Source organism: Lipophrys pholis, assembly GCF_963383615.2.
Source record: "Lipophrys pholis genome assembly, chromosome: 17".
Lineage (NCBI taxonomy): Eukaryota > Metazoa > Chordata > Actinopteri > Blenniiformes > Blenniidae > Lipophrys > Lipophrys pholis.
This window is the reverse complement of record NC_137643.1, coordinates 20,839,029-20,904,804: the sequence shown is the minus strand read 5'-3', so window position 1 is coordinate 20,904,804 and position 65,776 is coordinate 20,839,029. Positions and strand designations below refer to the sequence as shown.

The 65,776-nt window shown below is 43.8% G+C and overlaps 1 protein-coding gene and 1 long non-coding RNA gene across 2 annotated transcripts; one reads left to right on the top strand and one right to left on the bottom strand.

Moving 5' to 3' along the window:
* Positions 1-19,405: 19,405 nt before the first annotated feature.
* On the bottom strand, positions 19,406-37,413 carry LOC308123001 (CMP-N-acetylneuraminate-beta-galactosamide-alpha-2,3-sialyltransferase 1-like). Its single transcript, XM_080485215.1, has 7 exons — positions 37,323-37,413; positions 32,295-32,610; positions 32,000-32,196; positions 31,735-31,914; positions 30,787-30,832; positions 30,565-30,684; positions 19,406-22,703 (listed from the first exon to the last, which is right to left on the bottom strand). Exons 2-7 carry the CDS (start codon positions 32,577-32,579, stop codon positions 22,536-22,538), a joined length of 996 nt encoding a protein of 331 aa, XP_080341341.1. The 5' UTR covers positions 32,580-32,610; positions 37,323-37,413; the 3' UTR covers positions 19,406-22,535.
* A 76-nt stretch (positions 37,414-37,489) lies between these two features.
* Positions 37,490-48,429, top strand: LOC308123006. Its single transcript, XR_013936185.1, has 4 exons — positions 37,490-37,555; positions 40,908-41,001; positions 46,142-46,225; positions 46,479-48,429. It is a non-coding gene; the product is annotated as an uncharacterized lncRNA (long non-coding RNA).
* Positions 48,430-65,776: the final 17,347 nt, after the last annotated feature.

Sequence of the window (65,776 nt, the reverse complement as noted above, 5' to 3'; positions counted from 1 at the left end):
TTTTCTTTTAACAATTTTTCTTTAAAAAAATTTTGTAGCACTTTGAGATTGTTTAAATGTAAAGTACGTTACAAATACAATGTGTTGTTGTTGTTGTTGTTATTATTATTATGTATTCAATGTCCGGTGAGTGTCTTTAACAGTGACGTTTGTACATCATCTGTTGTCGATGTAAAGACACAGTCCTCCTCCTCTGCTCTTTCCGGAGTTCGTTGTCCTGCCGGCTCTGAAGACGGTGCGGCCTGCCAGCTTGATGCTAGCGTCCGGGGTCTTCTTGTCCTGCTCTCGTCCAGCAGTCGTAGGTCGTCCATCTTGTTGTTTAGCGACCTGTGGTGGGCGGAGTCGACATGCCCTGCACTGGAGCTGGGCTGCACACCTGAGAGCCATCATCATCACCTCCTCCATAAAGCCTCTGGATCATTCTTCCCTGGTCGCCAGATCGTCTGTTTACCCAAGTGGTATTAGGCTCGGCCAGCTCAGCCTTTGGAAAAAGAGACTTTTGTGCCCTTTTTTTGGACCTTATTTTGCTAAATAAGGTCCAATAATAAAAATAATTTGGTGGAAATTATTGACAGGATTTTCGATGCAAATGCAGGAGTAGGGCTGTAGACCGCAGGCCTATGGATCATTTGTAGAAATGGAAAAATGAGACCAAGAAGAATAATGAGGATGTTGAGAAGGGCGACCTGCGTAGCAGCAGGCGGTAAGACATTTTTTCAAGCTATATCTTTCAACAATCTTAATACAAACACCCTGACCACTCGTCATCCCAACAGAATCCTGTTCTCAAGATATGCTGCCACTTTGACATGTTTACTGTTGCCATGATGACGACATACAGACTACAACAGAGAGGTAACACTGTGGGGTAACATGCAAATGGCCCAATGTTGAAATAAGGGTAGAAAATCCTATAAATGCCAATGAGAAATATCACATAAACATCAAATTACAGCTCATTTCAAGCTAATCATAAAAAAAAGAGAATCAAACCTCAGTAAATTCTGCACTTGTTCAATGGTGTTTGTCAACTGCTGAAGCTGCTCAAGGTTACAAATAGTTAATAAAGTCATAAAATGCCAAATGAGAAAAAGAAATATCTTGTGATTATGGTTGAAAATGATGGATTCTGAACTGGATTGAAAAAGAGAACAGGGTTCAGTAGGTTGAACAGCAAATCTCAGATATATTGTTTTTACTGCTTTTACCACCTGTGAAACATCTCTATAAGCGAGGAGGATACTGTTGAAACCAGACCTGGAAATGATTGATCATGCCTTGATTTCATCTCGCCTTGACTACTGCAATTCCATTTCCACTTGCTTCAATGAGACCGTCCTCTGCACACTTCAGGTCATACAAAACTCAGCTGCAAGACTTTTGACAGGTTCACCCAAAACAGACCACATCACCCCAATTTTATCAAATCTTCATTGGCTCCAAGTCAAATTTAGGATTAACTTTAAAATTTTAATTCTCACGTTCCGGGCACTGTATGGTCAGGCACCCTCCGATCCTCAGACCAGAGTCTCCTGAAGGTCCCAAAGACCCGCTTTTAAAACCTGGGGCGACTTGTCCTTTCAGGCTGTAGCCCCCAGGCTATGGAACGACTTGCCCTTGTCCCTCTGCACACTCGATTCCACGAGTTATTTTAAAAAGCACTTGAAGACGTTTTTATTTAAGAAAGCTTTTAGCTAAATATTTCTGCCGCTTTTACTCTATTTTTTGAAATTTGTACGTTCTGTTTTATTGCACCCATTTTATGTACAGCACTTTGTGATTTTATTTCTGTGAAAAGCGCTTCATAAATAAACCTTACTTACTACTTTTTTTTTTAACTGGTCTTTTTTTTTTTTTTTTTTTTTTTCTTTGCCCTTGTCCTGTTCGGCAGCTTGGGCCAACAATATGATGTGATTGAGAGCCTTCGGAGTCAGAACAGATTTTGGTCTTGCAACAGGGAGAGACCTGGAGTCTCCTCCTGTTGCCTTCTCCGTCAGAAGATGGCATGGCTGCCGTACACGACCGGGGGGGAACGCTCAAAGAGAGAGAGAAGAGAAAAGAGAGAAAAAGGTTGAGGGAGGAGGGAGGAGGGGGGAGGGGGTAGGGGGATAACATACAATATCCTTGTTGTGCTCCATATATTATTTGCAGTTATCACACTGATCCAAATATTTTCCAACTGTTTTTGGATTAAACCAGCCTGAGCTGCTCTATCTAGACAGTAAAATGATTTCTTAGATTAACCAGCCTGAGCAGCTCTATCTAGACAGTAACGTGAAGCAGGAACATGAATTAACAAAGAGGTGACAACAAAAGAGGAACATGATTTTTAAAGTTTGAGCAAATGATGATAGAGCACAAGCAACTTCAGAAGCACCTTTCGTGAGGAGTGGAAGTGTGTGTGTGTGTGTGTGTGTGTGTGTGTGTGTGTGTGTGTGTGTGTGTGTGTGTGTGTGTGTGTGTGTGTGTGTGTGTGTGTGTGTGTGTGCGTGTGTGTGTGTGTGGTTTGTCCACTGGGTGGGACCGGAACTTCTGTGGGGGGACCCGTGGCGAGACCCCGGGGTCCGAGGCCATCGGGCCCGGACACCGCCACCCCGGCAGACGGAAGCCCCCCAGGCCCGGGGAGACCCCAGCGAACCACCCCAGAGAGCCACGTCCCCGCCCAAAAAGCACCCGACGGAGAATGCAGAGAGGAATCCCCCCCAGGCAAGAGGGGCCCACAAGAGAAGGATAAAGGGCACAGGGCCCCAGGTCCCGACCCAAGCCGCCAAGCCGAGAAAAGGCCGGAGCAGGGCCCCCGGGCCGAGCGGGTCGAGAGCCCCCCCAACCCCGGCGGCGAGTCCCGCCGCACCCCCGGGAACAGGCCCACCCACCGCCCCCCCCCCAACCCGGCAAGGCAGAGACGGCCCCAGCCGCCGCGCCCCGGACCAGCCCCGCCCCCAGACCCAGGAAAGCGAAGGCCGGCGCAGGCCCCGGTCGGAGGACAGTCAACTCTACACCCCCAGGAGCCTCATATCCCACCCGCCCCATGATCCTCCCCCCCGGTTTTAATTGAAATACCCAACCCCTGACCCACCCCCCACAGACACCCACCCCTGACGCAGACGCAGACGGGCACACACACACACACACACACACACACACACACACACACACACACACACACGGGACGGTGGGGGAGTGATGACTCTCGCCCCCCCAGGCCGCCGGCCGGGCCCCCACCCGGCCACCGCGGTGTCCCAACCTCCACTAATCCAACAGCAAATGGAGAAGGAGCACCGCGCCCCAGCCCCCCCACGAGCGCCATGCCCGAGGGAGCGCGCCCCCCGCATCCCAGCCGCACTCACCCCGGGCCGGGGCGGGACCCCAGCGGGAGGTGCTGGGGGGAGCCACGTCTCCCGCCCTTCCCCTGCCCTATATGTGTGTTGGATGTATGTAAGGGTGTGTCTTTGTGTTTTGAAGAGGTGGATGCAATGTGTGTGTCTATGGTGCGGTTTAAAATTGGGGGGTAGCGGGGCCCGGGCGTTCTACCGCTGACAAGCGGCAGAACCCCGAAAGCGGCTTACCCCCTCAAGACCCTGCGTGACTAAGTGTGGTTAAAATTGTGGGTGGTGCAAAGTCGGGGGAGGACCCAGACCGCAGTTAAGTAGCCCGGACCCCCCACCTAGGCACCGCCCCACTGTTCCCTATTGTGGAGTAATATAAGGTGAGGTAAGGCAGGGAGGGTTCTGAGGGAGGGGGTCCCCCCGTCGCTAGGACCTTGGCCCAGCTGGACCCCCCGCGCTGCCCCACCCCACCCCCGAGCGGCCGGCCTAGGACCCGGGGAGCCACCCCCCCCCCCCAACAAGGCGCCGTAAGGGGACCCGGGCAGGGAGCCCCCACCCCACCCAACGGCCAGACAGCAGAGTCTGAGACCCGCAGGGCCCAGTGCGAGCCCAGCCGGAGGCCAGTGGTCAGGGCACCCCCCCTCATTCGCCCACACAGCCCCACCCCCCTACACACACACACACACACACACACACACACACACACACACACACACCCATCAGGCCCTGGAGGTCACTCTCAGTCAACCGTCCATCCAGAACCCGGAGCCCCCCTGTCCCCCGCTCCCCCCAATCCAGGAATGAGGCAGACCCGGAGCGCGGCAGCAGGGGCCAACCCGCCCCACCGGGGGAGGGGGCCAGAGGGAGGACCCACCCCCAGCGCCGCAGCGGGCACCCCCGCCGGAAAGGGGGAGGCCCCGCACCCCCAGGGCCCGGACGACCCGCCCCCAACCCCCCCCAGCCGACAGCCAAGCCGGGGCCCGACGCCCAGCCCCCCCACCCCACCCCAGCGGGCCCAACCCCGGCCCAGGGCAGAGCCCCCCCCACACCCCCGCCCAGGACTCCCCAGGCCAGGCCGCAGCCCCCCAGCATAGACGCTAGGACCCCCCCGAGCCCACAGAGCCACCAACCACCAAAGCCACGACGCCCCAACCACCGACGGTCCCCAGAGCCCCGGGGTGGAGCCACCACCCCCCCACAGGGCTACATGGTGTATTTAATTATTGGAGACCATGTGGACTCAAATTGTGTCAAATGATCTTTCCTACAAGCAGACATTCTCTCCAATGTGATGTGGTCTAGAAGTAAGTTTTTAAATAACTTTATATTCAGATTACTTTTGGATTTCCAGATCATGAGGATCGCCTTTTTTGCGACGCTTAGGGAAACCAGGAGCATGCCGGACTCATTTTTTTCTCTTTTAATTTCTGTGAGATCTCCTAACAAGCAAAGTGAAGGTGAGACCGGAATTGGGTAGCCCAGGCATAACGATAAGTCTTCACAAATCTTTTGCCAGAATGTTTGGACTGGCGTACACAGCCAAAGTGCGTGTAAATAGGTATCGGGGAGATCACCTGTGCAGTTTGAACATATGTTAGTGGGAGTGAGCCCCATCTTGAACATCCTTTGTCCTGTGTAATGAACTCTATGAAGGACCTTGTATTGTATGAGCTGTATATTGGGGTTTTTGCTCATTTTGAATGTATTTGTACAGATTTCTGACCAAAACGTTGGGTCTCTGTTGATGTTGAGATCTTCTTCCCATTTGAAAGTGGGAAGGGATATTGAGATATTTGAACCTGACAGGATTGAGATAATTTTAGAAAGAGGTTTAGGAGCTGAGATCTTCAGGAGATTTGTCACTGTCTGAGGTAAGTTCAGGTTAATCTGTTCTAGTTTGAACTTAGTTTGTATTATTGACTTAAGCTGAAGATATTCCAGATAGTTGCTTTGACTGATGCCATATGTTTCTATTAGCTCATTGAATGGAATAAAAGAGTTATTGGAGATAAGTTGTTCTAAGTGTCTTATTCCTTTATTTTGCCATCTTGGGAAGTTTATTGGTTTCTTTCTTTGCAGGATGTCGGGATTGTTCCAGATGGGTGTGAGTTTGCAGGGAATGAGTGAAGATCCATTTATTTTAAGAAATTCCCACCAAGCTGTCAGCGATGTGTTTATATTGATGCTTTTAAAGCAGCTGTGCTTTTTAATGACAGGACTGAAGAAGGGAAGATCTCTGACTTGGAGATCTTCACAGAATGTTTTTTCAACGTCTAGCCAGCCTTCATCTAAGGGTTTCTGATTGATCCATTTTACAACATAAAGTAGTTTATTGGCCAGATAGTAATTATAAAAATTTGGGAGTTCTAAGCCACCTTGGTCCTTGGTGTTCTGTAGTGTTTTTAAACTTATACGTGATGGTTTATTTTTCCATAAGAATTTTGAGACATGAGAATCAAGAGTGTTAAACCAGGTTTTTGGTGGTTTTGCTGGGATCATTGAGAAGGTGTAGTTAATTTTAGGCAAGACCATCATTTTGATTGTTGCTACTCTCCCCATAAGTGAAATTGGGAGTGTCCTCCATCGAATGAGGTCCTCCTCTATTGCTTTAATAAGGGGGGTGTAGTTTAAGTGTACCAAGTCTGAGAGTTTGCCTGAGACGTTAATGCCGAGATATTTGATGTTCCCTGGTTTTAGTGGGGTGTTCGGTGTGTGCTGAAATGTAGAGTTGATAGGCAAGACGACTGATTTGTTCCAATTTATAGAATATTCTGAGATTGAGGAGAATCTATCTATTAACCCTATTGTTTCTGGAAGAGAGGTCTGTGCGTTTTGCAGGAAAATTAGCACATCATCTGCATAGAGACATATTTTATGTGTTACATTTGCTGTTCGTATTCCTTTTATGTTATTGTTCTGTCTGATGGCTGCTGCTAGTGGTTCGATAAAGATTGCAAAGAGAGATGGTGAGAGTGGACACCCCTGTCGGGTGCCTCTCTCAAGATTGAACCTTGAGGACATTTGGTCATTGGTTTTAACACAGGCACTGGGTGAGGTATTTTTATCCAGGAGAGGTAATTTTCTCTAAATCCAAATTTCCGTAGTGTAGCAAGTAGAAATTTCCAATTTACCCTATCAAAGGCTTTTTCTGCATCTAAGGAGGTGATAATGGCTTTTTGTTTATTGTGGTGGCAGTGGTCTATAAGATTAATTAATCTACGTGTATTGTTAGTGGAGTGTCGTCCTTTAATAAATTTTTAACTGGTCTTACTGTTTTACAAGTTTTATACTGCCTTGCTTTTTTTTTTATCTTATCTAGTTTTAAGATGCTGTGCTGACATTTCCCTATCTCTAATCCTTATATATTTTTCCTTGACAAATTACTACTTATTTGACTGAATGCATGCATGAATGTAAACGTGGGAAGCCACAAATGAATTGCCTTTTGTGGGATAAGTAAAGTTGTCCGAACTGAACTTAAGTTATCGTGGAAACCTACACTGAAGATTCCTCACTCCAGCCTTTAAGGTTGTGAGAAATACTTTCAAGGCGGGTTGCTGGAAAAGCTCCAGCTGAAAGGGGAGCCAGAGTGCCTTCCACACACAGAAGCCGTGAACACGAAATTGAAGAAAGTCTGGGTATGTGTTCAGCTGTGGAGATGAGTCCTTCTACCACTACCTGCTGGGAATTAAATTTATTCCGGAGAGAGCTGTCATGGCTGAGGAGTTCGACTAACTTCTGAATATTAACGGAGCAGCCTCGACAGACCTTTGATTTTGACGTACTCTCCATCCATGCATCTTCGAAACTGCTTGATCTAACTGAAGGTCATGGCAGGCTGTAACCGGCGCCGGCTAACTAATGGCAAAGGCAAACTGCGGAGATGAGTTTATGAAAACATACTAAAGGATGCCAAAATCCAAAAAGAGCATTAATGTGAAGAGAAACAGGGTGTCTAGTTGCAATTCCTGGTTGATTTTAAGTTAAATATGATTATTTAGAATTTCATCTTTTCGGGATCGACAAAAAAATTTCAAAATCATTTGCAGTTTATTGGCCCGGCTCACTTAACGAGTTGGATAATTCTGCACCAGCAGCAGTAGGCCATGACCACACCATTAAAAAGGTCATTTAAAAAATGACAAAGGTGTCCTCCTTGGTAATGAGAGGTAAAAGGGCCCAATAGAAGATAAAGTCAAAGATTAAATTCAACTGAACCGGAATCCGACTGTCATGCCAGTTTTCATTGAGCAGCACACTGTATTATGCCAGGGACGTCAAACATCTGGCCTGCGTCCCAGAACAAAACTACCAAAAAAAAAAAAAAAACCTTCCAAACTGTTAGATTCCATAATGTACTTTTACTTGACATGTAATGGCTCCCTGTCCCTCAATACCTCCAGTTAAAAGTCCTCCATAGCTAAGCACCCCCCCACACCTCCACTGCCATACTCCCTCCCGATGCAAACCTCTCGCTCCCGCTCAGAACCAAACACTGAACCTGGGGCGACAGAACCTTCTCCGTATCGGCCACATCCCTGACTGCACAGACCTGAACACTTTCAAATCACACATCAAGACTCACCTGTTCAGAACTCTCCCTGGCCCAAGCAGTCATCCCCACCAGCCTGAAATCTGCCACAATAATCACGGTACCAAAAAAGTCACCCACAACCAGCTTAAATGACTTCCGCTCTGTTGCCCTTACACCCATACTAATGAAGTGCTTCAAAAGGCTGGTTCTTAAACACATCAAGGACTGTCTTGTTGGCTTACCGGGCGAACAGATCCACAGAGTATGCCATCGCCATAGCTCTGCACACTGTGCTCACACATCTAGAACAACCGCAGAGCTATGCCAGGATGCTCTTTGTGGATTACAGCTCAGCATTCACCACCATCCTCCAGGACATCCTCATCACCAAACTGGTCACCCTGGGCCTCCCCCCTCTCACCTGCTCCTGGATCAAAAACTTTCTGACCAACAGACCCCAGACTGTGAGACTTGGCCCCCACCTCTCCCCCACCCGTACACTGAACACCGGGTCCCCACAGGGCTGTGTGCTGAGCCCCCTCCTGTACTGCCTCTACACCAACGACTGCACTCCAGTCCACAAAAACAACATCAGTCAAATTCGCTGACGACACCACCGTGGTTGGACTTATTTCAGAAGGAGACGAGTCAGCCTACAGAGAGGAGGTGCAGAGGCTCTCAACCTGGTGCCTAGACAACAACCTGACACTGAACACAGCCAAAACGAAGGAGATCACCGTGGACTTCAGGAGGAACAGAACTGAGCCGCTCCCCCTCTACATCAACGGCGAGTGTGTGGAGAGAGTCCACACGTTCAGGTTCCTGGGAGTCCAGATCTCCGATGACCTCTTCTGGACACAAAACACCACAGCTGTCATTAAGAAGGTTCAGCAGTTCCTGAGAGTTCTCAGGAGGAACAACCTGGACCGAAAGTTGCTACTGGCCTTCTACCGCTCAACCATTGAGAGCCTGCTGACGTACTGTGTAGCCACCTGGTACGGGAGCTGCACTGAGGTGGACAGAGCGAGGCTTCAGAGGACGGTTAAAGCAGGCTGTCGTTGGCTGTTCTCTCCCCTCCATAATGGACACTTACTCCTCCCGGTGCCTCAGCAGAGCTCACAGCATCATCAAGGACAGCTCACACCCCAGTTCTCAGCTGTTTGAACTGTTGCCCTTTGGCAGGCGCTACAGATCTTTACAAGCGAGGACAAACAGACTGACAAACAACTTTTTTCCCGGAGCCATCACCACACTGAACTCTTGCATGTAAATAACTGACGTGCAATACACATTCCAACACTGCTGCTACTTCTCACTGTGTGATTATATACTGTGCAATACTTTTTAATATGTGAAATATTTTAAACCCATTTTAAGTTTTTATGTGAGTTGTGATCCTGCACTGAATATAGGAGAATCTCCAAATTTCCTTGTGCAATGTTGTATAATGACAATAAAGGCTATCTATCTATCTATCTAGAAATTTTATGATGTGTCTTTATGAGCTTCCTCAATTGTAATGTTTGCGGATTGTTACAACGTGGCTCTGCTCAGAGAAGGATGTAGTTGTAGGAAGTAACAATAACCGGGTGAGTTTGGGTGAAGTGAGGGTTTTATTGGTAGTTCTCAGATTTACAATAATCAAATGGAACCCCAAAGGTACAATAATACAACAAAGGAGGGCCAAACAGGTAATTCCCACTAACTATACAATGTTTGACTTAATTGAAGAGCATGTTACGGAAGTTTGTGTTAGCTAATGGAAAAGACTGGGACTGTTGGCTGCCCTACCTGCTCTTTGCTTACAGAGGTTCCCCAGGCTTCTCACCATTTGAACTGCTGTATGGAAGACAGGTGAGGGGTCCTCTGGATGTGCTGAGAGAAGCCTGACACCTAAGACCCGCAGCATCCTAGCCCAAGTTGGAAGAAATGGCTGAACTGATGCAGGCAAACTTGGAGCTGGCCCAGTCACACCAAAAGATCTGGTATGACAAGGCAGCCAGGCAGCGCAACCTCCAGTCGGGGCAGAATGTCCTGCTTCTGTTGCCCACCTCAGACAACAAGCTCCTGGCCAAGTGGCAGGGACCGTACGAGGTGGTGTGGAAGATGGGTCCAGCTACCTACAAGGTGCACATGCCAGAGAAGAGGAAACCGTGACAGACTTTCCACGTCAACCTCTTGAAGGAGTGGCATGAGAGGCAGCCAGGTCTCCAGCTCCGGGTGCAGGCTGTGGCAGAGGAGGAGGAGGGTCCGGGGCAGTTCGTTCCAACCCACCCGCAGACAGCTACCTTAAACTTGTCACATCTATCCTCCCACCAGCAGAAGGAGCTGGCAGCGATCATTCCCCCTGGACTTTTCAACAAGACACCAGGTTACACCCGGGTGGTGGAGCATACCATCCCTCTCAAGGAGACAACCCCTGTGCGCCAGCAGATGTACCAGGTGCCAGAACGTCTCCTGCCACACCTGAAGGCCGAGGTGGAGGAGATGTTGGCACTTGGGGTGATTGAGAGGTCTGCGAGGGAGTGGATAAACCCAGTGGTGTTGGTGCTAAAGAAAGATGGGACCACCTTTTGTGTTGACTTTCGCTGGGTGAATGCCCAATCCATCGTCGATGCTTATCCAATGCCTCGGCTCGAGAACTTGATTGGCAGGTTGGGAAAGGCGTCCTATATAACGACACAGGACTTATGCTAAAGCTACTGGCATGTGCCCCTGGCCAAGGAGGCCAGGCCGTTCACAGCCTTTCGTACACCCCAGCATCCAGCAGGTGAGTCTGACCATCCCCCCGCTCAAGTGGGCCCTGGCCAAGGAGCAAGTACAGTACCTCAGTCATGTTTTAGGCCAGGGTGTGATCTGGCCACAAAAAGACAAGGTGCAGGCAGTACTGGACTGCCCAAGGCCCCAAACCCAGAGGGTTTGTCTGACCTGACTCGGAATTCAGGGACCTCCCAGATCCAGTGGGGGGAGGACAGTAGTTTGCGTTCCAAGATCTGAAGGCGGGGGCTCTGTAAAGGCCCAGTGCTGCAGAGCCGCGACTTCGAACAGCCCTTCACTGCCCGAACTGATGCCTCTGGGGTTGGTCTCGGGGCAGTGCTCCTCCAAGGAAATGGGAAGGACCAGAAACTGGTGGCATACATCAGCCGGAAATTATTGCCAAGAGACACTCGGTATGCAGCAGTCCAGCTGGAGTGCCTAGCTGTTAAGTGAGGACTTGACAGCTTGAAATACTTGAATACTACTTGCTGGGCAGAGACTTCACCCGAGACTGATCATCGTTCCTTGCAGTGGCTAGGGTGCATGAAGGACTCAAATGTTTGCATCGCCCGCTGGTTCTTGGTTCTGCAACCGTACCGCTTCACGGTGCAGTACAGAGCTGGTAAACAGAACGTTGTTGCAGGCTTTTTGTTATGCCACCCTGTTTGTGAGACTCCAGAAGGGGTGGGAAATGTGAGAAGGTGATATTCCCTTCTCACTGTAAAACAAAGATTTAAGAGCACATGCACACAGTGTTGATGTGGGAGTGCTTGTAAACATTGGGAGTTTGTGTTGGCAATGGGTTGTGGCGATGCGTCACCCACGCTGGGGTTGGTAGGGCCGGAATGTGGATTGGCGCACATTTTGCCACAACAGAGACTAAAAAACCATCAATCACCACTGCTGACAGTAGTTAATGACATCCTGGGTTTGTAATGAGGTAACCACTACACCCTGTGTCACTGATGCAGTTTTTGAATCTGAATAGTGGCAAAACTCACAACTAAACTCACCACATGCACTTCCTGCTCCTGCCCCATCTGTCTTTTCGTGTTTCAGTCGTCAGAAGGCAGATGGCACAGTCCACTGTTTGTATATTTATGTGTCAATATGTATAGTGGGGAATTGGTGACTGGTTAAAATAATTTATTGTATATATTTTGACTGTGATAATCATTTTCTGTTTGCTATGTATTTTTCTGATTCAAATTTTTTAGGGTGGGTTAAACACCTGTTGGACTTCTGTTTCATCCCAACCTGTCCTGATTGGCCCAATTCAGGGTGGGGCTGGGCTTATATAAAGAGGCACACCTTCAGTGTCAGAGATGACTGAGACTGAGGGAGTGAGTCTCTGTCTGCCAGCCTGCTGTGAGGCTGTGAGTTAATACTATTGTGAACTTTTGTAAAAAGAATGTTTAAAATAAACCTGATTTAATTTTTGAAATGACGGCTACCATCTCATCCTCTCATCCACCACGAGGCCGAACACATCTCGAGTCAGGGTGACCGCCTCTGTCCCTCATAATAACAAAAAGGCAGCTTCTTCACTAGAAGGCTGTTAACTGAAGTTTCTACCGACACAAATTCACTAAACAAGAGAGTGGCAAAATGGAAACAAACTAAACGCCTAATTAACACAAAACAAAACAGCAGGTACGTTCGCCAAAGTACTGGACAAAGGTCCAGGTTGACTAAAGGTTAACTAAATTCACACAGTCAAATATCGGAGTGAAGCCGAGTCCAAAAGATCACTTTCACTAGTCCAAACACACACCAAAGTTTCTCTCGGCCGACTGAAGGCCAGTTCATCCTCTATAAGAACAAGACGAAAGTTCGGCAGTGCGGGGTCCTGTCAAATAAAATTACGCCATTTCCTTTGTTCAGCTCCCTGTGGCCGAAGAAATTTGTTTCGGCTGTGCCAACCGCCCTGGCCGAACTATGTGGGTGCCGCACTTCCGAAACTTCTGCACTGCCGTGTGCTGCGCATGTATGTTCCAGTTCGCTCATGACTATCAGTCGTATTTTAATCATATTTAGTTTGTAACATTGCTACTGTGAGTGCCGCAGCTCGTTAATATGTCGGAGTGCAGGCTTACGTGATGCACCTGAACGCATCACGACAGCCGTCAGCTCCTGTAGTTAAAACTGGACCAACTTCGCACTCGGACAAAAACTCTCTCTTTTATTACAGAAACAGTTCAGAGAAATGTATTTCTGAAAGCACTGGAGGCGAAAAATAAGCTGTGCAGTTGAAAAGTTTAAACGCCGCTTCACAGACGTGTGGCTGCTGCGAGGGGGCGTGGCCTGCGAGTTCGGCAGCTTCTTATCGGAGTATGAACAGTCCTGCCGAAAAAGCTTTTTTTTTTCAGCAGCTGGCTGACGTCACTGCCGAATTTTCTTCTTCTTCTTACGGGTTCAAAAAGGAAGTATGAAGGGGCCTTGAGCAGACACCTCCTGTCTTAGCCGCCATGAGGAGTCTGCTGGAGCTGTTTAAATGGCCTCAGTTGGCGGGCGGCGCTGAGCCAATCAGCAGTCATCCTGCAATCAGAGTGCTCCACATCAGGACAGGAGGAGGAGAAAGTCAGTGAGGGTACCTCCTGCCAAACAGCACATGGTAACAAACATAACAAAGAGGTGGAGGTGAGGCCATACAGCCTGTGGGCTGTAACACTGATTTATAATATGACCATATATATTGTCTTTGAGTATCTTGAAAAGCACTATACAAATAAAGCAGATGACGATGACTATTATTATTATTATTATTATTATTATTATTATTATTATTATTATTATTATTATTATGAAGCCCCATTTGCACACCTCTTAAGTGAAAATGGAAAACTTTTGTTGCTTTTTGGAGTGCCAAATTTTGACATATACAGTGGGGCAAAAAAGTATTTAGTCAGCCACCGATTGTGCAAGTTCTCCCACTTAAAATGATGACAGAGGTCTGTAATTTTCATCATAGGTACACTTCAACTGTGAGAGACAGAATGTGAAAAAAAAAATCCAGGAATTCACATTGTAGGAATTTTAAAGAATTTATTTGTAAATTATGGTGGAAAATAAGTATTTGGTCACTTCAAACAAGAAATATCTCTGGCTCTCACAGACCTGTAACTTCTTCTTTAAGAAGCTCTTCTGTCCTCCACTTGTTACCTGTATTTATGGCTCCTCTTTGAACTGGTTATCTGTATAAAAGACACCTGTCCACAACCTCAAACAGTCAGACTCCAAACTCCACTATGGCCAAGACCAAAGAGCTGTCGAAGGACACCAGGAAAAGGATTGTAGACCTGCACCAGACTGGGAAGAGTGAATCTACAATAGGCAAGCAGCTTGGTGTGAAACAATCAACTGTGGGAGCAATTATCAGAAAATGGAAGACATACAAGACCACTGATAATCTCCCTCGATCTGGGGCTCCACGCAAGATCTCATCCCGTGGGGTCAAAATGATCATGAGAACGGTGAGCAAAAATCCCAGAACCACACGGGGGGACCTGGTGAATGACCTGCAGAGAGCTGGGACCAAAGTAACAAAGGTTACCATCAGTAACACACTACGCCGACAGGGAACCAAATCCTGCAGTGCCAGACGTGTCCCCCTGCTTAAGCCAGTGCATGTCCAGGCCCGTCTGAAGTTTGCTAGAGAGCACATGGATGATACAGCAGAGGATTGGGAGAATGTCATATGGTCAGATGAAACCAAAATAGAACTTTTTGGTATAAACACAACTCGTCGTGTTTGGAGGAAGAAGAATACTGAGTTGCATCCCAAGAACACCATACCTACTGTGAAGCATGGGGGTGGAAACATCATGCTTTGGGGCTGTTTTTCTGCTAAGGGGACAGGACGACTGATCCGTGTTAAGGAAAGAATGAATAGGGCCATGTATCGTGAGATTTTGAGCCAAAACCTCCTTCCATCAGTGAGAGCTTTGAAGATGAAACGTGGCCGGGTCTTCCAGCATGACAATGATCCCAAACACACCGCCCGGGCAACGAAGGAGTGGCTCCGTAAGAAGCATTTGAAAGTCCTGGAGTGGCCTAGCCAGTCTCCAGACCTCAACCCCATAGAAAATCTGTGGAGGGAGTTGAAAGTCCGTGTTGCTCGGCGACAGCCCCAAAACATCTCTGCTCTCGAGAAGATCTGCATGGAGGAATGGGCCAAAATACCAGCTACTGTGTGTGCAAACCTGGTAAAGACCTATAGTAATCGTTTGACCTCTGTTATTGCCAACAAAGGTTATATTACAAAGTATTGAGTTGAATTTTTGTTATTGACCAAATACTTATTTTCCACCATAATTTACGAATAAATTCCTTAAAAATCCTACAATGTGAATTCCTGGATTTTTTTTTTCACATTCTGTCTCTCACAGTTGAAGTGTACCTATGATGAAAATTACAGACCTCTGTCATCATTTTAAGTGGGAGAACTTGCACAATCGGGGGCTGACTAAATACTTTTTTGCCCCACTGTATACTGTCATGCTATGTTTGTCTCTGAAGTTTTAAGTTACACTTTTGGTGACCAAAACATCACATACAAGGTCAAGGTGTTTGTTTGCCGCTGCCTGTATTTCATCCTCAGGATTCCATAGTCTTCCTTAATCTGTAACAAAGATCCCTGAGGGATTACTGACCCGGAAAGAAACAAACCCTAGGACTGTGTGACGAGACAAATGCGACCATGGAATCTGCAGGACGAGAGGAAAAGAACCAGACTGAACTGGAAATGATCAGCGGAACAGGAACTACGTCAAACTGAGTCATAAGATTAGCTCAGGATCCCACAAAAATTTTTTGACCCGTCTTGTGATTGTAGCTGCAAAGCCTCTATTTGGGTTCATCGCCAGCGTTGCACTGCTCGGTACGTCATTTCATACTGCAGTACTGTTAGTTAGTTAGTTGACGTAGATCGCAGCAGCAGCCACCGTCACCCCAAATTGGCAATGCTCATGTTGGTATTCTTGGTAAATCGCCAGTAAAATGTACCCAAACTGAAAGTTCAGTCTATTTCCATGAGTAGGCAGTCCATCACGCATTACGCAGGATCTCAGTAAATTCTCCATGTCTACTCCCTTGTGAAAATCTACATTCTTCATGTACAGTCTTTATCGTTGATGTGGCACGCTTGAATGCACTCTGCAAGGGAGCCAATATTTACTTGGGTAGCACATCAAACAATCCTGAGGTTGGCAGTTCAATTCTCAGCCCTGCTTGTCCCTGTGACAATGAACCCAAGCTGAAGAGTCGCCGCGATATGTCAGTGGTTCAGAAAGAGCTGCAACGGGACCTGGAGCAGAATAATGTACTTATCTGAAGAACAAAACACTGTGTTTTGGTATTCAATGGGTTTATTTTTGAAGGAAACGACAAATACAGCAACAATTCAATACAGCCAGTGTTCTCACATTTGATCTGTTTTCATTGTGATATTGTTGAGGACTACATGAGGAAAATACAGAGACAACCATCAGTCAAACAAATTACAGCATAGGTGATGGAAGTTTAAGGACTATTCAATAGCATTTCCAGACAAGTTGTTTTGTTTCCTCATCGGAAATCAAACTTGCATGTATTAGCTTTTAGGTAGTGAGCGTACAAGTTTGGCAGTATTCAGTCTCTTCCATTAAAGAAACCAGCCTCTGTAGTCGCTGAACAAGAGTATCAAGATCAGTAGTCTGCATGCAGTCTGCCAGTGAAGCAGAAACAACATCTACCAGCCAACCTTGTAAAAAAGTGCTGAATCAAAGTCAACGTAAACAATGATTTTCTTTGGTGTTCACATGTGCCAATTAAATATTGGAGTAGTCGTCTGTGCGCAGCAGCTGTGTTAGCTGTGGGTCTATTATCTAGGCTGCAAGTAGAATTTAAGACAACTCGTGCTGTTATGGCTGTGCTGTTTGATGCTGCAGGATGCAGGAATCCTGGTTCTGCAGGTTTACGTCCATGGCTCCCATCAGGCTCGCTACTCGTGCTAAAGACTCCCCGATGTGTTAAAGATGGTGTTGTGTATGGAGCAAGGACTTGTTCTGCATTGCAGCCAGGAGTCCTTCTGAATTCTGGTGAACATATTTGAAAAACTGCCTCGCCTCACTATTATGCCTTGGTATATCAGACGTCTGCAGACGTTCTAAGATGCAGTCGAGAGGGGCTCAAAGAAAAACTTTTCTTCAGTGGAGTTGGAATTCACTTGCATTGCACTTTTTCACTGATTCAATGTCCCAAAAGAACTTTACAATGTTGACCCATTCATATGTTCATTGACAAATCAATGGAGGCAGATGCCTTCATCGGAGTGCTACCACTTTGTTAAAGTACAAGTATTAACCTTCAGCTTCTTGCCGATACCGAATACCAATAGGAGTACTTATCAAGTAACATAAAGCCTAACTAAGCCGTAGCCTGAGAGGATCGAGGAGAGGAAAGGTTACACTTTTAATGAATGAAAAAAGATAATTTAACCAAACTCAGTTTTTACCACCCTGTTGAGAACACTACTTCTAGATAATTAAGTAGTAACTTGGGGTTGGAAAACATGCTTAACTTGATGTGTCCCAGTTACATTCACTGAGGAAAAAAGATTTATTTTCCCAGTGTCCTTTGCGCATTCGTTCAGGCCTGCGCAGATACTTTTATCCCACATTGTGTCCACACATGTCTACGGTCATATGGAAACACAGGAGTGCCAAAATTAAAAGGAAATAAACGTGGAAATATAAAGAGAATCAACAATACAAAAAAATATACAAGGATAGTCCATTTTGTCAACGCTTCTACTGTTTTGTCTTTGTCTTTTCCATTTGCTTTTTGACATTGCATTTACTCGATGAGTCAAGCCGTCTGGAAAAGACAAAAGCAATACATTGCAAATCAGCGAGGGCTGTGGGTGGGTCTTCCTGTTCAGGGTGACTAGTCCAGCATCCTTGATCATAAATGCATAATTGTCATTTGTAACAAACATTGTAAATGTCCTTTTTTCACCCTTTACATATCCTGGATCTAACTATTTGTTCTTTTGCTTCTCAAATATTTGATGTTCTTTGTTTTCACTCCAGCTCATCAGCAGGTTCCAGGTGTGGCCACCAACCAGGAAGAAGGATCCTTTTATCATTTATTGGAACATAGCAAGTGTGGCAGAGATTAGAGGAAGCATGAGCTGTGTTAATTTCTGTAAACTCTTTTATTTCCCTGGATTTCTGTTATTTTGGGGAAACTGTAAGATTGTGATGAGTTGCTGATGTTGGTCGATTAGCAGGGAAATGTCACCTAAAATTGAAATAAATTAATTTAATCATAATAATCATCGTGTTGATGGTTGGTGACATCATGGGAGGATCTGCAGAGGAGAGGGATGATGGTGCTGCCTTGCCTGAGGGGAATTGACAGAGTTCAGTTCTTTCAGGAGCTGTGGGCTTGGTCTGAGTAACAGGCTGAGCCAGTCAGTGGTTCCTGATCTCTTCTTGTTGTAAACCCTGGCGACACAAACTGGAGACACATGGATATGATACAAGATGATTTTGTTCACTTAACATTTAATAAGTCACACTAAAATACTTTCTGCAGTGTAGCAAGCGCCAGTTTAATTTTTGGTTGGTAGTTAATTTATGATTCTTTTATTTGCAAAAAAAAAAAACCAACATATAACAAAATACTTGTTCTTATAGGAAATCTACCAAAAATGTATGAAAGCATCTGAAATGGTCAAAAATGAGCTCAGCTTGAGAGCATCGACACCTTTAATTAGAGATCAGTTCCAAGCAGAGGCAACTGAGCGCCACCTGGTGCCCTCAGAAAGGACGGCATGAAAAGTATGTTAGTAATTCTTTATCAGCAATATTTTCTCATCTGTGAACAAAATTTCCTCCAAAAATGTTACATAATTAATGTGTGAGGACGGAACTCCCTGGTTATTGGTCTCCTCTTGCTGCCCCCCCCCCCCCCTTTGCTGCTTCAGGCTGTTTCCTCCTGATCCACACCCATGGTGCATGAGTGGGGCTCGCCCCTCCCTCACCATACAGTGTGTATTGCATACGGTAAAGTGCAAGTGCGCATGCTCAGGCTGTGGTTACGTTCATTCACATCAAGTGATTTTGATGCATCGTGGGGAAACTGGTAGTAAACTGAGTGACACTGTGACCAAAACTTTCTAAGAATCTTTTTTTTATTTTTTTATTTAATGTCATTTTCTTTTGATCAGCACCTATATGGTTGTCCTAATGATGTGGCTAAAAAGTTGTGTGCTCACTTTACTTTGGCGTTCAGTGGAGTCAATGGACCTGAAATCAAATTTTGCCCCACCAAGTATTTCCATATAGCATCGCCACTGGATCCACATACTGTGGCTCATTATGAATATAGTATTATGAGTCGGTGTGTTAGTACTGGGGAAGTAGAAAAGAGTTAAGATGCAAGTCAAAATTTTGACTTTTACTGAGAAAAGGTGGTAAAGTCTGCACGGTTCCAAGATGGAGAACTTCCCACTGAGCTGTCCTCTTGTTGTGGAGAAGATCCAACTCTGGATTTTCAAGAGATACAGAGTACTCCCAGGAAAAAAACCCAGCTGGTTCTTCACTACTTCCATCATTCCTACGTCTGCTTTTCTTGCAACAAAGCTCACGCTTATGTTTGAAACACTGAGCTGCAGCAATATTAATTCAATTTGGTTTTCCTTTTTGAACTTTGTTCAGATTGTGTCAAGAATATGCACTCCGCCTTTCTCCCCACGCTGTCTGGGGAACAAAAACCCCTATGAACATCTGACACATCTGCGACACGAGTTGAATCAATCTTTATTGATGGTACAATTGGTGACACACAGAATCAATGGGCACAGAATATAAAATAAAACCAAAAAATCACAAACTGGCACCAAGCACACAACCAACAAGACAAACTGAACCTGTGGATGATTCATCAGCACTGAAAACATTTAGGCCAGTCCGCCTGCTTAACTTTGAGGTATATAAAGTTGTTCTCCCGCTGAGCTTTTGTAGAGGGGAAAAAAAACCCACACTAGTTTATGCATGTAGTAGTGTAGAGAGGAAATCATACTGTTCATGGATGTAAGAGAGAATCATACTCGCTCATGTAGAAAGTGTCCAGAGTCATGTCGGCCTGTGTAGAAATATCTAAGTAGATCTGATGAGCGCCTGTGTTAGAGAGCAGCTGCCTGATGCCTGTGCTGGATGTGTGTGCTGCTTTTGTAACGGTGTTCTTCCTGTGTGTTGCATTCCGAGCTACGCTGCTTTTGTAACAGTGTTTTTTTTTTTTTTTTAAATGGAGCGCTCTTATCAAAGGTTCTAATCGTGTCATAAGCTATGCCAAAAGGCATGAGGCTGGGTCAAGAGGCAGACTTTTGGCACTGACACCATTAAAACTCCCAAACAAGGTAAAAACCCAGGGGAGGGGGCTTTCCAGAGGGGACGATTAGATCCCAAGTGTATGATGGGCGTTCCAAAAAATAAGAGGCAGACCCAGATTAGAGAATAAAAGGAGGGAACTGAGAGCTGGACAAACCAGTCCTTGGCCGGTCGGAGACTCTGAGTTTTGCCTGTTTCGGGATTAAAACTCATTTGCATCCGAGTCCAGCTTCTAATCTGATTGTCGCTTCGTGGATCAGTTCTTTACCAGTAGAGTGGGAGAATTACAGACTGACGCTCGTGGGATCACCGATCAGCTCATCTGGCCCAGAGCAATACACCTGACTGGCGCCACGACACTTTTCATTCCTCGTAGGTGAAGATACAGTATCTGTTTACAAAATCCTAGATAACATGGACATAGAGAAGATTGGTGGTGCAGTGTTTCATTGAAGCTCCTCCAGGTTTCCCTAAAAAAGGCTGAAAACTCCGATTGAGATCTTCGATTTGCCAAAAGCCGTCTGTTATTTTGTTCATGTCCAACTTTATAAATATTTAGTTTTACTGATATTTTTGTGCACTTTCTGTACAGTACTTACAATATACAAAACCATCATTTTCGAATCAAACTATCTCACATTATTTATGTCCAAATCAAAGTTTCCTACTTTTTTAAGGTCGTAGTTTTTATGCGTTTCTTGAAAGAGGAGAGTTTCCTGACTCTTGCATTCCATAAACTACTTCCTGTCACTGTCACCTTTCAAATTATAGTGACTTTCTCTTTTTTCAAAACTTTCTTGGATGTTCCTTGGTAATAGGTTTTTATTGGTTTTATCCAAAACCTGAAGAATATTATAATGAACTATATCATGACATTTTAGTGACTTACATTTGATAAATAGAGGGTTTGATGGATCTATAGATCTAATATGTTATATTGTTTTCAGAGCCCTTATCAGATCGTTGTGTTTACATGAAGCTATCTAAATCTAATTATTGTTTTTTCCAAAAAATGTTCTTACTTTTTCCCTTTAACTCGTTTCTTTTTACCTTTTCCCCCCGTTGTTCCTATTAAAGAAAGAAAAAAAGGGAGAAAAAAATTAAAGAAGAAAAACAGAAATGTAATTAGTTATAGTCTATGTCAGTGGTTCCCTACAGCTCTATCTTCAGGGAACCACATTTTTACCATTCATATTAAGGCAGAAAGTCAACTTCTGGACACAAGCATTGGCAATGAAAAGAGCCGAACAGAGCCACAAGAACTTCTCCAGGTTTTTCATCGACGGTAATTTGTCACTTGCCAGTATGTACTTCTATATAAAAATATATATTCACTTTTTTTATGATTTGTTTGTCTGTTCCCAGTTGCAAACAGATCTTTCACAGTTAGAGCCTCTACCGGATTAATTGGCTTTTGCAAAAACAGACCTAAAGCGGTCAACTGTACCTGAGAAAGCAATAAATCTCCGACATTCACGACTGCCTACTTTTTCCTACATGTTCACTTTTAAAAATAATTTCACCACTGTGTGCGTTCAGGCGAGTTCTTCGATTCACATAACTCCTAAATTCAGGAATCTTTCTACGTCTGGCATTATTTCATACCCTTCACAAAAGGGCATTCATGTTGCTAGACATCAACCGAACGTCGACAGTTACACACACACGTACAGTACAAACACCGTGATGCTTCTGAAACATCGCAGCGTCCATATCGTCCATATTCTACTTTGTTTCACCAAAAAATAAACATTAAAAAATAAACCAGAAACGATGCAGACCAACAAAATGTGCAGACCGACTCAGAACAGGCGACTCATGGAGCCGCAAATGAAACGGTAACGTTGAGCCGGCGCCGTCTGCACCAGCTGCAGTACAACGACTCACCACCAGAGGTGCTAGTGCAAACCTGTCTGCAGGTAAGTTGTTGTATTACAGCTACAGAGTTTATTTGTTTATCTTTTTTTTTTTTTTAAATTAACAATTTTGTTGATGGGAGTAAATATATGTATAAATATAAATAGCTGTTTGTATGGGCACCAAAATTAGCACTCTAGTCTGCTAGTCCCATGGAGTCTGTCCTCAGTCCGCTCAGAAAAATATCGGATTAAAAAGTAAACACAACTTTGATCGGATCTCTTTCTAGTACTAATGAAAAGAAAAAAAAAAAAAAACTGTACTGAGGAGAAACTCGATGTGGCAGTGACTCACTACTGCCACCTAGCGTACGAAATGGCATTACTTTTATGTTCTTTAAATAATCATTTGAGAAAATAATAAATAATGACCATAATTAACAGTCTGAACAGTTTCAACATGTTTGGAGAAAAAGGCTCAATTCAATTTGGCAACAAGTCATCGTATGATGACGGGAAAAAAACTTTTTTTGTTGTTGTTTTTTTCTAATGTAGTGACGATTTCACACCATTTTAAGTGGATCGGATTATTGGAAGCTTTTAGGGTTTTGGCCTCTCTAATAATCTGATTGTTCTTCATTAACAATGTGCAGATAAAGTCTGAACGCTTCAAATACAGAGAGAAGAGTCACACTCCTTTATACAACTTGAACTTTCCTTGCTGAGCTAAGCGCAGGAGGACGCTGTACTCGTGTTGAGCGGGATGGACTCCGTTGACCGAGTTGCTGTTTTTGAGCGGCTGCCAGTAATGAGACCAGTTTCCTTCGTGGTCCGCGCCGAAACCAAACGCGTGGACCTGCGAAGACAAACGGCACACACACACACAATACTTAAACACACTTTCAATGCCTCTTCCCAGCAGCACGTTTCACCTTCAGTAGTTTTCAGTGGACAAACGCAGATCAAGCTGATTTGTTAAACATCCGCTGCAAACGAGACGAAGGCGAGTGGTTAAACCTACTCGACACTTTTCCTCTAATTGAACTACAAGAATCAACCAGTGAGGACACGTCAATGTTTCGTGTACGCACACACGCATTCATCCACCCCACACACACACACGCTCATGCACACACTCTCTGAAAAACACACACACAAAGTTGTCAAGCAAGGCCGGCGTCTGAGAAATCACGCCAGGGACGAGACCACCCGGGACAGGCAGCGCACAGAAAAGACGCCTACAGCGAGGCCCAAGCCTACAGTTGGCACGGGGGTGCACGGAAATATCAAAGTGATTCGGACGAAACTGGTGAGTGTCTTTGCCACTAAATTCACTCCTGATCTTGGTGCAGAGACACTGTCAGCTCATCTAAAGCATAGACTTGACCGTGATGTCACGTGTCAGCGCATGGACACTGCAAGCAACAGGTACGGCTCCTTTAAAGTGTGCGCTGAATGCAAGCCTAGATGACTACAGGCCTATTGCGCTTGCCGGTGCGGTATCGAAGGTACTGGAAAGGGTTCCTTTAGATCAAATCAATAAATATATTGGTACCGATGATAATCAGTTTGGTTTTAAATCCAAACATGGAACTGATCTCTGATCTTAAGCTTTGAAAGAAACTGGTGAAATTTACATGAGATAAAATGAATCTGTTCTTATAGGATTTATTGATGCTTCTAAGGCCTTTTGACTGTGTAAACCATGAAAAGCTGTATATGAAATTAAGTAAAAAGGGTGTGTACGCGCATGTGTGCGTGTGTGTGTGTCAGTGACTCATGCCAATCACACAACAAAGAAGAAACAGAAACTACCTGTGGCCACAATAGACTGCTAATCCTCACTGACATTTCATTGTCGGCAGCGACAGGCGCGGTTCAAACATTTTAAACTTTATATGTTTATTTGGTCACATAAAATATAAGAAATAACTCTTTAACTCGATGCTCCACCATTTGTTTTTCTCCCGCTGCTCACATGTTCAATACAGACATTTAAACTGAGAAGTTCTGTGACATAAATAAATTAAATGCAGACTCACTTGGTTTTAATTTCATGCACTAAATCATGAAATATGTGCAACTTTTGTCAGTTTTACACTCCTCCTATGGACAATAGTTTCAGTAAATTGTGTAAAATGGTGTTGCTATTTTATTTTTTGTGTAACCCTTGAAAAACCTTTAGAAGCATGAATTCCTACATGATGACAATAGATAAATAAATCCTTGTTTAATATGGGACGATGCTTCCATCTGCTGGTCTAATGCGAAATTACAGCTTCTTATGCACAAAATGAACAGAAGTCAAAGGAAGGTATGTGGGAATGTAGGAAAATTAAAACATTCTGGGAAGAGTTTGAAATGATTGTTGGAAACATTATGAATTGTAGTGTCCCCAAACTTTTCCTGCTGGGTTTATATTTAGAAGATCGTAGTTGCAATAGAAATGAAAGAACAATTATAAACGTCAGCGTGGTCAATGCAATGTCTGTGGTTTGGAGAGTCTTATAATGAAGGAGAATGCCAAAAGGTAAGACAGACGGCAAATTATGTTCTGCAAAAATATCAAGGGGAGGTGAAAAATAAGTCCTACGACACCAGCAACTTAATCAGTCATTTTGACCAGCAGCGTGAGCCCTCCTTAGTTTAACCCAGAGGTCTCCAACTTTTATCACCATCAAAGAGATGTTTTTTGTGATTTCTCCACCAAATCAAATTTACCTGGAGCATTTTGTTGCATGAATGAAGTTTCAATTACAGTTTAGGATGGAAAACATCTCATTACATTTTAAGCAGCCCCCCCCCCCCCCCTTCCCCACCAAGTAATTCTAATTTCAACCTTCTTCAGATGATTTCGTCATTTTGGAATAGAATAGAATAGAATAGAATAGAATAGAATATTGTCAAAATACAAAATAGAATCAAAATATAAAATTCAAGAGGGACAGCACAGAAACAAGCTTGAACATCAACTGAGATAGGATTTTAAAAAAGGACAGACAGACAGACAGACAGACAGACAGACAGACAGACAGACAGACAGACAGATAGATAGATAGATAGATAGATAGATAGATAGATAGATAGATAGATAGATAGATAGATAGATAGATAGATAGATAGATCACCACCACCAGAGTAAAAACAAATCTGAATTGTTTTAAATCAATCAGACATTACATACCACACCAAGCAGCCATACTGTGCATGCACTCAATGATATTCTCTCGCATATCGTATTGTCTGACAGTATGGGCTCAAGCGGCTCCTTCCATAACACAACACGTTGGGTCTTTATACAATCAAACTCTTAAAGTCCTGGATAAAAAAAACAATTAGGCGGCATCACTGTAAAGTCATCAAAAAGTATAATTTCGTGAGTTTCGAAAGTTTCATCGACCTCTGTTTTCTGAAATTAATCTTCAAATGCTTCCATGAGTCAGCACCAGAGCCACTCTCTGATTCTATCCAAAAACAGGGCAGCAGCAGAGTCACCAGGAGCTCGGTCACTAACAACTGTAAAATACCCCACCGAAAAACCACATTGGGACAAAAGGCATTCTCAATAAAAAGGTAGTCACGCCTGGAATGCAAAGCCAAACGAATTAAAAATGATAACAGGTAATTGTGAATCAGATATTTACTCTGTATTCTGTGTATTTCTGCTTGTCTGATGTATCTTGGTGTTGTTTGTACTGTTGTTTTCTCTTTTACCCTCTAAAAAGCCCTTCCAGGGACGAGAGTTGCAAATTAGTGTGGCGCTATATACTCTATGTGCAACACATCCGATTTTATCCATGTATATTGCACTGTCCCTGATAAATAAAAAATAAATAAATAAATAAAAAATAGATAGATAGATAGATAGATAGATAGATAGATAGATAGATAGATAGATAGATAGATAGATAGATAGATAGATATTAAGTAATTTTTGTGGTGTGCACCTTGAGGGAGGTTCTCCCAAGCAGAATGGAGTGGGTGTGTCGGTGACGTGCGGGGGTGTGTTGGTGATGGGGAGGTGTTAAAAGAGGAAGTGCTGTGACGCACAGGTAATGATGTTTGACAGGTGAACTGTCATGTGGCTGGAGGCAATAAAGAAAGCCGACTCGACTCCTTCGTCCGTCTCATCATTCTCAGCCTCCACATTGGTGACCCTGACGTGTTTCTTCCACCGGCGTTTCGGGAGCAGAGCCCACCGCTGCACGCCACCCTGCTCCTTCTCTGTGCAGGGAAACGCCAGACCCGGCGCTCGATAGCAGCTGTGAGCGCCGGGAACACCGGGAAGCTGCTGTTTATTAAAGACACTGTATCCGGGAGGCGTTTTCTCGTGGATACCGGAGCGCAGCGGAGCATCATCCCCGCCTCCTTCACCGACGTCGCGAGCGGCGTGAAAGGGCCGCCTCTGGATGCCGCTAACGGGACTCCCATCCGCACCTTTGGCACCAGGTTCGTGACTGTGGGATTCAATGGCTGTCAGTTCGGATGGGATTTTGTCATGGCTGCTGTGTCTGTGCCCATCCTGGGAGCAGATTTCCTGTGCGATCACGGACTATTAGTGGACATGTCGAATCACCGCCTGGTGCACGCCGTCTCGTTCTCCTCTTACTCCTGCACTTTGGGGAAGGGGGAGGCGGTATCCCTCGCCAATATCTTAGCTTCAGGGGATGTGTACCAGCAGCTTCTGGCTGAGTTTCCCGAACTGACGGTCCCTACCTTCTCAGCCTCCATTGTCAAGCATGGAGTGGAACATTATATCCCCACGACTGGGCCGCCGGTGTTTGCTCGCCCTCGCCGGCTGGATGCGGCTAAGCTGGCAATCGCTAAAGAAGAGTTTGCCATTATGGAACGGCTTGGGATTGTGCGGCGCTCTGACAGCCCCTGGGCCTCACCTTTGCACATGGTTCCGAAATCAGATGGAAGATGGAGGCCTTGTGGGGATTTCCGGCGCCTCAACAATATTACCGCACATGATCGGTACCCCGTTCCACACATCCAAGACTTTTCCGTCCATCTGACAGGAAAAGTGATTTTTTCCAAGGTGGATTTGGTAAGAGGCTACCACCAGGTACCAGTTCACCCGCAGCATGTGCCCAAGACTGCAGTGATCACGCCATTTGGACTTTTTGAGTTTTTGCGGATGCCGTTTGGACTAAAAGGTGCAGCACAAACATTCCAGCGCTTGATGGACTCCGTGTTAAGGGGACTGCCTTTCCTGTTCATATATCTGGATGACATCCTAGTGGCCAGCGCCTCACCTGCAGAGCACCTGTTACACCTGCGGCAGCTCTTTGAAAGACTTAATGAGCATGGGCTGATTGTGAACCCAGCGAAGTGTTGCTTTGGACTATCAGAAATTGAGTTTCTGGGCCACCATGTATCCTCACGGGGAGTGGTGCCCTTACCGGCTAAGGTGGAAGCGATCACTGCCTTTCCACGTCCGAGAACCATAAAGTCACTGCAGGAATTCCTGGGCATGGTGAACTTTTATAACCGCTTCATCGCACACGCAGCTCACCTAATGCGTCCCTTGTATGAAGTTCTGAGGGGCAAGAAGGCCAAGCAGGACGTGGACTGGTCCCCAGAAAGGATCCTGGCTTTCCAGAAGGCCAAGGTTGCGCTCTCCAACACTGCCATGCTCGCCCACCCATCTCCAACCGCACCGGTCGCACTCACCACCGATGCCTCGGACTACGCAGTGGGGGCAGTATGTGAACAGTGGGTGGCTGGAGCCTGGCAGCCTCTGGCATTCTTCAGCAAACAACTGCGTGACAATGAGAGGAAGTACAGCACGTTTGATAGAGAACTCTTGGCTCTTTTCCTCGCCATACGTCACTTTAGGTTTCTGTTGGAAGGCCGGCAGTTTACTGCTTTTGTGGACCATAAGCCCCTCACCTTCGCCATGTCCAAGACCTCGGAGCCCTGGTCTGGGCGGCAGCAGCGCCACCTCTCTGCCATTTCAGAGTTCACCACAGACATTCGGCATGTAGCTGGAAAAAACAATGCTGTGGCCGACTGCCTCTCCCGGGCACACGTGAACTCTGTGCACCTTGGAGTGGACTATGCTGCCATGGCCAGCGACCAGCTGACTGACTGTGACATCCAGGCCTACAGGACAGCCACCACAGGGTTACGGCTGCAGGATGTGGTCTTCCAGGACAGTGGGACCACACTCCTGTGTGACGTGTCTACGGGACAGCCCCGCCCCATGGTACCTGCTGGCTGGCGATGGCAGGTTTTTGATGCGGTTCATGCTCTATCGCATCCGGGTGTAAGAGCATCCGTGAAGCTGGTGGGGGCAAAGTTCGTCTGGCCGGGCCTCAAGAAGGATGTCAGGAGCTGGGCGGCCTCCTGTGTGGCGTGTCAGCGGTCCAAGGTACACCGTCACACCAAGGCTCCCCTGGAGCCGTTCCTTATCCCTGAGAGGAGGTTCGATCATGTGCATCTGGACTTGGTGGGTCCACTTCCTCCCTCTCAAGGCTTCACTCACCTCCTCACTATGGTGGACAGGACCACTAGGTGGCCGGAGGTGATTCCTCTGGCATCGACGACGTCTGCGGAGGTGGCACGCGCCTTCATATCCACCTGGGTGGCCCGGTTCGGCACGCCGTTGGACGTCACTTCGGACAGAGGCTCCCAGTTCACCTCAGAGCTGTGGACAGAGGTGGCTAAAGGCCTGGGGGTGCAGCTACACCGGACGACGGCTTTCAACCCTCAAGCCAATGGACTGTGTGAGCGTTTCCATCGCACGATGAAGGCCGCTCTCCGAGCCACCCTCACTGACAGCAACTGGGTCGACCGACTGCCGTGGGTCATGTTGGGCCTGCGATCGGCCTCGAAGGAAGATCTCCACTCGTCATCTGCAGAGCTGGTGTTTGGTCAGCCTCTGCGGGTCCCCGGAGAGTTCCTGCCAGAACCATCAGAACCCTGGTTGGTTACAGCAAGGCGGCCAGTCTTCAAGGAGCCGGCCCGCATGTTCAACCCGGTTCCAGCTCATCACTGTCTGCCCCGGTCCTATTTCCCGAAGAACCTGATGGCAGCCGAATATGTGTTCATTCGACATGACGCTCATCGTTCCCCACTTCAGCCGCCATATGACGGCCCGTTTCACGTCCTCGAGGCAGGGCCGAAGAACTTTGTGGTGGACATGGGGGGTAGGCATGTCCGGGTTTCAGTGGACCGTCTGAAACCTGCCCATGTCATGCCAGAGCAGCCAGTGGAGGTGGCGCAACCCCCGAGACGTGGGCGCCCCCCTAAGTCATCAGCTCCTGCAATGTCCCCTGCACCTGCCTTAACCCCGGTGCCGGTACTTGCACCTACTCCATTGGAGGTGCAACGCAGCCGTTTTGGTCGGGTGCTAAGACCTCCCAAAAGGGACTAAAAAAGAGAAAAAACAAGCAAACATTTTTTTTGGTGCGTATTTTTGTTTTTTTGATAGTAGTACCATTCTGATTGTTCGGGGGGGGCCTGTGTGGTGTGCACCTTGAGGGAGGTTCTCCCAAGCAGAATGGAGTGGGTGTGTCGGTGACGTGCGGGGGTGTGTTGGTGATGGGGAGGTGTTAAAAGAGGAAGTGCTGTGACGCACAGGTAATGATGTTTGACAGGTGAACTGTCATGTGGCTGGAGGCAATAAAGAAAGCCGACTCGACTCCTTCGTCCGTCTCATCATTCTCAGCCTCCACATTTTACATATTCATGTGCACAAGAGACTCACATAAGAACAGAAAGGATGAAATTAACCAAACACATCAAACACTATTTACAGGGAGGAGTTATAGAGTATTATGGCCACAGAAAGGAAGGAAGGATATCTTGGCTATTTTAGATCTGTTCTAAATAATTTGTCTTGTTTTTTGTCTTCTTCCATTTTTAAGCTTTTTCCCTTTTAGAAATTCTATTAATTCTGACATTCCCCCCCCCCATTTTAGTTATTGTGGTTTTTATAAACCCTATTTTTAATCCAAGAGATAAAGGTAATTTTAAAAGTGACTCTGCTGTGTAAATAAAATTACAAATAAGATAAATTATCTATATGATAATTTATTATAATAATATTTTGGTAGTAGTTTAAGTATTCCCGTGGGCTCACCACCCGCAGGAAAGGTTCTTAATCGGTGCTATGTGATCTGGGTGACAGTGCTCAGACTGCCACCCCCGCAACCCGGAAACGGATAAGCGGGAGAAAATGGATGGATGGATGGATGGATGGATGGATGGATGGATGGATGGATGGATGGATAGTAGTTTAAGTATAATTTTGTGAAAGCTTCAGGGAGCCACTGCAAAAGGACCAAAGACCTCTGGGTTTACTGCTCGGCAGGTGTGTGCCAAATGTGTTTTTCTCTCACTTGAAAGTAAACAGAAAGTTAAATAACAAAGAGTTGTGGTTGAGGTAAACTGAAAAAGAAAAGTTGACCAGGTGTGTCTTTATTGAGGATAATTGCTTCAACTGCTCCCCCCCTACTAATAAACAGAAATCCCTATTTCCATTTCCTGTTCAAACACTGTAAAGTTTTATTGATGCCAAACCCTAAAAGAATCAGCAGGTAGGGTGATGAGCAATTTCCAGCACACTTACACCCCTCCACAACAAAAGACCAATATACTTCAGGGGCTGACGAGAAGTGACAAATACTTCTTTCACACATCCGGATTTAGAGCACTGAAATCAAAAGATTTCACAAGAGAAGAAAGATCGTACCGACATGTGAACTCACCTCATCACAAAAGTGCAGAGCAAGGATGAGAGTCATGAAGCCGGTGGACGAGTACCGCCCCTTCTTGTCCAGCCAGAAGTCGTGGACGTGCCTCATGAACGCCGGGTTGACGACCATCACCTGTCAGGACTCACAATGAGCCTTCACGCTTATTTTTAACCAACAACTTCCCTTGCAGACCAAAAACAAAACCAGTTTATCTGCGTTTTAAACGATACTCACCAACGTTTTGTTTGCCTGAATCTTTGATCTGACTGTTGTATAAGACCTGTGGGAATACATCATATTTTAGAACAATTCGTGTCGTTGTTCCATTTTGGCTCGTTTTTGTTCCATTTTCACTCGTTGTTACATTTTGGCTCATTACTTTCGGCTCGTTGTTACATTGTGGCTCGTTGTTGTTACATCTTCCCTCGTTGTTACATTTTGGCTCATTACTTTCGGCTCGTTGTTACATTGTGACTCGTTACTTTCGGCTCGTTGTTACATTTTGGCTCGTTGTTGTTACATCTTCCCTCGTTGTTACATTTTGGCTCGTTGTTGTTACATCTTCCCTCGTTGTTACATTTTGGCTCGTTGTTGTTACATCTTCCCTCGTTGTTACACTTTGGCTCGTTGTTTCATTTTCACTCGTTGTTACATTTTGGCTTGTTGTTGTTACATTTTGGCTCATTACTTTCAGCTCGTTGTTACATTTTGGTTCTTTGCTGTTACATTGTGGCTCGTTGTTGCTTCATTTTGGCTCGTTCCATTTTGGCTCATTGTTACATTTTGGCTTGTTGTTACACTGTGGCTCATTGTTGTTACATTGTGGCTCACTGTTGTTACATTTTGGCTCATTGTTGTTACATTGTGGCTCATTGTTGTTACATTGTGGCTCATTGTTGTTACATTTTGGCTCGTTGTTGTTACATTTTGGCTCATTGTTGTTACATTGTGGCTCATTGTTACATTTTGGCTCGTTGTTGTGACATTTTTGCTTGTTTTTACATATCGGACTCGAACAGGCTCTAAATGTCTCTGTGTTTTCCCTGTGATGATCCATGTCTTTTCCAAGGTGTACCCTGCCTTTGGCCACAGTTAGCTGGGAGCAACTTTCGCCCCCTGCAATGCTCAGTTGAATAAAGTAGTATAAAAGAATGGATGGACGAATTCAGATCTGATACTCACCTCCCATTGAACCCCGTTGAAAGAGCCTTTATGAGCCACTGGAGATCCAGCAACTTGAATGGAAACAACACGAGATGAGTATGGCTTTCTAAATCCGAGGCACTCTCTGGGTACAGAGCTCGATGAGTCGTCTTGGTTCCGATGTCTTCTTCATAGCCTTTTGTCGGACCGAAGTTCATTCTCCAAGCAAAGAAGGAACCATTTTATGTTAAATTTGTTTTGACAAAAAGACAGAACTTATAAAATACGTTTAGCAGGTTTTTACCTTATGACGACTTCTTGTGAATCTATCATCTTTCCATAGCGGGATCCCTTCAGATTATTTGAGTTTCCCACCACGGCGCATGTCCTGCAGCGGTCCGGACTGGGTTTTACCAGATCTGGATTGGCTGGGAACATCTGAAATAGGCTCTTCACTGTAGCTCGATAAGTGTCGAGGCTGCATCTTTCCAACTGCAGGTGCTAATAGACGTATCAAACAAAATCTGTTAGACAATTACATACAAAGCACCTCATTTTGAGTTCCAGGTAAATAATGAATAAGAAGCGACGGAACTTGCCTTCCACCAGTTAAAATTATCCTCTGAGAGACTGTATGCATTTGTCAAAAATGGTTGTGTAAAAATCGAGCGATGCTTGGACAACTGTTGGTCCTCTGTTAAACATTTCGCGCAAGAACACAAACTCTTGTTTTTCGAGGAGTCGGACCACAGAGGGACAAAAGACTCCGAGTTCAACTTCCGCACCTGGAACCAGTCAAAGGAAAACATATAATATGTTCTGGAAAGCACTCCGATCCCAGTGAAACACAGCAGAATAATGAAGAGCTTCACTCTGGTCATCATCCTGGACGCTTCAGCGGCACACAGCTCGGACCTGGAGGCAGCAGACAGAAGGGTGGAGGTGTTTACCCAAGATGGTCTACACGTCACGGTCGTTGGCTGATCGCAGCTGGAGATAGAAGAACAGTGAGAGGGGAAATTTCAAGAGTGAGCTTCGATACTCTAAAATATCTTCACAGTAAATATGGTTTGAAAGGCGTTTCTCAGTTATTTATGCCAAAAGCTAAAGAAGGAAATGGAAATTTTTGATTGGGAGTCAAACCAGGAAACAACTCAAATATTGACTGCAGAAGATCCTTTATTCATTTGGATGAATCATTGTTTGCACTCTTGGAAATCAACGGTGAGACATTGTCCAAACAATGTCGGGAAGGAGATTAGAAGCTTCTGCTTCAGCCTTTACCTTTTTCAGGCTTCTACTGAGTTCGGTCTGTATGTTGTTGATATTCATGCAGATGAATTGAAGGATACAAACACTCATTTTTCTGTCCTTTGGAATAAGAAGTGGCCTTTCTCCTAAAACTACACACCACGAAAAACATTTTCCCAATCAAGCTGAACTATACTTCCCTTCAACGGGATTGGGATTTGGTGCACGTAATTGGATTTTGCTTTTCTCATCTTGAATAAATAGAATGGTCAATCCACCTTCAATACACAGACTGACTCCGTAGACATTTTACCTGTGTGCTGTGCTGAAGGATTGATTGAGGAACAAATACTGCTGGTACAACAAAGCCCGAGGCTGGAAAAAGATGATTTGAACGTAGGCCAGTTCTAAGGAAGTTGTACCCAGTATTTGTTCCTCTTGGAGGCTTTGCCTGATCTGAGATTCACCGAAACGTTTGGAGTCGAGCAAAATTCTGTCAGGCATGAGCAGCTGGCAGGTAAAGTAATCCTCACGTTTACACGTTTACCTTAGTCACCAAGCGACCGCACTGCGTTCGTCTTCTGTTTCCAATATGACAGCCGCCGCAAAAACCACCAACGTGTTCTCCCGAATAAGTAGCGCAGGATCTTTTAGATCCCAGTCACTGTCGGTCAGATCGCACATACTCAGTGTCATCAAAGTTCTTTTTTTTACCTGATTCTGAAGGGTCCTTTTTTTTTTTTTCTTTCTTTAAGATAAAACTTTTGTCTTTGCTAAAAACTCGTCCCGGTGGGTGTAAAAACGCCTGCGAAGTCACTGCCGGCTTTGATCCCGAATGTTTCCATTGACCTTTGGAGGAACTCAAAGGTTCATTTTGTTTAAAATATTCACATCTGTGCTGCAGGGAGTCGGTAGAGGTGTCAGCTCTGCATTATGAATGTCGGGGTAAACCCAATCCGCTTCTGCGTCCCAACATAAGACGTCAGGTGACGGCGGAGGGGACACGGCCAGCTGAGAACCAGAGGCAGGGGGAGATGGATGGGTTAATAAAACATCAGACTAAGTTTAAACGTTTGACATTTCTGAATGGGGATAAGAAAGACTCGTTACGCCACGTTTTCAAGTGAAAATAGAAAACTTTTGTTGTGTTTTGGGTGCTTGTTGACACCACAACGCCGCATGGAGCCACTGAAAATGCAACTTTTTTTAAAAAGTCTCCATGTAAACGGAGGAAAACGCTGCTTTTCTGAAAGACTGACGCCACATGTGACGATCATAGAAATCATTCTGTCAAATCAAATCAGATCAAGCTTTATTTATATAGCACTTTTCATACAAAGGTTGGAGCACAAAGTGCTTCACATACTAGAAAAAGAAAAAGAAAAACACACACATCCACGCACGCACACGACCACACACGTGCACACACACCACCAACCCCAACTGCCCGTAACAAAATATAAAAACGGATGTAAGGATGGCCGGGCACCAATAATGAAGAAAGACCGTTTCTATGTTTGCAGAGTACTGTTCTCGGCGTGTTTAGGGAATCACTAGGTTCAATGAATAGATAAATAAAAATAGGAGGGTTTATTACATGAAAACAGCACCCACTAGTGGTCCCACATGGAAACGACCGCATTTTTAAAACATCGCTGTCTCAACGCGAAACTACGGTGGCCAAATGGAGCCGACGCCACAACGCACATGCAAAACCTGTGCAGCAGCAGAGTCTCATTTAACAGGACGTTTCTTCCATTCGTCCATTGTTGGGTAAAGTGTCAGGAATTCACACTGAGGTCATGAATTTTCATGTCTGTTTGAAGCAGGGGTGTCAATTATTCATCAATACCAGCCCACCAAAGGGTCAAATCCAGCCAGGATGACATTGGGACATGTAATAATTACAAAGACTGGAATTTGTCCATAAAATATGACTTGTGGAGCAAATCTATTCATTGATTTACAGAGGATTGCATGTTTCATCTTATCTTATCACACGACTGTTTTACTATTACTCCACCTTATATTACTATTACGACTAAATGGAAAACCGAGAGACCCAGTGTTTTACTCATCTGGGTTGAATGATGTAAAAGAGAAAATAATCTAACTATTTCCCAGATGTAATTGAATGACGGTCTAATGTCAATAGTGAAAACATAGTGAATTATATATTGGAAAATTAAAACTTTATAGAAGATGAATGGGTGGATTATACACGCTATCATTTACATATGAGACACATGAAGATATAAAACTAGTCTTTTGTTTGATTATATTTTCAATGCATGTACAAGGTATGCTTCATATCAAACTATATTATTATGATTAAAATTATGACTTTGGATGTTGTTGGAGAGAGAATCTGTCATTTGATCCCTGTAAAAATGTTGGTTATGAATAGAATTCACCACTTCAACTGAAACAAAGTGGCATTTTTGAAGAGTTCCTGTGCAGAGAATTCACTTCTACATTTGCGTAAAAAAACTGACTTTGTAAAATATATAATCTTAGTCAACCTATGAATAAATTCAATGTTGGAGGACTCAAATAAATAAAATACGCAGCGGTGTTGTCGTCACGGCCAGCTAACCCGAGACCACGTCTAGACCCAGACCATGAAAATGAAGTTTTGAGATTCTCCAACATGACCACAGTACGTCAGAAAGACGCCGTGCAGCTCTTCACCCGTACAGCCTATAACCTATAACCTAGCTGCTCTCCTATAGCTGTTGCATTTTGCGTGTTGTTGTGACAAAGACACCCGTCAATGTCGTCCGACTCGTCCAACCACTTTTTCCTGCAAATACAACAAGTGACTATTTCTATTGTCAGACACAACACAACGGCGATTTGGGTATGTTTAGGTGAGGCTCCATTTTCTAAATGGGACGCTACTGTATGTTTCTGTAAAATCCAAGCTTTCAACTACTTCCTTTTGTTAGATAAGTCAGCTTTGTGAGCAGGTATTGTGGGAAAACCACAAGGGTTTGTTGGGGTGTCGTTACTGATCTCCTTAACCACTGTGGCTTCTGTTTATGTTGAATGTTTGTGCTGACTGAGGGCTTTGAGGAAGACAAACAACGAAGGATCTCAAACTGTTGAAAAAAAGAGACATTTAAATGTCCAACATGAGGATTATTCACTGATTCCCAACCACAGTGTACAAATCAGCAGCGGTAGAAAAGCCACATAAACCAACATCTCTTTAAAGCTACTCCACCAGTAAAAATATTCAACATTTATTTCACATAAAATTGATCACTTATGCACAGAGAATAAACTAACACTGTTAATGTTTTACTAACTGATGTCATCTTGGGAAACCTGCCACGACGAATATCAAAGATGGCACCGCTCCAGGGCAAATATCCACATTTGACCGATTCAGCCAGAAAAAATCCAGACTTTTTTCAAAGAAAGAGTATTTAAGCCACGAGAATAGGCTTAAATGTTGTGAAACGGATCGTTAATAGTGTTTCTAGTGCAAAGCGAGATCTGGAGAGATCGAGTGAACAGACAGGGTGTTGCTTCATCAATCTTTGGGCATTTCCATGACGCTGAGATGTCAAGAATCCCGGGTTTCCACAGTGTAAATGCTGTAAATACCAGTTTGTCCGAGAGTGATGACGAATTTTCTTCAGAAAGGTTTTAGACGAATTAGAGATGGACATCAACAACTGAAACTGGCTCCTAAATTTTTCATTTTTCCCCATGTGGATTCTGGTAGAGGAACTTTAAATACAAAAAAAACCCTCCTAATAAAAAAATCAATCAATCAAGAAAAACACCAATTTTTTTATCATATAAATTTCAAATTTGTATTTGATGTTTTCAAAATGATGAAGTCTGAAAGTTCCCATTCATGAAAACAACATTTTAAGAGGACAACACAGACAAATAAATAGTTTTGATTTGATTCCTTCGGGAGTTTGAAGAAAAGGAGGAAATAGGTCCATTAGTGGCTACAATCAAATAAGCAGGGTTAAAATTATCTATCTATCTATCTATCTATCTATCTATCTATCTATCTATCTATCTATCTATCTATCTATCTATCTATCTATCTACATACTTACTGTAAACAAACACCATCCTTTATTAATGATATTATTAATACACAGATTGTATAAATTTAAAACGTTTGAATAAGTTGGTATGAATACAAATGGGTACTTTTTTTAATGTTAGGTGGATACGGTACCCAAAAGAAGCCAATATATAGAAGTTATGTATTTAAAAGAAATTGTGGTGAAACTATTTTAAAAAGTAGTTTCCCCCGGTCTCAGTCTTTCCACACTTCATCTTTAGTTTGCGCCCCACGTGTTGATCGTGTTTCCCTGGACGCGTCTTGTACGTAATCATTTTCTCACCGTATTGCGGGTGAACGAGCCCTTCTGGTCCGTCCGTCCGTGACCGGAGGGAGCCTGATCCTCGTGCGCTCCGCCGCTCGGTGCCCGACGGCGTCTCACCTGAGCGCAAGGTGAGCCCGCGACACCTGGTCACAAAAGAGGCGTGGCCACAATCCACGTAAAACTTCACTTCAGGAGAAAGAGGGACTCGACGTGTGGTGCGCATTTTGCGCGCGGAGCGTCGTGCTCGCCAGGTGAGCATTACGGCGCGGCTTTTATTATGAAAGGCGCACGCTGTTTTTCCATAAGCCATAGATAGAAATGACACGTTTCATTAAATGAAATGCTACAATACAAATACGTTTAATAGATGAATGCCTAACTGAAGTATTTCTTAATTTCAACGAGTTTGTATAGTCATTGTTTTGGTTTTGTCACTCTAAGTAATTGTGATAGATTATTAGTCGATGCTTGGGGTAGGGGGCTGAGCAAGGGCTTGGACGCTTTTCCTTAAAAAAAAAAAAAAAAAAAAAAAAAGACCAGTCTTGTCCAGGGTCCAGCTATATTCCACTGTGTGTCACGGGACAAAAATACCACCCAGGAAATTAATACTCGCGTTTGGAACCCCCTTCATGTATTCATCTATTTATTTATTTATTTATCTATCCTAAAAACACACAACAAATGACTTAGACTTAGATTTAGACTTAGACTTTGCTTTATTAATCCCTTGTGATGACTTCGTCAGGGAAATGTGAGTTCCAGCAGCTTAATCGAAGAGGAGCAGCACACAGAGGATAACAAAGATGAGTTACAGAAAAAAAAAAAGGTAACTCACCTTAACTTAACTAAATATAGAAGTGGCAAAAAGAATTAGACTCCTAGTAGAATATAGTACAAAAATATAGTACACAAAATATAAGATGATATAAACTCTTAATTCTTCATTAGACTCCCAGCAAAATATATTACAAAAATATAAAATAATATAAACTCTTAACTAACCTTAACTTAACTAAATATAGAAATGGCAAAAAGAATAAGACTCCTAACAGAATATCGGAGTGAAAGTGGCCGAACGTTAAATTACACTGTGGTTACAGAAAGATGTGGTGAGCGGTGAAGACTTGCTTGACTGGGAAACACAAAGTTTTTTATTTAAGCGTACAGTATTGTGAAAACTTTACTGGTGAAGGCAGAATCTGCTCATTTACTCATACATATAACGCAGTGCAGGTTTTAAATTATTCTCAAGTAGGAAAATTTTCACAATAGCAGTACTGTAAAATGAATTCACAAAATTCATTTTTTTACTGCAGAATTGTAACCGAAATAAACCATTCAATCATTCATTCATAATAAATAAAAAAAAGCCTGTTTGGAGGTTAATTCCTTCACAGCTATCATTTTACAGTTTTACAGTCATTTTACAAATCCACCAACAAAGCCATATGATAAAAGCGAACAAAGTAAATCCACTCATTCATCTGCCTGTCCTTCTGTCCATCCATCCATTATCCATCCATTGTCCATTCTTCATCCATCCATTGATCTTTGGGTGGAGCCCCTGCAGAGACGCACGTCTGCAGTAAGAGCGCTCACAGCCTGTGGCAATTTCTGCAGGAGCGAATAGCGACTGTGAAAGGATGTTTCCACCAGGAGGAGGTACACAGGAAGTCGGCCGTTTGTTCAGTTTGCATAACTAACCCCGAGACGAGACGTGTGCGCACAGAGTTTAGCGCTCGTCCCTCTCAGGAATCTGTGGAATGAAATGTGGTGTGCCTCAAGGCACGATTTGAGTTCCTTTCCTTTTTATGATGTACATGCTTGCACTCGCAAAGTGTGAGAGCATTGAACCGTGTCATCAGGTGACATGATATCAACTTTCACAGTTATACTCATGATATACAACTATTCAACTCTACATTTCTATGTCGCCTGATGACTAAACGCTTTTGAGGTGTGTTTTAAACTTTGGACAGCGGAGAAGTTTTTAAGTAAGTGAGTGAAGTTTATTTATAAAGACTTTTTCACAGATAAAAATCACAATGTTCCGTACATAGAATAGGAGCACTAAAAACAAAACGTAACAATTTCGGAAAATACAGTAAAAGTGGGAAATTTATTGTCTTCAGGTGCTTTTTAAAGGGGACATATCATGCTAAATCCACTTTTTTAGCCCTTAAATGCATTTTGTTGTATATTTAGAGTGTTTAGAAGTACAGAAAAGTTCAAAGTAGTCTCTTCAGGTGCTCCGTTGATATCTTTATATTCTGTTTTGGTCATATTTTGCGATCCGTTTCGATTTTTCTATTCTCTATTACGTTTTTTGAACAATGACGTCACAGTATTCTCAGCGGAACTGCCAAATTAGGACATCGACACTTCGAGCAATCCGCCATTTTTGTTTCTCGCTGCGATTTTGTAGTCCAACCGAAGTTACGAGAGGATAAGTCGAAATGTTCGGTTGTTGGATGTAGTAACCCACAAGCTTCGTTACACCGTCTCCCAGCATCAGAACCTTTTCGAAGTGCCTGGTTGAGTTTTATTTTTCACAGAAATGTACCCACATCTGTGGGTAAGGTCATTTTTGTGTGCGCGAAGCACTTTAAGGACGACTGCTTCAGCAACTCCGCCAGTATAAAGAAGGATTTGCCGAAAGACTTCGTCTGATTGAGCGGTCAGTTCCTTCTATCTATGGAGACGACGAACAGAGCACTTCGGTAAGCTGTATATAACGCTACAAAGTGTGATGATAAGACGTCCCTGTCATTGTTTTGTTAGCATTAGCAGTTGCACCGTCTTCGTATGTTAGCGCTGTGTGCTCGTTTTAGATTATAATGTAACTTCTGTGTTAAATAGTCGTTGTAATACAGGCAGTATTGTAGTAGTGGGCATGGATGGAGAAGTTAGTGTAAATATAGTAACACACCATTGCGTTACATCCATATGAAGACGTTGTTCTGCACTGCATCATCGTCATTTTCATCTCGCTCCGCCGGGTCCGACTCTGGCTCCAACATGTATGGCTGGATGGACAAATCTTCCGTTGTTGACATTTTGTAAATAATGTGTGAATATAAAGTTTCTGCGCCGCTAGATAATTGTATCTGTTCTATCAAACTACAAAGATGGCCGAACAGGGTGACGTTGAACCGAGTGTCACCTCTGCAACCTGGAGAGGAGGCGGGGTATGAAGAGACCGCCCCAAAACGAGTTGCTCTCAGAAGCACATCAGAAAAGGGGTAGAAAAGGGGCCTGTGGAGCTCTAATAATGAGGAATTCAGACCCAAGCATTGCAGTTCCGCTTTATATAGACCACAACTGTATGATTTATATGTAAAAAGGAAGGATTTAAAAGCATGATATGTCTCCTTTAAAAGAAGCTCAACCTGCTCTTGAAGGAGGTTTAACTGTCGGTCCCCAGACTCAGAGAGAGAAATGTTTATCAAAAGCCCGTAGTTTAATCAATGTGAGTCAGACTGAGGGCCTGTTGGCAAGACAACAAGTGTCTTTTGTTTTTTTCATTTCTGAAAAGACAAGGCAAGTTTAATATGTATACTGCTCTTCTTCTTTTTTTTCTTTTTGGGAATGATTCCTCCCAAGCACAGACATGGACCAGCTGAACCCCCCCACACTGCCCGACCCCACCCCCGAGCAGCCGGCCTGGAGCTTGGAGACCAACACCCACCCCGACAAGGTTATATATATATATATATACCGTATATATACAGGACTGTCTCAGAAAATTAGAATATTGTGATAAAGGTCTTTATTTTCTGTAATGCAATTAAAAAAACAAAAATGTCATACATTCTGGATTCATTACACATCAACTGAAATATTGCAAGCCTTTTATTATTTTAATATTGCTGATTATGGCATACAGCTTAAGAAAACTCAAATATCCTATCTCAAAAAATTAGAATATTTCCTCAGACCAAGTAAAAAAAAAAGATTTATAACAGCAAAACAAAATCAAACATTTGAAAATGTCAATTAATGCACTCAGTACTTGGTTGGGAACCCTTTTGCACGGATTACTGCATCAATGCGGCGTGGCATGGAAGCAATCAGCCTGTGGCATTGCTGAGGTGTTATGGAGGCCCAGGATGCTTCAATAGCGGCCTTTAGCTCATTTGCATTCTTGGGTCTGGTGTCTTTCAGCTTCTTCTTCACAATACCCCACAAATTCTCTATGGGGTTCAGGTCAGGGGAGTTGGCAGGCCAATCGAGGACAGTAATGCCATGGTCAGTACACCAGTTACTGGTGGTTTTGGCACTGTGGGCAGGTGCCAGATCATGCTGGAAAATGAAATCATCATCTCCATAGAGCTTTTCAACAGATGGAAGCATGTAGTGCTCTAAAATCTCTTGGTACACAGCTGCATTGACTCTGGACTTGATGAAACACAGTGGACCAACACCAGCAGCTGACATGGCTCCCCAAACCATTGCTGACTGTGGGAACTTCACACTGGATTTCAAGCAACTTGGATTGTGCTCCTCTCCAGCCTTCCTCCAGACTCTAGCGCCTTGACTTCCAAATGAAATACAAAACTTGCTTTCGTCTGAAAACAGGACTCTGGACCACTCTGCAACTGTCCAGTGCTTCTTTTCCATAGCCCAAGTCAGACGCTTCTTCCGTTGTCTTGAGTTCAGGAGTGGCTTGACCATGGGAATACGGCTATTGTAGCCCATTTCCCGGACACGTCTGAACGGTGGCTTTTGATACCTGGACTCCAGCTTCAGTCCACAGTCTTTGAAGCTCCCCCAAATTCTGGAAGTGGCTCTTCTTCACAATGCTGTTAAGGCTGCGGTCCTCTCTCTTGGTTGTGCAGCGTTTCCTGCCACATTTCCTCCTTCCAACAGACTTTTTGTGAATGTGCTTTGAAACTGCACTCTGTGAACAGCCTGCTCTTTTAGAAATTTCTTTTTGTGTCTTACCCTCCTGATGGAGGGTGTCAATGATGGTCCTCTGGACAGCAGTCAGGTCAGCAGTCTTCCCCATACTTGTGATTTAGTTTACTGAACCAAGCTGAGTGTTTTTAAAGGCTCAGGGAAACCCTTGCAGGTGTTTCGAGTTAATTAGACGATTCAAGTGATTAGTTAAATAGCCTGCTAGTACACTTTTTCATGATATTCTAATATTTTGAGATAGGATATTTGAGTTTTCTTAAGCTGTATGCCATAATCAGCAATATTAAAATGACAAAAGGCTTGCAATATTTCAGTTGATGTGTAATGAATCCAGATTGTATGACATTTTCATGTTTTTAGTTGCATTACAGAAAATAAAGGACTTTAACACAATATTCTAATTTTCTGAGACAGTCCTGTATATATCTATATATATCTATCTCTCTCTCTCTCTGTCTCTATATATATATATAAATATATATTACCAGTCATATTTACCTTCGCCAATGAACGTTGGGGTGATGGTTATGTATTTGGCTGTGTGGATTTATTTATTGGTTTGTATGCGTGTATTTTATCAGCTTTTCACAAAAACTATACTCACCCCAATTGCATGAAATCTTCAGGGATGATTTGTCTTTATCCAAGAATGCATTAAAAGTTGAGAGTGATTGGGTCAAAGGTCGAGGTCACGAAAAGGTCAAAAATGTATTTTCGTCATAGCAGGATCGGTTTTAATCCGATTGATGTTAAACCAACGCCAGTTTTATGGTGATGCCATTAACCTGGTTAGTGGTTGGGGGTCGGGGGCGGGGGGGTTACACAGAAATTGTAAAATGTGTTACATCAGTGTCAAACAGCCACAACATGAAACAAATCAATGGTTTCCGTGGCAACAGATGTGGCGTTGGCGAAAGTATGCGCTCTACCGAGTGTATATATATATATATATATATATACTGTATATAGTTATTATTGTAATGCTCTGCTTTCTCATATTGGTTATTACATGTTCTCATGGTCCTTGACCTTCTTATTTGTACAAAAAGAGGCGTGAACTTTATGTTTACATTCTTGCCGTGTGAAGTCAGCCAACCAACTACAGTAAAACTAAACTGAAGCGAGTCGACGTTAAGAAACATGGCCATAATTTAGGAGCTTTACAATACCAAACAAGCTTTATGGGCTTTCGGATCGTCTCAGAGCATTCATCATAGATTGTTTTTTTTTTTTTAATCTCTAGTCTGGACTAATTGATTTACAGATCTCCTACCTATTGGTCTAGCGTGACGTAGCCTCACATTAACATTGGGTTTTAGCTTTGCACCACCTACTGACTTTGGCTATGTAAACAAAATGCTCTCGCACATATGCAATGACTACTACTGGTTTTTGTTGTTCCACTCATTTAGAAACCAAACAAAACTTCAGACTGGTGTATTTAAGAAGTTTATTTCAGACCACCTCCTGACTGTACTCTTCACTTGAGATGTCAAAGACCCGTCGATCACCTGAGGTGGGACATGAGGTGTCCAATCATGTCCCAGAGGTGGCCTGAAGCCACTCCTCTGGCTCCACGCCGAATGGGCTTGTTACCTTGATGACAGTTGGAGGTGTTGCCCTGATCAGCAAGCTTCCCCAATCGAATCAATAAATGAAGTGGAATCAAAAGAAAAAGACAGAACTGACAAGGGTCTGGCTCCTTTCAAGTCTTAACAGGTCGAGTAGGAAATAACAAAGCAGCAAGTCTGTGTTTGTTTTAAGGGCCCAACAATTCCAGCTTTTCCAGCTGTTCACCCCTGGAGTTTTCCTAATTTACAATGTGGAACGAAGAAGTAAATATGGTTCGCTTGATGCACTGGACGTATGTTTAAAAACAGATACTGGCACTTGAAGTGGTCAAGAAGAAATCCAGAAGTTGTCAAATATGGTAACTTGTTCCGTAAAGGCTTGAAAAGGGGTTTTGGAGGAGAGGCCTATGTTGGGGCTGTGAAACTCTTTCGTCTATTAAAGATTGGAGATACACAAAGAGGCAAACATGGTATTGCTTTATCATATTTTCTGTGTTGTGGGTCTCAATTTTCTTTTCCGTTTTGACAAATCTATCCCTGGATAACTAAATCCACCAGCATATCAAACAAATTTTTTCGTGTTTGTGTGACGTCAGTGCTCCATCCATTCGCTCCGCGGTGAATGCAGGCAAATGAACGCCAATGCAAAACCATTCCCAGCAGGCTGTTCGCCTGTAAACAGGATTTTAAGACACACAAATTCCTCATTTGAATACGCAGTCTGGTATTTTCCCCGCACTGCTGCTGGAGTCAAATACTGTAATTGGAATATACATAGCATCTGAAAAGAAAAACACCCTCACTTACAAAGAAGAACCTGCGTTTCACATGGATTTTCATAAAAGTAGTCCTGATCCTTGTCTCACTGTTCTGGCTCTATGCACACTTTGTCAAAATATCCCTTAACATATCTTCTGTTTCCAAATCAACTACGCGGTTTTTCAGTTTACAAATCAGAAATATGTTCGATTAACATGAGCATATTGAGTTTCTTGTTGTTAAATGCTTCGTTCTAATACATGTTGTTCAGATAATATGAACAATCGGGATTCAATCTACTTAATATGAATAGATGGAAATGTGTGACATGATTAAATTACATTAACTCAACAAATTCTTGTTGCGTTTGTGGAAATGACTGAAAAATATCTTTTTCAGTGTACGCACCAGCTGCTGGGGATTGAGGTACTGGAATATTGGTAGTTTTCTAATGACCATAGCCTGCAGCAGTTTTTCAGAACATTTGAGATGGCATGTGGCAAGAATATGGTTCTCTTCAAAATTCATACATACTGTACATAAAAGTCACACACTCAGAATTACAATAAACCATAAATAGGCTCATTTATACACTACGTATGAGTGTCTAATAAAATTCCATTTCTGCTCTTACACTACGTGTAAATTATTCTGGACATTATGCTTCACCTCCATTGGGGGGCAGCTCTGGGTCAACGGTCTGTATCAGGCCGTGTTCACACGACAACGTTCTAATGGAAAACATACCTTTAACGTTTCACGTTTACGCGACGACACTTTCAAAACAATGTCTGATTATATGGAAATGATGTAGTTAGCATTTTTGGCCACTACAGGGTGCTGTTGTTTGTTTTTGTAATGAAGCCACGCATACGCACACACACACACACACACACACACACACACACACACACACACACACACACACACACACACACACACACACACACACACGTTTGCAAACAACGATACGATACAAACATTAACTAGAGCTAAACTCGGTAGAGCACGACCCTTCACCAGCGACACATTTGTTTGCGAGACTGAGTTAGCATCGCTAACATGATAGCCATTAGCACATAAATATGCTAGCTTGGTAGGTCAGGTAGCGACATCACAAAAATACGCTGATCTCCTCCATGAGGTGCCTCGCTGATCTGCTTTGTGTGGGAAACGTTTTCGCAGTTTTGGGGGATTTATTGGTAAACGGTTAGCCGTTAACATCCCAATATCTAAGTGATTGGTTCTTGGATGATGAGAAATCATCCCTGAAAATATCACGCAATTTGTGTGAGACGTTTTTTGTGAAAAGTTGGTAAAATACATACGAACCAATAAATAAATAAATAATTACACACAGATGAAAACATTACCTTCTCGGCAGAAGAACTATTTACTATGGCCGTGGTGTTTTCCAAAACATGCGTTTTCTTCAATCTACACGGAGACAGAGTGGGAACGTATTCGAAAAGTTGGGTTTTCAGCCGCTGTGAGCACCGATGTCGTGTAAACGGAGACCCAAAACGCTATGAAAGCCCCAAAGCCCGTTAAAGACATAAAGGACGAATTTGTTTCTTCTTTGTGTCTCAGACAGGTGAACTCAGGAGCCACACTGCCCCCATGGTTACTGCTGGTACTGCTGACCCAGAACATGGGCGGAAATACGGATGAAATGTAAGTGGAGAATATGGAACAAACAAAATATTGCTCAACCTTCTTTGTTCTTTGATCATTTATGTCAAATCCATAGAAATCCCCTCGATGTTGTCTTGAGAAATTGTGATAACAAGAATGGGGCAGACAGATGGACGATGTATGCCTCCGACTGCATCTGTCACTGGCAAAACAGGCATAACAATAAAAAAACAAATGTCAGTTGTGCAGTGATAATAGTGAAGATTTATTAATCCGATCCATCTGTCCACAGAGGGGAAAGCTGGAATGCTCTCAGCCACAAAACGACTGCATCTTCTGGCGTCTAACAAAATGCAGCAGAAAACTGGATGATGTGAGTGCTTGGAAACTGGAACTCACTGCAATGAACAGCTGGTGGAATCATCATGTAAAAAAACAACAACCTCAATTTGCATCAGGGAAGAAGACAGTCACGTAGAAACCACAATGGGAAAATGTCAAATTATTTTTGAATATACTTCCACATGTGTTTTTATCTGCTGATTTTTTCTCATCTCCCAAAGCAGAAGCCCAAATCGACCATTAGGTTGCAGCAGTTTGCCCGTTAATCTTTCACTCTCTCGTAAAGCGCCCAAATATGGAAAAGCATGTACACGACCAACAGGTGAAATTCAACTCGTAAAATACTCATAAAGGCATAAAACTAATGGGCAAAATAAAATAAATCCCAACACCATAAATAAATCTCTAGCACCCGTAGGGAAATTACCAACAACATCACGCAAGATAAAGAGCTTCCAGTGTGTTTTAAACATCTGGCTTATTGCTCAGTTATTGAAGCCTGGCGAGTGGCCTTAAGTGCTGTTTACCGAGCTGAGAATGCTGAATTCTTTTGTTTTTCAATCCTGCATCCTAACTCTTTTGAGTCTCTTCCTGCTGCGACACACCCGATTGCAACGAGAGTCTCCTTTCTTTGGAGCTTGGTTATGACATAATCAATCAAACAAGCCGGAAAGATCAAACAAATGCAAAAATGTTCATTTGCAAGCAGTACACGGAGAACGATACCGTTTCCAGTCAATCTTTCTCGTGTAAACTGAGCTTAATAGATGTAAAACCTCAATTTGAATGCTCATGTTTGTTTGTTTAGTTGCATATTGTGTCATTCTTAGTTAATCGCCTGCATTCAGAGGCTGAGTACATTAGACCCTTCTGAGTAACAGTAGCAGTTACAATACTGTGGATTAAATACACATCCTTGAAAGTAGTGCATTGTTTTGAAACCTGTTTCCTCGTCTGACAGGATTAGTTGTCTTTGGAAGACTTGTAATTAACATATCAAAATGCCGAGACTGTGAAGACAAAGACAACATCTTAAAGTGGATTAAATGCTTATTCATCCTCATGAGACGCAACCTGACCTGCCCTTTTGTTGTATTTCAAAGGCTCCTGCGTTTGTGTGTGAGAGTGATTGTGTTCAACCGCAACCAATGGAATTTTTGTTGCGAACTTGTGTATATGTCTAATTTGCTTTCAGGTTTTAAATCATTGTCAGAGTCTGGGTCCACAGTCACAGTGACTTGCTGTTAACGTTTTCATGAGTGGGACCACAGAGCAAATTGAAATGCATCTGAACTGCAGGCGGCTCTCAGACCGAACCAGAGACATCAGGCGATTTCAAGTGAAAACGCAAAACCCTCAGTGCTTTTTGGGTGAAAATGTAACTTTTTGAGATCAGCTTCCTTAGGTGGAAGTTTTTGAAAACCGTCCGACCCCGTCTTGAAAAACGGCACATTCTGTAAAAAAAATTGCGATGCTACCGTGCATGCGCACCACGGCTGTAGTAAATAGCTCTTTCTCACAGGCACGAGTAGATGAAAAATATCAACAATGGAACCTCCAGAGTGTTTTGGTGATGTTTTCATTTGACCCATGGGCCCGCATAAAGAACTACTGCTTGCAGGGCCAATCTGTCCTGGAGTAGCTTTCCTTTTTTCTGCTTTCTGTCTGCTGCTTTCTTAAGTTTTATGCCAGCTGGAATCCATGATGGTGTATGCGATGAAGAGGAACATATGAAATTACAGCCTTGGGGCATGATTTGGCACTGTGGGCCTGACATTTGCCAAACTTGCTCTTCATGGTCGTTGCAAACCAGCAGCAAGCAGGAAAATCTTGATTGTGATATCCACAACCGTGCATGATGTGTCCCGTTGTTCACCATTGAAACCAATAGTCCTACTTTGAAAAAAAAAAGAAAAAGAAAAGCCAACATCAAGAGGTGTCTCTGCTGTACATGGTAGAGCGTGACAAAAGACGGCAGCCCTTTTTAGTTTTGATCAGGAAGTTAATTGGAAGATTTGTTTGCTTCCTTCTGCTGTCAAATGAAGTCTTATCATAGTCACAAAGGATGAACGAATACTTTGATGTCACTGGAGCGACTGATAAATAGAGAAGAAAATGTGACAAACAAGCTTGAAGTCTCTGAATTCTGAATGTTTCGAATGTTTCAGTCCACTTTGGCATAAATGTGCATGAAAGTGACCCCATTGACTTCAATATGTTTAATTCTATGGTGTAAATGTCTGTCTGTATTTCAATCCGTCTGTCCAACGTCAGCGTTGTCAATGTGTAAAAGAATTTGTCAGTGTGAACCTGAATCTGTAAAAGTCGTCTCGTAATTTGTCTGTAATTAGGTATTTAAATGTGTAAAAAATCTTCTCATCTGTATCAGAATATCTGCATGTGATAAGATTTGTCAATGGGGACAAAGATATTTGTAATTGAAAAGTCTGTTTTCAGCTTCAAATCCGGAAAATACAGACAACTCACCAGTTACAACTCGAGCAGTCTCACAATTGGCTGTAGTTTTTAATTTTTCATATTTTTTTTTTTACATGACTTTTGCTACTGTAACCCATGTCTGCTACAGACGGCTGATGCACTCCAGCCCTCCGCCACAAGTGGCGCTAGCATAAAAATGGCCGACAGCCGTCACTTCCGGTCGGCGAGTCGATGCTTCCGCTGCGACCACGTACTGACTCTAGATACAAACAAACCTTCAGAAAAGTACCAGAACTTTGAAACCACATCAGGACAGTTCACAAGATTTGACGGTGAGTGGTCGAAGCCCGGTCTCCACTGAACCAGTATGTTAGATTTCTGATCGCAGAGAGGGAAAAAAGTTATTTTGTGTGAAAATCGCGACTTCCGGGTTAGCGCGAGCCGCGATCGCGGATATCACTATTTAAAGTGTTTATATTTCAGATTGTTTTTGATTGTGTTGCGCAACTTTTTTTTTTTATTCCTTTTTTTGGTTGCATCCACCGGATACAATTTTTGTTGGATTATGATTCTTTTCCATTCTCTTTTTGATCCATGAACTTTGTTTTTGGAAAAAGAATCTGATGAACTCTGAACTCTGTTTTTTTTTTTTGGAAACAAGATTCAGCTTTTCTTTTGACAGAAACACTAAAAGAAATGCTGACTAAAGGTCATACGGGTTTTTGTTAAACCGTATCTTCGTGTAGTCATTGTTGTGTTTGTTATTGTCATGTACACTTTAAAACGTTAATTTATATTTATATGTTCAATGTGTTTAACTATTTTGTTTTCAATATAATTCACCTACAAAACCTGATTTCTGTGTCTCCGCTTTTCATTCACCCCAAGCTCCTATAAACGAATCTGGGTCCATTGCACTACTGAGCTTTAACCTTATAACTTAATTGAAATAAGCGTTACACTACACTTCTGCCATCTGAAGGATTCCAAGTTGTAAAGCCTGGGTTTTACTGCCCTGAGCTCAGGCTCACAGGGACCTTCATTCTCGCAATCCGCCAACACTGAGCCGATTCCGGTGAAAGTCACAGTTTGCACACATGCATGCTGACTTTGAATGAAAGCAAAGCATTTGGGTACTGAATCAATTTCATCAGCGATGAGGCCACAGCATCCCTATAATTGCAGCAAATTAATCGAAACGACAATCCAGTGGCCTGCTGTAGGGACAGGTTTTACCCAAAGACCTGTCTGTTACCACATTTCTTTTTTGCTTAAAGCGCTCCATGTTTCATTACTGTGAGTGCGTTACGCAGTCACCAGGAAAAATGTGCTCGTAATAACAGGAAGTTGTGAGTTCAAAGGTTTATGCATGCGCTGCAGCGATTGGCTGAGTCACATTACACTGCTTTTTAGTTAAAAAAGAATACATAAATACATGTTTTATAGGTGGTGTATTTATTAATTAACCAGGCACCAAATTATAATCTTCACACATAAAAATTTTTTAATAAACTACTTTAAAAAAACATTTCTTTGGGGTGCTTTGGCTATCCTAGGGGGAGCTGCAGCACAACCCTCGTCACTGTTCTATGTATATCCAGGTAGGATCGTTGTCTTTGTGTTTGTAGGCTTCTCCACTGATGCGCCTTCATTAATGAAGCTGCTCCCATAATACCTTTTCATATCCCTCTTTACTTTAGGATCAAACCAAAGCATACAGTTTGGTCTTTCTATCTGCCTCTGCCCCCAGAACAATGGACTGAGTTTAGGAAGAGGACATTTAAAGACTCTGCTCCTTCTGCCTGGAACACTTTAAAATCACTAAAATTACAACAACTTGTCATCATAAATCATTTTAACTTTGGTGGTAACGGCTTTTTAATAGACAATTGTGGAGTGTGTGGACGTTTTATTATATAGCACCTTCATCATGTTTGTTTTCGATATCGTTGTGTGTGTTTTGGTCTTTTAGTGTGTTTTACTGGTCTTTTAGTGTGTTTACAGAAGTTTTTTTCTAGTACCATTAACAAATAATTTCTAGTAAATCATGCCTTGTGAACAAGTGAGGGTGGGTTACTGGCACAAGCTGCCAACTGAAATGAAAGCATGAGGCGTGTCTCCGCACCCCAGCCTTTGTTGTTGATTGATTCCAGGTAACGAATTAAAACATAAAGTAGATTCAATGGTACGCATTGTCATGCAAGTTTTTTCTTCTGAATCACCATCAACAGGGATCTGGAGGTCATCTGACAAGAGGAAACCAACTAGAGCACAGTTGAAGAAATTAAAATGTCATTTCTAAATGATCCGCAAAAATTCCCTCCAGGAGGGCATTTACACACAGGCTGCGGCGCCGCGGCCCATCCGAGCTATAAATACAATCACATTTTCACATCAAAGCACGAACGGCAGGAAGATGTTTCCTTGTGCCTTCGGGATGAGCGTTGTCTAATCTGCTGACGACGTGGCGGACTGAGAGGTTTAAGAGTATATCCTCAGATCTGAGGGCTCTAAAGATGAAGCTGAGACCGACTTGTTTCTGATATACCTCCTGAAGCCAACCAAGGGAAGTTGGTGAAGGAACCCAAAGGCCACCAATGACTGAAATGTTTTTGTGCAGTTCTTGAACTGGAAGTGCTGGAAGTGCTCCCGCAGCCGTTACGTTGTTCATCCGATTAGGAAAACCTGCTGCTCTGGAGAGTCTGTCATTTGGGTTACTCAATAAGGTGGATCTTTATATGTGTAAGTGGGGAAGATGCCTTGCTCATATGGACAGAGGACAATAGTGTTTTGTCATAAGGTCGGGATAAAGTTGATGTCTTACTGACTCTAATATAGTAAGTGGTACAATAGGAAAAACAATAAAATATCAATCTTAAAATAAAGATGAGCAATTCAAGAGCCTTAACTAAAGCAGTGCTGTCAAAAAGCTTGATGTAAAAGACAGAATGTATTGATACAAGCTCTGTGCTCAGACACCGGAGGTCTGTCCAGACGACTGATTTGCAAAGCAAATGTCTCTCCGGGCCCGTTCACACCTGACACTAACATATGCTTCAAGTGATCAGATCACACGTGGCGAGCCATGAGGCGAGCATGATACGGACGTCTGTTCGTATCATGCGTTTCAGACCAGCCACTTCAGTTCGGATTGTTTTATTGCCTCTCACTTCCGCTAAATGGCCCGATTGCGACACGAGTCCTCCAGCTTGCGCTCGACGCTTCCTCTGCCCAGGCCGCTCAAAGGCTCCGTGTCTCTGCAAGACCTCCAGCCACGGACGTCCATGTTCTCTTCCAGGGTTTCTTAGGAAAGTTGGGAAGACCGTATAAGTCAGACCAGCATATTCTCTTATACAAAAACATTGATGACGTTTACGTATGATGCATTTTTCTGCGACCGCGACCACCCCCTGAAGTGCTTTAGTGAAAGCACTTTGGTGCCTGTTAACACTGTTTTTAGGGCTCGCCACTTGTGATCGGATCACCGGAAACACATGTTGACACCAGGTCTGAACGGACTCTCAGACACATAATACACCACTCTGTCACTGAAAGAGAGGCAGATCTTTTCACAGCACTTTTCTACTCTTGTTTAAGCTGTTGCGGGGGCGACTGTGGCCCAGTTGGTGGAGCGGACCATCTTCCAATCCTCAGGTTATCCCAGTCCAGATGTTAAAGAGTCCTCGAAGAAGAAAACCCCGATGACTCCCGTTAGTGTACAAGCACTTTGCACGGCCATTGTTACCATCAATGTGAATGGATGAATGTGATGGCGATGCAGTTATCACACTTTATAATTCACAGTTATTAGCTTTTTACCTTAAGATCTCATTGATATAGGACCTTAATGGTCCTTTCCAAGAGGTTCATTTTTATGAATGCACACGACAATGACTCAGGTGTTAGTTTCACGGATGTAAACGCAGGAAGTGGTTGTCTGCTGCCTTGAACTTTGCTAAGCCGGAGTCTCTCACTTCGCGGAGGATGACAGTTCTGTCTCGAAATATGTGAACAATCTCCTTGACACTGTGACATCATACACAGCTCAGGGGTGAAGAACAAGACGCAAACGTAGGCAAACTTAATGGCAGGTCTCGGTTGGCAGAGCAGTCGTCTCCCAATTGGAAGGTTGCAGGTTCGATTCCCATCTCTGCCTGTCCACAGGCCGAAGTGTCCTTGGGCAGGACACTGAACCATGAACTGCCTGTGTGTATGCATTGTGAGAGTGAGTGGTTGATGGTGGTCGGAGGGGCCGATGGCGCAAAATGGCAACCTCGCGTCAGTCTGCCCCAGCTGTGGCTACTTACGTAGTTTACCACCGAGTATGGAGTGAATGAATAATGCAATGTAAAGCATCTTTGAGTGCCAAGAAAAGCTCTATATAAAACCAATACATCATTATTAATTTGGTTTTAATTGAGCCGTTTTCACATTCCACAGCGCCACCAAGATTGTGGGTGGTAATTGCAGTGTGTTTTTAGGTCAAACGGGAGATTTTCTGATAGTTGCTGAAGCACCTCATGAACAAAGTGTCTGCCATTGTCAGACGACAGCTTTTCTGGAATTCCCCATTTAAGAATTATTTCAGTTAATAAAGTTTTTGCCACCATTGATGCTGTAACATGTTTGGCAGGGAAGGCTTCCACCCTTTTGGAGAACCTATCAACCATTACCAGACAGTATTTTTTGTTTTCACATGGCGTAAGTTCAATGAAATACATCATTACATGTTGAAAGGGGCGTGTAGGTGTGGGGCGTGCTGCAGGATTGGTGAGACCTCGGGGTCTGTCAGTGTTGTGTTGTGATCAGATTACGCACTTGCTGCAGTAGTCAGCTGCAAAAGTTGAAAATTTAAACCAGTGTTGTTGTACAGCTGCAAGCATCCCGCCTTTTGATCTAATCCATGGGTCAACTTCACAAAGCAAGGGAAAAGTCGCTCTGGAAGGCAAGGTTGATTGTCTGGTCCAATCCAGATGCCACTGTGCACAGTAGCCCCGCAGTGAGACCACAGCGTTCTCTCATCTGGTGTGGAGAGACAGAGAAGATCTTCCAGAGAAGCAGGATGGGAGGGGAGGAGAAGAAAGAGGAAGTGGGGAGGAAAGGCACCCGGGCCGGAGCCTTCGCAGCCGCGTCCGCGACCGCCAAGGCAGTGAGGCTTGGAAGAGGAAGTGTGTGCAGCGCATTTACAAACAGCAATTTGTGTGGGGAGAAGTGTTGCATCCAACAGAGCAGCAACTTTGCCGTGGTGTAAAATAGGTTTACCGGCTGATTTCAAAAACTGTGTTTCCAAAAGGGCACCAGAATCATGCACAACACCAAAATTGTACCTGGAGTCAGTGTGTATAGTAACCAAACGTCCAGCAGCCAATTTGCAAGTTTCAGTGAGGGCGATGAGCTCTGCAGCCTGTGCTGAGAAATGAGGCGGGAGAGGACGAAACCACAGTGTTGCCATCAACTACAGCAAATCCAGCATGAGAGCGGCCTGTGTCAGCGTCTCGAAACAAAGAACCGTCCACAGGACATCAGACAGATTAGGTCTGGGTGTGCAGACCAAGTCAAGTTCAACAGAATAAGAGTGAGGAGTACCATCATGGAAGAGGCATGAGGGTGGCTGGGTAGAGAGTTCAGTGCAGCGCTGCACAGAGACACAGGGAAGTCCCAGCAGCACAGTATATCTTAGCCAATGTGCAGCGGAGAGGTGTGAAAATGTCTGCTTGAGACAGAGTGGGGAACAAGAAGTGTCAGTGGGGAAAACCCACACGAAGTCACATGATGCCAGCACAGCCTGCTCGCCCGCAGCCACAGCTCAGAGACACAAGGGAAGGCCCCGTGCAACTTGATCGAGCAAGCGTGAGAAATAGCCGATGGGCTTCAGTGCATCATCATGTTTCTGTAAGAGAATACAAGTCATGCAACCGTTGCGCTCAGCCACAAACTGAACAAAGGGACTTGAAGGATCAGGAATACCCAGAGTGGGTGCTGATTGAATAGCTTGTTTCAGGGTGTCAAAGGAGGCGGACGCTTCCTCTGTCCGTCGCAGAGGGGTGGAGGCAGTGAGAGACCTGTCAAGAGTGAGCTCCCACAGAGGACGATTAAGAGAAGAAAAGTTAGGAATAAAATGTCGGCAATAAGAACACGTGCCATGAAATGAGCACTTTAGTTTTTTATTGACAGGTTTCGGGGCCTTGATGTCTCGTTCACATTGCGTTTTTGTCAGGGCAGCTATCAATAAATCATCCGCATACTGTAGAAGAGTAGAAAGGCTGCGAGCACCTCGCAGAAGAGGGTGGGGCTGTAAGTCAGCTCTTGACACAGTCGTGTCCATGTGTACCGTTTTCCCACAAAGTGGAATGCAAACCAGAACTGGGGTTCGGGATGCACTGGAGCAGAGCAAAAAGCATTGGACAGGTCAGCAACAGAGAACCAGTTAGAACCTGCCAGTATTTGAGTCATGATGGCGTAAGGGTTTGGAATGCTGGGAGCGGGGGTGGATCAATGACTGATTTCACAGCGTTGTAGATCTTGAAAAAAACGCCATTCTTTGGGTTGTCCTTGTGGGCAATTTTGTTTCACCGGAAAAAATAGGTGTTTGGACCAGTGAGCCATCACAGGGAATGATGATGCCTGCTTTGAGGAGAGATTCAAAAACAGGTGTTATACCATCGATTGCCTCTTGGCGGAGTGGATACTGTCACTGTGAGGGGCGGTACGTGGACTTGAGTTTGATGTGTACCGGAGGACAGTTTTTTTTTTTTATTTTTATTTTTTTTTATGAGGCCTACGTCATCATTGCTGGATGCCCAGAGCGTACTGGGGACTTGCTCCAGTAAGGTTGAGATGTCAGATGGTGTTGTGGGCTTGGTCATCAGCATGCTTCTACAAGTGTTATTGTGGTGCACCTAAAAATATGTGACCACATTGTTTTTAGTTTCAATTGGAGGTAAAACAGCTATGTGTTAGCCGCGAGTGCGTCAAGCTAAGTGCTAAAAGTACAGACAGTTTGCCCGTGTGCCTAAATTAGCATATTTGGGTATCTTTTATGTCGATCCCTCCTTGCTGCTAACGTTGTATGTAGTTTGTGAATATTTTTGATTGGTAAGAAACAGTGTTAATTGAGTGTAAGCCCAGTTTAAAAGCAACTAAAAGTAGTCATTGAAAACAGTTGAGCAATCCTGTTATAACACTATAAAATAGTGGTCGTCATAAATAAGTGACATGTGGCGGTTAAGCCAAAAGAGATGTTTTTTTGTGAGCAATGTAATGAAAAGTTGGTGACAAGATCACTCTGTTGTTCACTGTTAGATATTTGAGAACAAGTGAAGTAAAAAAATGCAATCGGAACGTCAACGGCAGCACTCGTGTGTTCATTTCCATGTCCATTGTCTGTCTATTTACAGATTGCAAGATTCACTGTTACTTTAGCCCCAGGCTGGGGCCCGTAACAGATCGGACACGAGATGGACAGATCGGAGAATAGCAGTTTATAGGCATTTGCTGATGGGGAGTAGAAACGCTGAGAATGTTGCTCTGTGTCTGCTCGCCAGTCAGCTGCACGTGCGCAACTTCCCCGAATCTTGGCACCACTCATGTGGTGGTTTTGAACCTGAATTGGCGGTGTGAAGTTGGTGACAGTGAAAAGAGGAAGTTGACGTGGGGTGAGCTGTATTGAAACTATGCAGCGCACAGAGTCAAAAAAATGTGTCTGTTACTGTGAGACGGTAGAAATTTTCTTCATTTGCTTTATCAGGTCCGCAGTGAATGTGTGAGGTAGAGCAGAGTGTTGGTGTTCAGACAAACATTAGTGTGATCAGAGGGAGTGGCTGCAATCTTCAGTCCCTCCGATGTCGAAGTTATTGAAATAACGAATGCGCACATCAGCGTATCAGAAAATGCCTCCTATAACCTGTCTGGTTGATAATAAGCCAACTACTTTCCTGGTGGACCTCGGAGCCACCAACTCTGTAATTCAGGCGAAACACATTCAATAGCTTGTTGGGGGTTGGGATCTGAGCCCCGAGGACGACTGTTGTGTCCTCGGTGTTACGGGCAGTTGCGGGACCAATGTCCGGTCTTTCCACTGTTGAAGCACCGGTCGTAGTCATCTCCAGCATTGCGGGGTGGCCCCCCCGTAGTGGTGTGGAGGTCCCCCACCTCCGTGATGGTTATCGTTTTGTCTATGACCAAAATCCCGTCCACGTCTGTTTCCATGTAAGCGGGTGGTGGATATGGATGCCATTGCCAGGTGGGCATTAAGAGCTGAAAAGGACATGCATGCTGTTTCTGTGCGGTGGAAGAAATCAGCCACGGATTCTTCTGGTCCTTGGTGACAGTCTTGGATTTTTCCAAGGTCAAATTGGGTGGGAAAATCTGTTACAATGGCTTCCAAAACGTCTGCCACATATATTTCCCACTCACCATCCTGGTCCCAATCAGCTCCTCATGCACGGAGACTATTATCCTTTTTGTTTGCAATCTGTGAGATACGGGCATACTTTACTGGTTTCAGATGTAAGAGGAGATATTTCCATAACTCACCAGCTGTTGGTTTCCATGAACAGCACCAGGACTCAATGGTCCAGGACAGGATTCTTCCCCCTCGGTTGGCATCTGGCCAGTCTTTGATTGACTCACGCATTTCGGTGTCCATATATATATATATATATATATAGTTTGTTGTGGATTTTCCCGTGAACAAGAGAGACCCGAGAACGAAGTTTGTCTTTGTGCGATTTATTCTTGAAGAGAGAATGAATCTGAAGAGAGAAGTGAAGGTGACCCAGAGGTAGGACGCAGCCTGCAGTTGAGTGACATTCACTTAAAGAGGAAAGTGTTAAATGAGTATCTTTTAGGCTTCAGCAGTGCAGGTGTCGTCATAGGATGAATACGCTTCTGAGATGACCAGCTCCATATTAGGAATGGATGGGATTTTGTGACGATCAAGGCGAGACGTGAAAGTTGCAAGAATAACATATTTTGTACAAGTTGCCAAACAGTTTCTGCTTTTTGGAGACATATGAGTGCAGCAAAATGTCAGAAGGTTACTGCGAGGACAGGGGTTTATAGCAATTCTAGGAATTGTTTGTTTCTGTAGCAAGGTCGGGGAGGGTGAATGTGATCGCACCTCAAGTCAAACATCCTGTGTAACAACATTATATGTCTGATAAGTTTCCACAGATGTGCAGAACATTTATGCATCGCAGCAGAAAGCATTTTTCTCGCACATGAGCCATGAGGGTGAGCCGCACAGAAAGCCTGACGAACCGGTTCTCAGCCAAGACCCAGCTTCATTGTGAGGCTAAACAATCATCCCTGCCAGTATTGTTAGGAGCCATCCAGTCTCGGATGACTTTAGCGTATGGCATTCACACCAGCCAGACATTAAACAACAGCTTGTGTTCTCTGTGCAGACGTACATAAACGCAGCGGTTACCAGCACCACTGCCGACGCGCTCTTCTGCAAACAGCCAGCCGCGGTTCATGAACACCAGTGATATTTGTGTCTCTGCAATGAGATTCATGAACGCGCTCTTAGATTTGTGACATACGCTGCTTTCTATGGATGTATGAAAGGTTGTGCTTGCGCATACAGGATTTGTGAGCGTGTAATTTCTTGTTTAATGACTCTGTGTGTACAACTTCACAGCGTGTCATTTTACGCTGCCCTTCAAGGTAGTACCATTTCGACACAAGGTGATTCATAGTCCTTTACAAAGAAATAAAAGTAATACTTTAACCACAGCCAAGATGACACAATCATCCAAAAATCCCTGCGGGAGATACATTTCAAAATGTTTACCCTATACATAGATCTGTAATTGTATGTTTTATGCTGCAAACATTACGCTGCACAGCCACTCTGATCTGATTATCCATTCATATCACCAGGAAATCTGCATCTTTTCTAGTTACACATAGTGAGGCTTTTCACACACTCGCCAAGTCTGTTGGAGGATGAGCAAAGTGCCAACGTTCCTCTCTGAGAGTTTGTGTTTTCAAAAGAATTTGAACAATGGAAATTAAGCCTGGACGTTTGGTCTTCGACAACTCTACCTGGTTAAAATAACAAAAATAATCTGGAGCTGACATGCTCTCGCATTGTGCTTGTTGACAGCTGGGAAACTGTAGTTCAACGGTTGTGAATCACACCAAGTTAAATTCATTTGTTTGGTAATGTCTAACAGTTTGATGCATTTTGCTTGTCTGTCTGTCTGTCGGTCGTATCATTTTCTTTCTTTCAATCCACCGACCCCAACCGGAACAGCAGAAAGTCTCCGCCTCTGAATCTGGTTCTGTAGACATTCTCTTCCTCTGAGGTCCCGTTTCCATGACAATGTTTCACGTGACAACACTCAATCCCTTAAAAAAAAAAAAAAAAAATCCCTTTTTCCACTGCATCGGCGGACACTGACAACAATGTAGTTAGTCTGCCGGGCCATGGAAGGTCGCTGTTGCTTGTTTTTGTAATGCAACCACATAGACGTGTGTGCGGAGAACAATACACTATAAACATCAACAAAACCCGACATCCGTATGGACTCATGAAGAATCGGATGCTATCAGTGGAGAGACTCAACTATTGAGGGCGAGTCAACCCACTATGGGTCGGCCATGTTTGTTTACAGGCGCATGAGCAGAAGGAACTATTTTCAACAGGAAGGCACAGTAACAGCACTTTGCCACCTCCATCACTCTCTGCTGGAGGGAATCGAGACCGTGAAAGAATCTTTCCACCTTTGGGAGTCGCTATAAAAACTTTGCAGATGCAGTGGATCAGGACAGTGTTTCGTGTAAACGGACACCCCAAAAGTGAAGAAAGTTTTGCGGATACTAGGGATGCACCGATACCGATACTAGTATCGGGTATCGTTTCGATACCAGGCATGAGTACTCGTACTCATACTCATAAATCGATACCACGACTCCGATATCGCTTTACAGCAGCGCGCGTTTCACGGCACTTCACTGCAAAGCACGGGTGACCAATGAGGAGCGCACATCGCGGGCGGCCAGTGAGGAGTGTATAGCGCTATTTTGTCGACCATCTTTTTGGAAAATGAGGCTCGCTGCCTGCAACAGTGGACTGAAATGGAGCTGCCGCTACTTAAACTGGCTTTAGCAGCCTGTGTTTGGTCTGTCGCTCAGGCACACTGGTCAAGTGAGCAAGCGCGTCTCTTAAAGGGGCCACGCACTGTTTTCCAACAGTATATGTGGCAGTGACATAAAAAATTAATTTTGAATGTCACTCCATCACAATGCAGGAATGTTGTTCGAATAACATCTGTGGGCAAAAAAATAAATGTGTGTATTGGCCTAAGTACTCGATATCGGTATCGGAGAGTACTCAAATGCAAGTACTCATACACTACTCATTTTGGAAACAGGTGGTATCGGTGCATCACTAGCGGTGTTACACCCCGAGGAGGGACGGAACATATCTGGAAGGACACTGGGAAACAGTTGGATTTTTACAATTTTTATTTAATTTTCTTTTAATTCACTCGTGGGTTTTTAATTAAAAAAAACGTTGAACCTGAAAAACAAGCGGGTTATGTACAAACTAGACCCCGCCAAAACCCAAAACCACCCCGTGTCCTAAACTACCAAAAATATCCAAAAGAACAAGTACCTGGTGGGCTGGCACAAACAAACAAACAGGTGCGGTACCGGGCCAACCCTGTACAGGGCCGTCGGAGCCGGTACCAACACCCAATCTAACAAACAAAAACCCCAACCTACTGTTGCAGGACAAACAAAAAACGAAAACAGGACCACCGATCCCACCAGGGAAAAAGGATCTGTGCTAACACCAAACATACAACGAAGGCGGAAACGCCGGAGAAGGAAGCTGCCTGACTGTGGGTACGAATGGGAGAGGTCGAAGTAGAGAAGCCGCCGGGCTGCGTGTTAGTACGGGATTCATCGATAGAGGGCAGCCCCGAACGCTTTAGACACCGCCTATAGGACATGACAAACCCGTCCATGACAAATGGCTTGAATTCCGCGTAATCACAGGCTTTTTGACTCGGAAGTGACTGCTCAACTTGACACACAGTCTTGATCAGAGCCACTGGCCTTGCATTTTTCTTTTTCAGCACAGGACAACCAGAAATGACGTGCCCTTTTTTCCTACAATAGAAGCAGGTCACGTCTTCTTTGTTCTTACCCCCAACTGCATCGGATTTAACGTCTGCACTGGATAACGAGCTCGGGACAGGTTCCAACGCCTCACACACATTTTTACCTTCCTTGCCATTACCAGTAACTCGGCCAAAAGTGTTGAATGCAATGGGGCGCTCTGTAAATCCCGACTTGTGCGTCAGTACATATCCTTCCGCCAACACAGCCGCCTTATTCACCTCAGTAACTTTACTCTCATTTAAATATGTAGTGACTTTTTCTGGGAGACAATCTTTGAAATCCTCCATTAATATTAGCTGTTTAAGCTGGTTGAAATCAGTGATCTTTTGAGACGCACACCACCGATCGAAGAGCACTTCTTTCTCCCTTACAAAGTCCACATAAGACTGATTGTACTGTTTTCTCAGCCTCCTAAATTTCTGCCGATAGGCCTCTGGGACAAGTTCATAAGCACGAAGAACCGCAGCTTTAACTTTCTCAAAATCGAGGCTATCCGTAGCAGACAATGACGCATACGCTTCCTGCGCCTTTCCAACCAGTGAACACAGCAACAAAACTGTCCACGCATCTCTAGGCCATTTAAGAGACTCGGCCACTCTCTCAAAAAGAGTAAAATATTTGTCCACATCTTTTTCATTGAATTGTGGAACAAGACGAATATTTCTAGTCACATCAAACGTGATTACCTTATGTTGCTGCTGCTGCTGCATGGCCAATTCAAGCTCACGCAGGCGAATTTGAGCCTCTTGCTCAACTTTCACTTTCTCCAAAGACAATCGTTGGAGCTCCACTTCCAGCTCCTTCAAATGGACAGAGTCCTCACTGGAGGACAAACGAGGACTTTTTGCTGGGAATTCCGACATCGGCAAGATTCCCTTCTCAACAAGTGCCTCAAGCAGCTCCGATTTTACAATCTCCTTCTTACCTTGTTTCGAAACGGCTACTTTATAATGATCCGCAAGCATTATTAACTGCTCTCTCGTACACCTGTCAATCACTTCAATGCTCGGTGTTTTTACAAACTCTTCCAGACTCAGTTTAAGAGACATGATCGCTCAACATGTGCAGCCACCTCAAGCACCACAGGCTATTGCACACACACACAAAAGTCAGAATAAACTTCACAAAAGTCCTGACTAGTCTCTCATCTCACTCAAAATAACACCAAAAAATATCCAAAACGAAGTCCAAACGAAACACCCCTTAATACGAAAGTTACCAGCTAAATTCACCCACAAAACGAAGGGCCAAAACACAAAGGTAACTACAGGGCGACAAATGACTACGTGCCAGAATTTTAATTAGAACGAGCCCCCATAAATATGTTACACCCCGAGGAGGGACGGAACATATCTGGAAGGACACTGGGAAACAGTTGGATTTTTACAATTTTTATAAAATTTTCTTTTAATTCACTCGTGGGTTTTTAATTAAAAAAAACGTTGAACCTGAAAAACAAGCGGGTTATGTACAAACTAGACTCCGCCAAAACCCAAAACCACCCCGTGTCCTAAACTACCAAAAATATCCAAAAGAACAAGTACCTGGTGGGCTGGCACAAACAAACAAACGGGTGCGGTACCGGGCCAACCCTGTACAGGGCCGTCGGAGCCGGTACCAACACCCAATCTAACAAACAAAAACCCCAACCTACTGTTGCAGGACAAACAAAAAACGAAAACAGGACCACCGATCCCACCAGGGAAAAAGGATCTGTGCTAACACCAAACATACAACGAAGGCGGAAACGCCGGAGAAGGAAGCCGCCTGACTGCGGGTACGAATGGGAGAGGTCGAAGTAGAGAAGCCGCCGGGCTGCGTGTCAGTACGGGATTCATCGATAGAGGGCAGCCCCGAACGCTTTAGACACCGCCTATTTATAGGCGGAGAGGCGGGCTTTAACGAATCCTACAAAAATAATAAATAAATACTGAGAATCCCTCAAGAAAACAAACAAGGGGATATAGAGGTTAATTTACTAGTATTATTAAAATATTACCTTATATATATATATATATATATAACAAACTAAATAAATTGACCTCTCCACGGAAGTAGGATAATATATATGGTTATAAGAAAACCTTCACTAATACCTAACAAGCGGATACACTCGTATTCGTTGTCGTGTAAAAAGGGCCTGAGCCTTGTTCTGAACCATTTCTCTGGAAAAGTGCCTGGAGATGTTATATTTGATGATATAAGAATAAGTCTGAATTGAAGGTTGTCATTTGCTGGATGAGTTCCTCATTATCTTTATCTTTCTTCTTCCTCTTCTTCTTCATAAAAACAATAATAATAAACTATTATTTGTTTATTTAATTTTTTTACTTTTCAATGCAGGTGTATGAGTCTCTGCTTCTTTTTACCAGGTGAGAAAGTGAAAACTTTTCTATTCTGGTTAATACAGCATTGTAAAAGCAGCTGATCTCAGTAAAACAAACGCAATTCTACCGTAATAAATGAAAGTAGAAATGTGAGAATCATGATAAATATAGAGCCACTGATATCAAAGCACGTGTGTGGGTGCTAATGTATTATTTTCTTTTGGGGGGGGGGGGATGTCTGCAGAAGGTGTTTGCTCACCAGTGATGGATGGTGATACAATCGCAGCGACTGATGGAGTTGTCAGTGTGGTTTAGTAAAGGCAGCCATCTGTCTGCCCACCACAGCGCAGCCCCATTCTTCACACATGTGCAATGACAACTTTTTATTGGGTGATGAACAAGCTTTTCACTGCGTTTGACTGGAAATTTCCTGCGGAGAGTCATGGCCTGCTTGTGAGAGCTGGATTAGTTTCTGAGGAGGTTCAGACCCATGAATCACTCAGATTGTCTCCAGCTAATCCAGCTCCATATTTCCGGGCCACCTTAGACTTCTGTCGCGTCTTAAGGAAGTAGGTCAAGAAAGAAGGTGGTGAACTAATGTGTTGCTTTGTGAATAAGGTTGATAGGTTTCCTCTTTATGTTCATATTATTAGGAAATTAAGGCCGCCGCACATACATACGTACAAACCAATAAAAAGGTAATAAAACCACACACAGGCGTACAGGGAACAATACAAAACTTTAGCACAATTGGGAGTACCTGACATTCGTATGGACAGACGACAGAGTTCAATGCTGTTCGGAGTAAATCTCAACTATCCAACAACAGCACCCACTAGTGGCCCAACATGAAAAAACTACATCGTTTTCAGTGTTTCTGCCGTTTTCATTTTTAAAAACGTTGCTGTTTAAATGCAAAACCTTTCTGAAATGACGATCCATTTTCACTTGACGCACTGTCGTGTAAATGGGACCCCGATTTGTGAATTCATAAATATAAGAACGTATTGGTCCGAATCGAAGATGCTTTGTCTTTCTGGAAGAAGATCTTGCACAAGTGTGTGTGCGTTAACAAGCCATTTAAAGGCGTGATTAAAAAGCCACTGAAGCCACTCCTCACGACTGCAGATGCGTAATCTTCTCACACAGTTGTTAGTTATAGTTTATTTCACGATTTCATTTTATCTTCATTAGGATTTGACGACTTCACTTTTATTTTATTGCTTTCTGTGGTTTAAAAGACAAACCCGTGAACATTATTTCGTCGAGCTCAGTGCTAAATGGGTTGGAGAATTCCTGACATGGCCTCAGGGTTGTGTGAGTTTTACAGGTAATTAACTCCTTTGACAAAGATCTGCAGCGACACCCGTATGAACCAGTACCGGTACTTCTGGCGCTTAACCGGAACCTTGCGTAATTTCCGGACAATAAGACGCTACTTTTTTCCCACACTTTGAACCCGCCGGCTTAAACAATGAGGCTAATTCGTTGATTTTTATGGTAAACGAGCTTCATGCTGATAATTCATGGGTGATGCGTTCAGGTGCATCAGGTCCTTTTCAGAGGAAAATCTCCTCTCCTCAGAATCACAGTCAGCCAATACTTTGTGAACAGTATTTCTGTATTATTTCAGTGTTTCTGTATTTTTGCAGTAAAATAAAACGCAATACAGCAGTGAAATTCATGCCCTGTTATAACATGGACACACAGCCTATACTGTACATGTACAAATGTATTTTGTCTTTATAAATTTGGTGGGTGCGGCTTCTGTTCATTTTTTAAAATAGTGTATTCCGTACTGTCTGTGGCCCACATTGACGTGGTCATTGACAAAATCAACATTTTTCACAATTATACACTTAAATCACGCAATACGTTATACTACTGTACAGGCAGAGGATTCCCCAAAAAATTCTAATCAAATTATTTTCCAGTAAACTGCACCACATTCCTGTCCAGTCCATTCCTTCACGACTCCAGGTTCTGCTGCGTTAATTTTCAAGTGGATAAACTGCAGCCTTTTCGCAATCACACTAAAATCACACCGAATTGAAATATCGCTGTCAAGGCAGACTTTTTTTAAAATTCCATAAAAAAATCTGATGTTTTTCTGCAAACTGCACCACATTCTTCTACATGCCCCCAGGTACCTCTGTGTCAAATTTCAAATGGACTCACTGCAGCTTTTGTTTTCACAATAACGCACTTAAATTACACCGACAACATGTAAAAAGAATATCTGAACTTATGGTGTCCACTCATCTCTACATCACTCTTATTCTTTTCTTGGATTTTTTTTTTTATGGAATTTTTAAAAATATGCCAATATTTAGATAAATATGCA

Coding starts and splice junctions, on each gene's coding strand:
- LOC308123001 (XM_080485215.1), bottom strand. CDS start 32,579: ATGATGACCAGAGTGAAGCTCTTCATTATTCTGCTGTGTTTCACTGGG. Junction 31,915..31,999: donor TCACAAGAAGTCGTCATAAG/GTAAAAACCTGC, acceptor CTTTGCTTGGAG/AATGAACTTCGGTCCGACAA. Junction 22,704..30,564: donor CTCTGCACTTTTGTGATGAG/GTGAGTTCACAT, acceptor TTGTCTTCGCAG/GTCCACGCGTTTGGTTTCGG.